The sequence below is a fragment of the Zea mays genome, chromosome 2 (assembly GCF_902167145.1).
Source record: "Zea mays cultivar B73 chromosome 2, Zm-B73-REFERENCE-NAM-5.0, whole genome shotgun sequence".
NCBI lineage: Eukaryota > Viridiplantae > Streptophyta > Magnoliopsida > Poales > Poaceae > Zea > Zea mays.
This window is the reverse complement of record NC_050097.1, coordinates 143,861,038-143,933,126: the sequence shown is the minus strand read 5'-3', so window position 1 is coordinate 143,933,126 and position 72,089 is coordinate 143,861,038. Positions and strand designations below refer to the sequence as shown.

Genomic DNA, 72,089 nt, shown 5'->3' with positions numbered 1-72,089 from the left:
TGAGGTTTCTTGTGACATTGTGTTTGATGAGACTTGTGACACCCCAGTGTCACCTAGGGTTTCTCTTACAAATGCCAAACCAAGAACCATTATTTTATGTGAACCAAAGTAAGCATGAGCATCACATTAACTTAGGAATAAAGAATTCACCAAGCATATACTTAAAAGTATCATGATCAAAGCAAATGGGTCTTTCAAAAAGGTAAGAATGTGTAACCCTAATAAAAACCCTAAGTAAGCCCCATGAGCAAAATTCAAAGAAAATAAGGAAAAGGGTATGAAAAATTTAAAATTATGACTTGAGCCAATTATAAAAATTTAAGTATATTTAATAAGCAACAAGAAAGGTTGAGAAAGCTTAGCCAAAATAACTCAAATAAATTCCCAAATCAGCCCTTGAACCATGAACCCTTGGAGAAATTCAGATTTCTGAATTTCTGAAATTCAGACCTCTTTCCAAAGATCAACTGCGTTCTCTGTTTTTCGAAACTCAAAACTAGGAGATCCAAATATCAAAGTTGTGCCAAATTCCCTTGAACACGTCCTGGAAAAGTTTGAACTCAAACCAAATTCATTTGACACGGTTTTGGGTGCAGTTTGACCTCAGGACCAGACATTCTGACACTGGCACCTTGGTGACGCTACAACTCCCTGTCCCTAGTCTAAAACCGCGCGACGTCCATACACAAAAGACAAAGCATGGTCAGGTGAACAAATCCTTCACAGCGATCTTGCCCAAATTTGCGAAGATTTGCACCCAACCAGCGCTTGAACATGGGCAGAGGCAACGGGCACACGTGTTCGACCGTGGCTGACACCTCTGGTTCACGCCCGTTCGCGCACCGCGCCTCCTAGTGCACGCCCGCGCGCGCTCGCCGGTCCACGACCGCCCGTGCACCGCACCGTGCCTATAAAGCATCCCAGGCGCGCCCCACTTCACCCCGCACTCACCTTCACCGGCCAGCCCCCTCTCCTTAGCTCCGGCGAGCCCAATTCCGCCCGCCATTGCCGCTAGAGCTTCGGCCACCGTGGCCAGCCCACTCCAGCCACCCCCAAGTCGAGCCAGTGCTTCGGATAGCTTCGCCAGTAGCCCATGAAGCTTGCCAAACCCTCGGACCAGGCCGGACTTCACCGGAAGCCCGAGATCGACCTCACCGGACTTCGGTCTTTCACCGCCGCGCGTGGACAGAGCTCACCGGTGAGTCTCCGTCCAATTCCTTGCACCCATATCTTCTCTGGCATCCCATGAACCTCTCTGACCCGTCCAATTGATCTATCTCGCCGTGAGCAGGCCGGACTCCTCGCCGCCGACGAGCATCCCCGCCTGCGCGCGTGGACCGACCGACTCCGGCCATCCCCGACGGCGACCCGCACACCGTTGTGATCCCCGAGACCTCCCCTACGTCCTCTACCACTTCACCGGAGCAATCTCGCCGCCGGTAAGCCCCTCCGCCCTTTCTTCCGCCGCAGTTACTGTTTAAGTTAGAAGAAGGACCTCGGGTTAGGATTTGTAGAACCCGAGGGGTTTTCTGTAACGTTAGTGACCCATGTGAATAGTAGCCTAAGGACTGATCCGCGAAGAAAACTTAAAAAGCCGCCAGGGACCCCAGTGCAAAGTGGTTTTCCATTTAATCAATTCTGTTAATCTTTTTAAAATGACCAGAGAACTTAGAAAACCCATAACTTGATGAATTTTTAATAAAAAGTTGTCAAACTAATTTTGCTAGCTCCTGAATATTATGAACTATCATTTAAAAATGATGAACTCTATGCTTTCTGTTCTGAATTTTTGAGATTAAAATTAAAAACAGAAACCCACCAAACCTTGTTTAATTAAGGAAAATTAGTTTTTCTTCTGTGCTGAACTTAAGAAAATTTGTAGATGTTCAAACCTCATTTAGACACTGTTTAAAAATAGTAGGAACCCCAGCATTGGAAAATATGATGTAGATATTCAATTAAAGCTATTTTTCCCAAAACTTAGGAAAAATCAGAAAGGCATTAGAAATTAATGAACAGTAATTAAAATTATTTTTCCTAGTTTTCTTATGTAACAGAGAACCTAGGAAAAATACAGAGACTATTAGTTCAGATTAGTTTTAAATTAAAATGTTTTATTTAGCCTTATTTGGACTGAGAATCAATTATTAGAGTTACAAAACTATAACCAAAATGAGTAATAAAAATCCAGTGGACTTACAACCACCAGAGCCCCACTACAAAAATAAAGGACACCTCAGCCCAACATTTTAAGTAAGGAAAATAAATATACAATGCTAATGAGGTATTTTCCGAATAAATCATGAACAACCTCTAATGATGTGAGAATGGGCAACCAAAAATTAGCTAAGTCCATAATAAGATAAGCCACCAGAGAAAAATGCAAACCCATGAAAAAGAAGCAAACTCATACCTATTGCTAGTGTCTTATGAGAAAGGCCACTAAATTCAAATAATACATACCACCCCTTCCCTTAAGCAAAAAGAGGCCAACCTTCAAAATAATTGCTCTTGCACAAAATAATAACCAAGAAAAATAAGAACTTTGTTGTTTGATATTTTCCAAATATAGTAGTAGTAGAAAGCACCTATTTGGCTAGAAACTTGTGAAAACCATAGAAAAATAATTAAAAGGTATTAATGACTAGAAATTTGAATCAAGTCATGTTATAACACCTAAAAGCCAGCAAAAATAAGTTTTAGAGAATTACTCACTGTTAAATAATAGTTGTAGTTCAAAGCACCCCTTCTGCCCTAAAATTTAATAATTTTGTCCAGAGAAAACTACTCACTTTCTGATCCCCAATTTTTGCGACAGAGACACATACACCAGTACCAAGCCACTGTAATTTTTGCAGAATTTTTAGAATTTTATAAAAGCAACTTGTAGTTCAAACCCACTCCAAAACCTTTAGGAGAATAAAAGAAAAGGAAAGAAGAAATAAATCCCACCCCAATAAGTCTAACTTGAGTACTTATCAACTCTCACTAAGACTTAAAAGAAATTCAGTGGAACCCCAAAAATAAACCTACCACTTACCTTAGCTAAAGTTTGACCCAATTTACCAAGTATACCACCCAAGGGTCTTACATAAGTGAAGTTAACCTTGTCTAACTCAAGTAGGTCATGCATCGTCAAAAGTCGTAAATTCTAAAGCACCTATCATATCATGCATATATCTTACGCATTGCATTCATTAGATTGTAATCTTGCCGACGGAGAGTACGTGCTCATCCCCGAGCAAGGACCTGTCCAAGAGGAGGACCAGGAGCAGGCTTCAGAGGCTGCTATTGAGGATCTCCCCGCAGCCCCTGCAATTGAAGGCAAGCCCCGGTTTTATGCATAATCGTGTTATTATATGCTACTTTACTACACTTAATGCTTGTAGGATTGTAATGTGCACTTAAGTGTAGGAGTTGCTTGAAACCTCTAGTTGCATGAACTTAGGATTCCTTTTTGAGATGAATACTAGTATGCTAGGTCGAGTAGCTGCTTGCTAATCAGGATCTCGGTAGAAGTCGAGTGATTTTTCTAGCACTCGCGCAAGGTCAGGAATTGGTTGTATTCATCTTGATAACGGGATCTATGTTGGTCAATGGACTTGGATCCAGGGAGGATGCCTTGCCCATGAGATAGGAAAAAGGAATTAAGGATTAATGTGTGGATACCTGAGTCAAGCTTTTGAACGTACTAAGCACATGCCGGGAAAAATGGTAACCGGTAAACCTAGTACCTGATTGAAGCCGGGCGCGGACTTTATCCCTCATGCGACCTGAGACTGGGTCTCCCGTGCTAGCTATGGTGGGTACAAGTGCGGTCACTGCACGGCGGTAGCCGGGGTCAGTGGAGCATTGTATGCCAAGGCAGTGAGGCCTGGACGCGAACGGGGAATCGATGGGGACGGTTGTCATGTGTGGGGTCGGAGTACCCTGACATGTCCGTGTGTTTAGGTTTACCTTGCAAGGTTAAAACTCGATTCGAATCGTCTGCTTCTCGCAGCTAATGAGACTGCTTGACCCCTTGTACTGCATCGAGTAAGAAGTGAAATGAGGTTACATGAGATAATTTGTTGATTGAACTAAATGCTTGTCACCATGTATGCTTAGAAGGAGCAAATCTAGCTAAGCTAATGATGATAGAATCTGAAAAGCTAAAAACTGATTTTAGAAACGGCTAGTGCTTTTGGCAAACCAAACCCCTCAACCAAACAGCTGCATAGTCTAGAGGTAGAGGAGTAGACTCCTCACACCGGTTAAGTCTAGCTGAGTATTAGTATACTCAGCCTTGCTTGTGGCATAATTTTTGCAGGTACCATTCAGGAAATGGTCGATGGTGTGACTTGGCCTACCACCCTGCCACCGGGTTGAACAATCGAGTGGGATGTTGCTCCGGCAGGAGAGGAGCACGAGGAGTAGTGGGCTAGGCCTTGCCCAATTCCTCGATACCGACGACATCGATTATCCGCTGCACTTTATTTTGTGAACTCTTATTTGCTACGCAAAAACTACGATTTATGTAATAACTCAGTACTTAATTTGAGGTTTCTTGTTTTATTGTATTTCTTCTGTGACTCACCTTCGAGTGAGATTGTGGAGTTTGATCCTGGTTAAGTGGCTCTATCAGACTAGATCTGAGGGACTGACGGGTTATTCTGATTTAAGTGTGTTACGGCCCCTGAGGCGTGACTTAGGCACTTAAGCTGGAATAATTCGGGTGGTTCTGCCACAGCTGGTATCAGAGCAAATTCCACCACAGAGAAGGACAATAAACCATGAATACCAATTTTCAAAAATCTAAAACTTGCCTAGAAGCTGCTACAGATCGTCAGGACTAGATCGCTAGACCTAGGACGAAAGGCCTTAGGCATAGAGGGAGAAATGGGTGGCTAATTAACTAGGCCCCGTGGGCCAGTACTTATATTCTTAAGGATGCCCTAAAAAGCACCCTATTTTCTTTTGAGAGGCAACGTTTCTTCCAGCATGCATGCATTATAAAACACAAAGAGGAATTAAAATTTGAGCTAACCCACTTTCTTTAAAACCATCCGGGCTCTCTTTTTCTTTTTCCTTCCACCATAATCTTTACCTTTGATTCCCTTCCGCAGATGAATTCACCCACCCCCGCCAGTGGAGGAGACTCTCGTTTCAGTTCTGACTTCCTTTCTCGCAATGGTTTTCCTTCCATCTTGTGGGAAGTGCTTAACTCCGCCGGTTACCCTACGCCCCCTTTGTACACGGTGCAGTTGTATGAGGAGCATCGGGTACCTCGTTGTCGGGTCTGGCTGACTTTGGAGGCTCATCCCCTTCAGCCGGGTTGGCGTTCTCTTGACTCTGAGACGATTGGACTCAGGACGGACGACACCGTTGAAGCCGCAGCCATGAAGACTCTGACGACTTTCTGTGGCTACCATCCCCTGGAGATGGTGATGCACCCCTTGGGACTCTTCCCTGCTGAGAAGAAGGATGATCCCATGTGGTGTAACCGCGTGAGCCATGTGAAGGATGTGTGGGCGATGTATCCTGACTTGGTTGGGAGGGTCACCGTTCAGCGCATGAGTGCGTTGTACCGCCTTCAGGCCCTTCAGAGCGATGCTATGGCACTCCTTGCTAACACCGCTCAAACTGCCAAGCTCACTCTCGACAGTCAAGAAGATTTTGTGGTCGATCTATCCACCGAGTTGGTAGAGAAGGATCTGCAGGTGGAGAGGCTGAGCCAGCGCATCAGCACCTTGGAGCAGCAGGTGAAGATCCGAGACAACACTATTGATGTCTTGGAGAACCAGCTTCACGATGTGCAGAGGGAACTCGAAGAAGCAAATGACCACTTGGACATGCACCACCTGGAGATGGAGGCCAATGAAGCAGGAAGCGAGGGAGAAGAGGCTCCCGAGGAGCTAGGACCAGCCCCTAGTGCCAATGGGACTACCTCTGTGATGCCTCCTTCACCCGTATCCAGTGTCGCTTCCACCGATGAGGGTTAAGCAGTCACTTCGACACTTTTAGGCGGATAGAAACCTATGCGAGCTTAGTAATATCAGATTTTGGACTAGGCTTATGGGTACTTTCCCCTGATTGATGTAACCCTATGAACTTTTGAAATCTGTGGGATATTTGTCACCATGTTATCTTCATTTCGAACCTAATATTATGATTATGGCATTTTTCCTTCCATATGAGATGATATCTTGTCGTTCGAACTGTGAGTTGGGATAACAATGGCGACAATCTCTGTTTTCAGATGGCAGCTAGGCAGCGTCGCGGGCATAACGAGCAGGTTCCCCACCACCTCCTCCAGCTCCCACAGTGCAGGAGCTGATGGCCCAGCAGAATGAGATTCTGCGACAGCTCTTGCAGCGCCAGCCCCACCCTCAGCAGCATGGTGGAGGCCAGCATCAGCGACCCCCAGCAATGGCAACTTACCAGGAATTTCTGAGCACGCAGCCACCCTTGTTCACCAAGGCAGAGGATCCATTGGACGCCGACGTATGGCTTCGCGTCGTCGAGTCCAAGTTTCCCCTCCTCACGGGAGACTGCCCTGATGAGGCCAAGGCTCGTTTCGCCGCACAACAGCTTCGCGGCCCTGCTCGGACTTGGTGGGACCACTTCCGTGCTATGCTCCCCGCTGATCGTGAAGTATCTTGGGAGGAATTCAAGACTGCCTTCAGAGGACACCACATCCCAGCTGGCATTCTTGATCGGAAGTTGAATGAATTTCTGGCCCTTAATCAAGGAACCCGCACGGTACTGCAGTATGCGCAAGCCTTCAACGACTTATGCCAGTATGCAGGGTATCATGCTGATTCTGATGAAAAGAAGAGAGATCGCTTCCGCAGGGGTCTCAATACCAAGCTACGGGAACGACTCAACACTGTCCGGGCTGATAGCTTCAATGAGTTGGTCAACATGGCCATCTCCCAGGAGGATTGTATTGTTGCTCACCGGGCAGAGAAGAAGAGAAAGGCACCAATGGCATCACCATCCGCTCAGGCTCAGAGGTTCCGGATTGTTTCTCACAATCAGAGCAGGGGTTTTCAGCAGCAAACAGGCAGATGGGTGATCAGGCCACCTCAGCAGCAGCAGCAGCCGGCACCCAACCACTTTCCAGCTCCCGCCCCAAGGAACAATCAGCCTCCGCAGCAGCAGCAGTTCCGCCAGGGTAATGGGAACAAGTGCTTCACTTGTGGCAATGTGGGCCACTATGCTAAGAATTGTCCCAGGAACCAGCAGAGGCAGATGCCAGCACCAAATCAAGACAAGGGAAGAAAGCAGAAGGTTCAAGTCAGGCAAGGGAAGCTCAACTTCACTACTCTGGAGGAAGTACCTGAAGGAGCTCCTATCATGACCGGTATCTTTTCAGTTTATAATCAACCTGCTTTAATTCTGTTTGATTCTGGTGCATCTCATAGTTTCATTAGCCAAAAGTTCAGTGCTAAATGTAAACTGCCATTCTCTCACTCAAAAGGGTCATTCATGATAGTCACACCTGGAGGTAAAATTGCAACTAATCAATTAAACCAAAGTGTGCCTATTCAACTGGGAAGCCACATTATCAAAACCACTCCTCTTGTGTTGGGATTGGAAAATGGGGACATTATTCTAGGAGCAAATTGGATGACCTTGCACCAAGTTGTGCTTGATGTAGTCAGCCGTACCATGGAAGTTAATTCTCCGTTCTGCGGGAACTTCACCTTAATTCTGCCTAGTCAAGGTTCTACTCAGTCATGTGCTTTCTCTATGACGGAGTTACCTCTGAAGAAGATCCCAGTGGTCTGCGATTATGCAGATGTTTTTCCTGATGAATTGCCAGGAATGCCGCCAGACCAGGATATTGAATTCGCCATCGAGTTGCAACCGGGAACGACCCCAATTTCCAAGAGGCCCTACCGAATGCCACCCGCTGAGTTGGCAGAATTGAAGAAGCAATTGCAAGAGTTGCTGGATAAGGGATTTATTCGCCCAAGCACTTCGCATTGGGGATGTCCAGCACTGTTTGTGAAGAAGAAGGATGAAAGCTTAAGGCTGTGTATAGACTACCGCCCTCTTAATGCTGTAACTATCAAGAACAAGTATCCTTTGCCTCGTATTGATGTTCTCTTTGACCAGTTGGTTGGGGCCAAGGTGTTTTCCAAGATAGACCTTCGCTTTGGCTACCATCAGATCAAGATACGAGCAAGTGATATTCCGAAGACAGCATTCTCAACCAGATATGAGCTATATGAATTCTTGGTGATGTCATTCGGGCTGACAAATGCACCAGCATATTTCATGTATGTGACTAATTCTGTTTTCATGCCGGAATTGGACAAGTTCGTGGTGGTCTTCATTGATGACATTTTGGTGTACTCAAAGAACGAAGAAGAACATGCTGGGCATTTGCATGTAGTGCTTCAACGTCTGCGAGAGCACCACTGTCACACCCGGTTTTAGAAGGCAAACCGAATGCGAACCATGTACGTGCCAGGATCAGTTATTCACGTACACAGCAGTTACATAATATGGACATCATCACACAGTGCTCAAAATAGTATTAAAAGGGGAAATAATAGTCGATTACATCATACGTCTGAGACGTCCATATAGTTCTTACAATAAATCAAAGTGCGGAAAAGAAACGTAGATAACGCGGCCTTCACAGGCAGCCGACTGGGGGTTGCCGCTAACCCACACCTAGAACTCGTCGTAATCTTGGAACTCCTGGAAGTCTCCTTCCACAGCTTCATCTTCGCCTGAGCAGTGGTTGCAATGCTGACAACCTGGGGGGGTTTGGTGTGTAGAGCAAGGGTGAGTACACATCAACATACTCAGCAAGCATCCCGTTTGGCTGTAGTGGACTAGCTTTATGTGGGGATAAGTCAAGCAGTTGCTTTTAGTTGGTCAGATTATTATTTACTAGTAGAAAGCCAAGTTTTAGCATTTACCCAAGTTATTAACCCGATGTACCCTTTCCAAACGGAAAGAATACCACTTACCAGCACCATAGTCATAACCAAAACCATCAATATCATTGCCACCTGTAAACCAAAAGGTCTCTTATCAAGTACCACTAATCACTGGAGCTCCCTTGGCCGCTCATAACCGCGAGCACGGCTGATATATCAGTTTCATAACACTCTGCAGAGGTTGTGCACTTTACCCACAAGCCGTGATTCCCTCTTGCCTCGGGCCGATCAAACCCTTAAACACTACCAAGGTGAATAGGCAGGGTTTCACTACGTAGCCTTTACAAAGATTCCCCGGGGCTGTAGCCACCCGTTAGGTTTCCTAAATGCACCGCACTCCTCCCCAAGGGGCGAACCCAAACTTGGCAGAGCGAGCCGCATACACCGAGCCCCATTGACGGCACGACGGCTAAGTGAACTACATCCCGGATCCTCTAATTATTCAGCTAAGGGCACCCCATTCCACCCTCATGGTTGCACTGTTTTCCCGGGCGGTCATCCATAGAACAGGTCCTTACGGAGAGGCACTCGAGAAACCGCTCGAGTCCCCTTGAAAACCACAAGTATAATCATAAAGAAGAACGGGAAAACAGCGTATCATAGATAATCACATCATGTTCATTGATTAGAGTTGAGCAATAGCATCAGACTAAGTAGTAATAATCCGACCCAAATAGGTAAACAAGGACATGGATAACAAAAGCTAGTCAATCCTTAGGTATAAATGTGTAATGCGGGAGGTGAATTAAAGAATGAATAGGACAGAGATAGGTCAAAGGACACTTGCCTCCACCAACCGACTGCTGCTCAGGGGCTTCTCCTGCAAATTCCTCGGGCTCTTCGACCGGATCGTTCTCTATGCGAGCGCAAACATACATACATCCATCCACATATTTAATACAAAAGAACAGTACACCATACAAGATAACAAATAAAGCGAATATGCATCAAGTATGACATTCGATAACGCATTTGTTATGGTTAGAAAGAAACGGGAAAGGTCTCGCAGGGGGTTAAATCTTATGCACTAATGACACAATTGGTTTTTTAACAAAATAATTCTGTTATATATATTTATATATACTAATGGAAACCTAATCACTTTTAGTTGATCAACATTGCACAGGGTAAACAATTAACTACGTGAATCAATAACATAACGGAATTTTAAATTAAACTTCCTATTTTCCCATAGCATGAACAGTGATTAGCCTACTTAAAATACAGTAATTATGATCACAGAAAGTAAATAAAATAAAAATAAAATAAAAAAAAATAAAAAAAACAGAGGGGGGGCGGTTGAACCGGCCCTAGGGGCGGTTGAACCGGCCCTAGGCGGGGCGCGCAGGGGCGGCCGAGCCGGGGCGGCTGAGCCGGCGGCGGGCGGCCGGGCTGGCGAGGGCGGGCGGCGCAGGGGGCGGCCGAGCCGGCCGAGCAGGGGGGCGGGGCGGCCGAGCCGCTGGGCGCGCAGGGGCGCGGGGCAGGGCGCGGGGCGGCCGAGCGGCCGAGCCGGGCATGGGGGCGCGCGCGGGGGGGGCCGGGGGCGCGGCCAAGGGGCCGAGCGGGCGGGGTGGGGCGGGCGGCCGAACCGGCCATGGGGCCGAGCGGCGAGGGGAAGGGGAGGGAGGAGAGGGGGAGGGAGGAGAGGGGGAGGGGCCTCACCGGGGACGGGGACGGGGCGGCCGAGCGGGGCGGCCGATCGGCGACGGGGAGGGGCGGCGGCCTAGGCAGGGGCGGCGGCTAGGGCAGGGGTAGGGGCGGCGGCTTAGGGAGAGAGAGGGAAAATGAGAGGGAGAGGGAGAGGGTTTTGGGAAAAAGGGAGATGGGGGGCGGCATGGGCCAATTGGGCCCAACAGGGGGGCGCCAGGGGGGCGGCTGGGCCGGCCGGGGTCGGCCCAGGGCGCGGGAGAGAGAGAAAGGGGAGAGAGAAAGAGAGAGAAAGAAAGATAAAAGATTTTCCGCTTGTTCTCGAAATCCGATCTTTTAGATGAATGCGATTGCACTTTCAAACAACCAAAAATGCAAGGACGGCATGGTGCATCAAACAACATAAGGTATTTAGGGTTTTTCCTACACGGGAGATCCAAACCGAATCCCGCTAAACTTTGAAAAAGGTCAAGGTTTAGCGAGGGGAAAAAGAAAAGGGAAAGGTAACGCCCGAATTTTGGCGAGTAAAGAAAAGAAAAAAATTCAACTGCAAAATTCGGGGCGTTACAAACCTATCCCCCTTAAAAGAATCTCGCCCTCGAGATTCAGGGCTGGCTAGCAAAGAGCTCCGGGTACTTGGCCATCAGATCATCTTCACGCTCCCAGGTTGCTTCTTCCTCAGAGTGGTGACTCCATCTGACTTTGCACATTCTGACGGTCTTCCTTCGGGTGACTCTATCTGCAACCTCAAGGATCTGAGCTGGCTTCTCAATATAGGTCAAGTCCTCCTGGACTTCAAGACCTTCCACTGGCAACTGCTCTTCTGGCACACGCAAACACTTCTTCAATTGAGACACATGAAAGACATCATGCACAGCAGACAAATTCTCTGGCAGGCTGAGCTGATAAGCCACTTCTCCACGCTTTGAGAGAATTTGATACGGACCAATGTAGCGGGGTGCCAGCTTGCCTTTGACTCCGAATCTTCTGACTCCTCTGATCGGTGACACTTTCAGATAGGCAAAGTCTCCGACTTCGAAACTCAGCTCTCTTCTTCTTGTGTCTGCATAGCTTCGCTGCCTCGATTGCGCTATCTTCAGATTCTCTCGGACCATCTTGATGTTCTCTTCGGCTTCGAGCAAAATATCTGGCCCAAACACCTGCTTCTCTCCAGGCTGATCCCATTGCAACGGAGTTCTGCAACTCCTTCCATACAGCGCTTGAAACGGTGACATCTTCAAACTGGCCTGGTAACTGTTGTTATAGGAAAACTCCGCATAAGGCAATCGCTTGTCCCATCCGGACTGATCTTGCAACGCACAGGCTCTCAACATATCTTCAAGAATTTGATTGGTTCTTTCAGTCTGACCATCTGTCTGCGGGTGATAAGCTGAACTGAAATTCAGATGCGTGCCCAAGGCTTCATGCAACTGCTGCCAGAAATGAGAGGTGAACTGCGTTCCTCTGTCTGACACTATCTTCTTTGGCACACCATGAAGACAAACGATCCGAGACATATACAATTCTGCCAATACTGCACTGTTGTAGTTGGTCTTGACAGGTATGAAGTGGGCTGACTTGGTCAAGCGGTCCACTACTACCCAAATGGAATCGTAGCCGGCTCGAGTGCGAGGCAATCCGACTATGAAATCCATACCAATTTCATCCCATTTCCACTGAGGGATCTGCAACGGTTGCAACAATCCAGCTGGTCTCTGGTGTTCTGCCTTAATTCTTCGGCAACTATCGCACATAGCCACATGCTCTGCGATTTCTCTTTTCATTCCGTACCACCAGAATTTCTTCTTCAGATCCTGATACATCTTCTCACTGCCAGGGTGAATCGAATAAGCTGTCTCATGAGCTTCCTTAAGAATCAACTCCCGAATAGACTGGACATTGGGAACACACAAGCGGTCTTTGAACCATACCACACCTTCTGCATCTTCTCGAAAGTCTTTGCCTCTGCCATCTAGAATCAATCGCCGAATCTCACTGATCTTCTCATCATTTTTCTGCGCTTCTTTGATTTCGCGCTCCAAGGTAGGTTCCAATTCAACTGTGACTCCTCGCGAATTGTTCAGAAACCCGAGACTCAACCTGTCAAACTCTTTGGCCAACTCATAAGGCATCGGACGAGCGACCATCAGATTGACTTGACTCTTCCTGCTCAAAGCATCTGCCACTACGTTCGCTTTTCCTGGATGGTAATGAATCTCCAACTCATAGTCTTTGATCAATTCTAACCATCTTCGTTGCCTCATGTTCAATTCTGACTGAGTGAATATGTACTTCAGACTCTTGTGGTCTGTGTAAACATCGCATTTCTGTCCATACAGATAGTGCCTCCATGTCTTCAGTGCGTGAACCACTGCTGCCAACTCTAGATCATGGATTGGGTAGTTCTTCTCATGAACCTTCAGCTGTCGGGACGAGTAAGCCACAACTCTTCCCTCTTGCATCAACACACATCCCAAACCTGTGTAACAAGCATCGCAATACACCGAGAAGGGCTTGTGCACATCAGGCAAGACTAGGACAGGCGCTGTTGTCAACTTCTCTTTCAGCGCTTCAAAGGCCTCTTGGCATTTCTGGGTCCACTTGAACTCAACCTTGTTGCCTAGCAACGCTGTCATTGGCTTCGCAATCTTCGAAAACCCTTCAATGAATCGCCGATAATATCCGGCCATTCCAATGAAGCTCTTGATTCCTCGAGCATCCGTTGGCGCTTTCCAGTTTAGAATGTCTGCCACTTTCTTCGGATCCACAGCCAATCCTTCTTTGTTGATTATGTGACCCAAGAACAGGACTTCACTGATCCAGAACTCACACTTGCTCAACTTTGCATACAACTGGTGCTCTCGCAATCTCTGCAACACCATCTTCAAATGATCTGCATGCTCTTCTTCGCTTTGAGAATAAATCAGAATGTCATCAATGAATACCACCACAAACTTGTCAAGATAATCCATGAATACACTGTTCATCAAGTTCATGAAGAATGCTGGCGCATTGGTCAAACCAAAAGACATCACTGTGAACTCATATAAACCATACTTGGTAATGAATGCCGTCTTCGGAATGTCCGAAGGTCGGATTCTGAGCTGATGATAACCTGACCTCAGATCAATCTTGGAGAACACACTGGCTCCTCTCAACTGGTCGAACAGATCTTCAATTCTGGGCAAGGGGTACTTGTTCTTGATCGTGACCTCATTCAAAGCTCGATAATCGATACACATCCTCTTGGTGCCATCTTTCTTCTCCACAAACAAGACAGGGGCGGCCCAAGGCGAGGTGCTTGGCCGGATGTAACCTTTCTCTGACAGCTCATCAATCTGCTTCTTAAGCTCAACCAACTCTGGTCCAGATATTCTGTAAGCTCTCTTAGAGATGGGGGCGGTTCCAGGAAGAAGCTCTATAGCAAATTCAACTTTCCGCTCTGGTGGCATACCCGGTAAATCCTTTGGAAACACATCTGGGAATTCAGACACAACCTTGATACTCTCGATCGGGTCTGCTTCACTGCTATCAACAGCCATCTGATAACAACTTCCTTTCTTTGGCTCAGGTGGGACTAACTCGGTCACCACTTCCTCTCCTAGTGGGGACACCAACTTGATTGTCCTTTTATCACAACTGATAACTGCCTGATACTTATCTAGCCAATTCATCCCTAGGATGACATCTATTCCCTGAGTACCCATTACTATAAGGTTGGCGGGAAACGCTATCCCCCTTATTTTCACACTTATATTCAAACAAATGCTATCGGCTCGAATTCTACCACCGGCTGAGTCAATTTGAATGGGGGTTAACATGGTAGTAGTTGGAAGATTATGTGCTTCTACCCATGATGCAGTAATGAAAGAATGCGTTGCTCCAGTATCAAATAACACTTCTGCAATATGGGAGTCGACTGGGAACATACCTACTATCATGCCGGGGGTCTCCTGAACTGCTTCAGCTTCCAAATGGTTCAGCCTTCCATGATTATAGCGCGGCTGAGGGCGATTGCCTGATCCAGGCTGAGGCACATTCTGCTTCGCTGGGGCATTGGGGCCTGACTGCTGCTGGGCTGCCTTCTTCGGACATTGCATCACCCAGTGGCCTTGCTCTCCACAGTGGAAACATGCCCTGTTTCCAACCTGAGCTGGTGCTGCCTGACTGTTCTGCTGATTTGCTGGGGCAGGAAGGCGAGGTGTCTGCTGATTCTGCCTTTGAAACTGACCTCCTCCTGACTGATTGCTCTGACGATTCTGGTACTGATGCTGAGGATACTGCCTTTGGAACTGCTGATACTGCTGACGCTGCTGATGCTGCTGAGGTGGACGCTGGTTCTGCCTGAACTGCTGAGGTTGATTGCGTGAGAAACGAGGACGACTGCTGCTTCCAGGCTGGGGTCCACTGATCTTGCGCTTACGATCTTCCATCTCCTTGCGCTTTCTCTCTGTCATGATCGCTCTATCAATCAGGTGCTGGAATGTCGGGAAGGTGTGATTCATCAGCTGATACTGCAGAGGGTCAACCAAGCCTCTCAGAAAACGGTATTGTCGCTTGGCGTCGGTGTTGACATCTTCAGGAGCATAGCGAGACAATTGCAGAAACCTGTCTCGATACTCACTGACAGACGATGACCCTTGCTTAAGGGCCAGGAACTCCTCCTTCTTCACTGTCATCAGACCTGCAGGCACATGGTACTGACGAAAGCTACCTCTGAACTCTTCCCAGGTGATGGTGTCGGGGTTGGCATGGGTGGCGAGGTAAGACTCCCACCATGACTGGGCTGCTCCTCTCAACAGACGGGGACCATACAGAACTTTCTCCCTGTCATCGCACTGAGCGGTATGCAACTCCCGCTCCACAGTGCGCAGCCAATCTTCAGCATCCATGGGGTCAGAAGAATGAGCGAACGTTGGTGGATGGCCTCTCATGAATTCAGCACGCTTGTCTCTGGGCAGCTGAGGCCTCTGAGGCTGGGGTGGAGCCTGCTGCTGCTGCTGCTGCTGAATGGCGGCCAGAGTCTGACCGATGGCTTGAACTGCCTGAGTCTGCATCAGAAACATCTGCTCAATCGACATCGGGGGCGGGGGCGGCAGCTGCTGCTGCTGGGGCGCCTCATCTTGCTGACCGGCTTGCTCCTGCTGAGCACGCCTTCCTCCTCTGCGCCTGTTCTCTGACATCTGCAGAACGCAACCACACATCAGAACTGATCTGGCAAAGCTTGCAGCATAAGAAAAGAGAATAGAATTCTTCAACAGCACTGAACAGATGAGCATCTTCACTGATCTCCAACACAGACCACACAGCTTCTCAGAAAAAGAGGAAAGGAGAATAATGGGTTTCCCAACTATATAACTAACTTTATTAACATAATAGGTAAACCAAAATGCAGGGGATACCCACACTCTGGTACAGTCATTACAAAGATCCAAACCAAACATAGTTCATCATGACAAACATAAATGCACAGGATATAGCAAACTACCCTGTCTAACTAAGACTAACTAAGATCGAGATTAACACTAAGACTGAAGCTTCTATGTATATATTTCGTATTAATTACAAGATCCAACTCTATCGATCTATTGTTCTAGAGTTATCTTGGTCTTGCAGGCGGGATTGCCATAAGACTGGTGTCCACGCTGAGGTGAGCGGTACGGGTGCTGAGTCCCGACGGGAGCGGGGGAACCACCGTCCAGGTGACGACGTTCCGCGCGCTCAGCCCGCAGCAGGGCGATCTCAGCACGAGCCCTACTCAGCTCGTCTAATGCATGGTCCAGCTCCGTGTTTAGCACGGCGGCTAGGTTGACTGTGCTGCTCAACCTAGGATTGCCCTCACCGACAGGTGAGACAATCACGCCTCCTGTGCTGCCAGATGAACGGCGGGGGTAATACTTCAGGTCAAGACCTTCAGCTGCCCCACCGAAAACCGAGCAGTAGTGCGAAAGCGCACGCCGTGCAGCATCTTGCATGGCTGCCTCAGCTGAGTCCCGCTCAGAGATAGAATAGTGCTCTGAGCAAGCCTCCGCTCCCTGGAGACTGTTCTCCGGGCAGCGCACCAAGCAAGTTGCCTCCCAGCGATCCGGGTAGACCCCGCGACTGTGCTGGTAGACCACACAGCGATACTCGACGGACCAAGTATGCCGGTCAAATGCCCGACGTAGCAGGGTGTCGAGCGCATCGTGGAAGTGACACCCGCGAGCGGCGTCGCGAGTGATGGGTCGAGCAACCCATCCTTCCGGCTCAGGATTAGCAGAGAAGTCGGTGTCGTGGCTCGAGCTGTCGTCGCCATCTCCGTCGTCTGGGTCTCCTCCAGCAGCTACTCCAGAAGCTGGGGCGCCCAGTGGTGGTGCAGGGGGCGGCTCCAGAGGAAGCACAGGGGAGCAGCTCCTCACAGACTCTATCTCCTGGTGGAGCGAGAAGGAAGAGCTCTGCTGCTCCTGTCGTCGACGCTCCTGCTCCTCACGCAGGCGGTGGTGTAGTCTCTCCAAGTGGCTGGACTGTCCGGCCACGGGACGGCGAAGCGGACGCTCAGCAAGGCGGGAGGGTAAGAAGGGGATGACTGACTTTCGTGCAGTGTGTCTAAGTCGAGCCATCTACAAAAGACATCGCAAGCAAAAGGGTGAGAACAGAATTAATATGACCAGCAAGTAATAAGTAAATGAAGGATCAGAATGAAACACAATTTTTTAGCAAGGTATAATATATAGTAGAACATAGGTTTGGTCGGTATGACCAACTTTTGAAGGGATATCAAAGTCAAGGCAGAGACAGAGGTCTATAGTCCTTAGAACGACCATTCTACTCTAGGTTAGCGGTCCTACAGTCAGCACGGCTTTGATACCACTTATGTCACACCCGGTTTTAGAAGGCAAACCGAATGCGAACCATGTACGTGCCAGGATCAGTTATTCACGTACACAGCAGTTACATAATATGGACATCATCACACAGTGCTCAAAATAGTATTAAAAGGGGAAATAATAGTCGATTACATCATACGTCTGAGACGTCCATATAGTTCTTACAATAAATCAAAGTGCGGAAAAGAAACGTAGATAACGCGGCCTTCACAGGCAGCCGACTGGGGGTTGCCGCTAACCCACACCTAGAACTCGTCGTAATCTTGGAACTCCTGGAAGTCTCCTTCCACAGCTTCATCTTCGCCTGAGCAGTGGTTGCAATGCTGACAACCTGGGGGGGGTTTGGTGTGTAGAGCAAGGGTGAGTACACATCAACATACTCAGCAAGCATCCCGTTTGGCTGTAGTGGACTAGCTTTATGTGGGGATAAGTCAAGCAGTTGCTTTTAGTTGGTCAGATTATTATTTACTAGTAGAAAGCCAAGTTTTAGCATTTACCCAAGTTATTAACCCGATGTACCCTTTCCAAACGGAAAGAATACCACTTACCAACACCATAGTCATAACCAAAACCATCAATCTCATTGCCACCTGTAAACCAAAAGGTCTCTTATCAAGTACCACTAATCACTGGAGCTCCCTTGGCCGCTCATAACCGCGAGCACGGCTGATATATCAGTTTCATAACACTCTGCAGAGGTTGTGCACTTTACCCACAAGCCGTGATTCCCTCTTGCCTCGGGCCGATCAAACCCTTAAACACTACCAAGGTGAATAGGCAGGGTTTCACTACGTAGCCTTTACAAAGATTCCCCGGGGCTGTAGCCACCCGTTAGGTTTCCTAAATGCACCGCACTCCTCCCCAAGGGGCGAACCCAAACTTGGCAGAGCGAGCCGCATACACCGAGCCCCATTGACGGCACGACGGCTAAGTGAACTACATCCCGGATCCTCTAATTATTCAGCTAAGGGCACCCCATTCCACCCTCATGGTTGCACTGTTTTCCCGGGCGGTCATCCATAGAACAGGTCCTTACGGAGAGGCACTCGAGAAACCGCTCGAGTCCCCTTGAAAACCACAAGTATAATCATAAAGAAGAACGGGAAAACAGCGTATCATAGATAATCACATCATGTTCATTGATTAGAGTTGAGCAATAGCATCAGACTAAGTAGTAATAATCCGACCCAAATAGGTAAACAAGGACATGGATAACAAAAGCTAGTCAATCCTTAGGTATAAATGTGTAATGCGGGAGGTGAATTAAAGAATGAATAGGACAGAGATAGGTCAAAGGACACTTGCCTCCACCAACCGACTGCTGCTCAGGGGCTTCTCCTGCAAATTCCTCGGGCTCTTCGACCGGATCGTTCTCTATGCGAGCGCAAACATACATACATCCATCCACATATTTAATACAAAAGAACAGTACACCATACAAGATAACAAATAAAGCGAATATGCATCAAGTATGACATTCGATAACGCATTTGTTATGGTTAGAAAGAAACGGGAAAGGTCTCGCAGGGGGTTAAATCTTATGCACTAATGACACAATTGGTTTTTTAACAAAATAATTCTGTTATATATATTTATATATACTAATGGAAACCTAATCACTTTTAGTTGATCAACATTGCACAGGGTAAACAATTAACTACGTGAATCAATAACATAACGGAATTTTAAATTAAACTTCCTATTTTCCCATAGCATGAACAGTGATTAGCCTACTTAAAATACAGTAATTATGATCACAGAAAGTAAATAAAATAAAAATAAAATAAAAAAAATAAAAAAACAGAGGGGGGGGGCGGTTGAACCGGCCCTAGGGGCGGTTGAACCGGCCCTAGGCGGGGCGCGCAGGGGCGGCCGAGCCGGGGCGGCTGAGCCGGCGGCGGGCGGCCGGGCTGGCGAGGGCGGGCGGCGCAGGGGGCGGCCGAGCCGGCCGAGCAGGGGGGCGGGGCGGCCGAGCCGCTGGGCGCGCAGGGGCGCGGGGCAGGGCGCGGGGCGGCCGAGCGGCCGAGCCGGGCATGGGGGCGCGCGCGGGGGGGGGCCGGGGGCGCGGCCAAGGGGCCGAGCGGGCGGGGTGGGGCGGGCGGCCGAACCGGCCATGGGGCCGAGCGGCGAGGGGAAGGGGAGGGAGGAGAGGGGGAGGGGCCTCACCGGGGACGGGGACGGGGCGGCCGAGCGGGGCGGCCGATCGGCGACGGGGAGGGGCGGCGGCCTAGGCAGGGGCGGCGGCTAGGGCAGGGGTAGGGGCGGCGGCTTAGGGAGAGAGAGGGAAAATGAGAGGGAGAGGGAGAGGGTTTTGGGAAAAAGGGAGATGGGGGCGGCATGGGCCAATTGGGCCCAACAGGGGGGCGCCAGGGGGGCGGCTGGGCCGGCCGGGGTCGGCCCAGGGCGCGGGAGAGAGAGAAAGGGGAGAGAGAAAGAGAGAGAAAGAAAGATAAAAGATTTTCCGCTTGTTCTCGAAATCCGATCTTTTAGATGAATGCGATTGCACTTTCAAACAACCAAAAATGCAAGGGCGGCATGGTGCATCAAACAACATAAGGTATTTAGGGTTTTTCCTACACGGGAGATCCAAACCGAATCCCGCTAAACTTTGAAAAAGGTCAAGGTTTAGCGAGGGGAAAAAGAAAAGGGAAAGGTAACGCCCGAATTTTGGCGAGTAAAGAAAAGAAAAAAATTCAACTGCAAAATTCGGGGCGTTACAACCACCTTTATGCCAAGTTATCCAAGTGTGATTTTTGGCTAAAGGAAATCAAATTCTTGGGTCACACTATCTCTCAGGCTGGAATAGCTGTTGATCCTGATAAAGTGCAAGAGGTGATGAACTGGAAGCCACCAACAATTGTTCGCCAGATTCGGAGTTTTCTGGGATTAGCTGGTTATTACCGAAGATTTATTCCGGACTTCTCTCGAATTGCGAAGCCTATAACTGAGTTGCTGAAGAAAGAAGTCAAATTTGTTTGGAGTCAGAAGTGCGAAGATGCCTTCCATGCATTAAGGCAGCATCTGACCACAGCACCAGTATTGGCGCAACCCGACAGCAGCAAGCCTTTTGATGTGTATTGCGATGCCTCTGGCACCGGGCTAGGTTGTGTCTTGATGCAAGACAACCGAGTCATTGCTTATGCCTCAAGAGCACTCAGGCCTCATGAGCAAAACTATCCCACTCATGACCTCGAGTTAGCAGTAGTGGTTCATGCATTGAAGATGTGGAGGCATTACTTAATGGGAACCCACTGCAACATCTTCACTGATCATAAGAGCCTTAAGTACATCTTTACTCAGGCTGATCTCAACATGAGGCAGAGAAGATGGCTAGAGCTGATCAAGGATTATGACCTGGAGGTACATTATCACCCAGGAAAAGCTAATGTGGTAGCAGATGCTTTGAGTCGTAAGTTGCAATGCAATTGTATTCTGATGGATTCTCGCATTAACACCTTGTGTGATGAGTTGAGCAAGATGCAAATTGAAGTGATTCCTTCTAGTTCTTTGTCTCACATTTCTGTTGAGCTAGCTTTGCAAGACCATATTATCATGGCCCAGCTCAGTGACAAGGGAGTGCAAATTATCAAGAAGAATCTCCATCAGAAGGTTGAGAAGTATAATTGTTTCCGCTAGGATGAAAAAGGTGTGTTATGGTTCAAAAGCAGATTGGTAATTCCTAAAGATCAGGACCTCAAGAGGAAAATTTTGGATGAGGCTCATCTCTCCAAATTCTCTATGCATCTGGGAAGCACCAAGATGTACCATGATCTGAAGCCTTTGTACTGGTGGACCAAAATGAAGAGGGAGATAGCCTAGTATGTATCAGAATGTGACACCTATCAGAGGATAAAGGCAAGCCACTTGAAGTCAGCTGGAGCTTTGCAACCCCTGTCCATACCTTCGTGGAAGTGGGATGACATCAGCATGGATTTCATTGTGGGTCTGCCCAACACCTCTCGTCATCATGATTCGATTTGGGTTATTGTGGACCGATTGACGAAAGTGGCACATTTTCTTCCTGTGCACACCACTGATAAGGCTCAGAAGTATGCAGAATTGTATATTGACCAGATCGTGTGTTTGCACGGATTACCTCGGACCATTGTTTCTGACCGAGGGGCCCAATTTGTTGCCAGATTTTGGGAACAATTGCAAGAGTCTTTGGGAACCAAGCTAATTAGGAGTTCAGCTTACCACCCACAGACTGATGGTCAGACGGAAAGGGTAAACCAAATCCTGGAGGATATGCTGAGAGCTTGTGCAATCGATTGTGGCAAGAACTGGGATAAGCACCTCTCTTTGGTAGAGTTTGCTTATAACAATAGTTATCAATGCAGCCTAAGAATGGCACCTTTTGAAGCTCTCTATGGAAGAAGGTGTAGGACACCACTCAATTGGTCTCAACCTGGAGAAAGAGAAGTTTTTGGACCTGACTTAGTGACTGAAGCCGAAAGGAAGGTCAAACTAATCACGAAGAATCTAGAAGCTGCTCAGGCCAGGCAGAAGAGTTACCATGATAGAAGAAGGAAACCTCTCCAGTTTGAGGTGGGAAGTTTTGTATACCTCAAGGTATCACCCACCAAGGGAGTGCAGAGGTTTGGGATCAAAGGCAAGCTAGCCCCTTGTTACATTGGACCTTATGAGATCATAGAAGCATGTGGACCCGTGGCATACAAGCTGAAGTTACCTTCAAAGATGTCTGCCATTCACAGTGTTTTCCATGTAGCTCAGCTGAAGAAGTGTGTTCGATTGCCGACCGAGATCATAGTAGAGCCAGAATTGGAGATAGAGCCAGATCTAGCGTACCAAGAGTACCCCCAAGATTCTGGATTGCAAAGAAAGATCAACTCGGGCTAAATCGATCAAGATGTACAAGGTCCAGTGGAGTAATCACTCAGAGGAAGAAGCTACTTGGGAAACCGAGGAATTCTTGAGATCCAACTTCCCCGATTGCCTACCTAAGGAAGCTGGTACGTAATCACACCCAACCCCTCCTCCTGCCCCTCGAATCTAATTTTCAAAAATATGATCTTAATTCAGAATGAAGTAACTATGAAGTAAAACTTAAAAAGGACTTCCTTCTGAAGTTGCAAAGAGAATGACATTCGAAGAGCAGTTTTACCTTAATAATAACAATAATCACCCATTTCCTATAAGTCTCACCCTTCGCTTCACCCTGGGAGGACTCTGGCCCGAACCTCAGGACGAGATTCCTTTAAGGGGGGAAGGCTGTGACACCCCAGTGTCACCTAGGGTTTCTCTTACAAATGCCAAACCAAGAACCATTATTTTATGTGAACCAAAGTAAGCATGAGCATCACATTAACTTAGGAATAAAGAATTCACCAAGCATATACTTAAAAGTATCATGATCAAAGCAAATGGGTCTTTCAAAAAGGTAAGAATGTGTAACCCTAATAAAAACCCTAAGTAAGCCTCATGAGCAAAATTCAAAGAAAATAAGGAAAAGGGTATGAAAAATTTAAAATTATGACTTGAGCCAATTATAAAAATTTAAGTATATTTAATAAGCAACAAGAAAGGTTGAGAAAGCTTAGCCAAAATAACTCAAATAAATTCCCAAATCAGCCCTTGAACCATGAACCCTTGGAGAAATTCAGATTTCTGAATTTCTGAAATTCAGACCTCTTTCCAAAGATCAACTGCGTTCTCTGTTTTTCGAAACTCAAAACTAGGAGATCCAAATATCAAAGTTGTGCCAAATTCCCTTGAACACGTCCTGGAAAAGTTTGAACTCAAACCAAATTCATTTGACACGGTTTTGGGCGCAGTTTGACCTCGGGACCAGACATTCTGACACTCGCACCTTGGTGACGCTACAACTCCCTATCCCTAGCCTAAAACCGTGCGACGTCCATACACAAAAGACAAAGCATGGCCAGGTGAACAAATCCTTCACAGCGATCTTGCCCAAATTCGCGAAGATTTGCACCCAACCAACGCTTGAACATGGGCAGAGGCAACGGGCACACGTGTTCGACCGTGGCTGACACCTCCGGTTCACGCCCGTTCGCGCACCGCGCCTCCCAGTGCACGCCCGCGCGCGCTTGCCGGTCCACGACCGCCCGTGCACCGCGCCATGCCTATAAAGCCTCCCCAGGCGCGCCCCACTTCACCCCGCGCTCACCTTCACCGGCCAGCCCCCTCTCCTTAGCTCCGGCGAGCTCAATTCCGCCCGCCATTGCCGCCAGAGCTTCGGCCACCGTGGCCAGCCCACTCCAGCCACCCCCAAGTCGAGATAGTGCTTCGGCTAGCTCCGCCAGTAGCCCGTGAAGGTTGCCAAGCCCTCGGACCAGGCCGGACTTCACCGGAAGCCCGAGATCGACCTCACCGGACTTCGGTCTTTCGTCGCCGCGCGTGGACAGAGCTCACCGGTGAGTCTCCGTCCAATTCCTTGCACCCATATCTTCTCTGGCATCCCATGAACCTCTCTGACCCGTCCAATTGATCTATCTCGCCGTGAGCAGGCCGGACTCCTCGCCGCCGACGAGCATCCCCGCCTGCGCGCGTGGACCGACCGACTCCGGCCATCCCCGACGGCGACCCGCACACCGTTTTGATCCCCGAGACCTCCCCTACGTCCTCGACCACTTCACCGGAGCAATCTCGCCGCCGGTAAGCCCCTCCGCCCTTTCTTCCGTCGCAGTTACTGTTTAAGTTAGAAGAAGGACCTCGGGTTAGGATTTGTAGAACCCGAGGGGTTTTCTGTAACGTCAGTGACCCATGTGAATAGTAGCCTAAGGACTGATCCGCGAAGAAAACTTAAAAAGCCGCCAGGGACCCTAGTGCAAAGTGGTTTTCCATTTAATCAATTCTGTTAATCTTTTTAAAATGACTAGAGAACTTAGAAAACCCATAACTTGATGAATTTTTAATAAAAAGTTGTCAAACTAATTTTGCTAGCTCCTGAATATTATGAACTATCATTTAAAAATGATGAACCCTATGCTTTCGGTTCTGAATTTTTGAGATTAAAATTAAAAACAGAAACCCACCAAACTTTGTTTAATTAAGGAAAATTAGTTTTTCTTCTGTGCTGAACTTAAGAAAATTTGTAGATGTTCAAACCTCATTTAGACACTGTTTAAAAATAGTAGGAACCCCAGCATTGGAAAATATGATGTAGATATTCAATTAAAGCTATTTTGCCCAAAACTTAGGAAAAATCAGAAAGGCATTAGAAATTAATGAACAGTAATTAAAATTATTTTTCCTAGTTTGCTTATGTAACAGAGAACCTAGGAAAAATACAGAGACCATTAGTTTAGATTAGTTTTAAATTAAAATGTTTTATTTAGCCTTATTTGGACTGAGAATCAATTATTAGAGTTACAAAACTATAACCAAAATGAGTAATAAAAATCTAGTGGACTTACAACCACTAAAGCCCCACTACAAAAATAAAGGACACCTCAGCCCAACATTTTAAGTAAGGAAAATAAATATACAATGCTAATGAGGTATTTTCCAAATAAATCATGAACAACCCCTAATGATGTGAGAATGGGCAACCAAAAATTAGCTAAGTCCACAATGAGATAAGCCACCAGAGAAAAATGCAAACCCATGAAAAAGAAGCAAACTCATACCTATTGCTAGTGTCTTATGAGAAAGGCCACTAAATTCAAATAATGCATACCACCCCTTCCCTTAAGCAAAAAGAGGCCAACCTTCAAAATAATTGCTCTTGCATAAAATAATAACCAAGAAAAATAAGAACTCTGTTGTTTGATATTTTCCAAATATAGTAGTAGTAGAAAGCACCTATTTGGCTAGAAACTTGTGAAAACCATAGAAAAATAATTAAAAGGTATTAATGGCTAGAAATTTGTATCAATTCATGTTATAACACCTAAAAGCCAGAAAAAATAAGTTTTAGAGAATTACCCACTGTTAAATAATAGTTGTAGTTCAAAGCACCCCTTCTGCCCTAAACTTTAATAATTTTGTCCAGAGAAAACTACTCACTTTCTGATCCCCAATTTTTGCGACAAAGACACATACACCAGTACCAAGCCACTGTAATTTTTGCAGAATTTTTAGAATTTTATAAAAGCAACTTGTAGTTCAAACCCACTCCAAAACCTTTAGGAGAATAAAAGAAAAGGAAAGAAGAAATAAACCCCACCCCAATAAGTCTAACTTGAGTACTTATCAACTCTCACTAAGACTTAAAAGAAATTCAGTGGAACCCCAAAAATAAACCTACCACTTACCTTAGCTAAAGTTTGACCCAATTTACCAAGTATACCACCCAAGGGTCTTACATAAGTGAAGTTAACCTTGTCTAACTCAAGTAGGTCATGCATCGTCAAAAGTCGTAAATTCTAAAGCACCTATCATATCATGCATATATCTTACGCATTGCATTCATTAGATTGTAATCTTGCCGACGGAGAGTACGTGCTCATCCCCGAGCAAGGACATGTCCAAGAGGAGGACCAGGAGCAGGCTTCAGAGGCTGCTATTGAGGATCTCCCCGCAGCCCCAGCAATTGAAGGCAAGCCCCAGTTTTATGCATAACTGTGTTATTATATTCTACTTTACTACACTTAATGCTTGTAGGATTGTAATGTGCACTTAAGTGTAGGAGTTGTTTGAAACCTCTAGTTGCATGAACTTAGTATTCCTTTTTGAGATGAATACTAGTATGCTAGGTCGAGTAGCTGCTTGCTAATCAAGATCTCAGTAGAAGTCGAGTGATTTTTCTAGCACTCGCGCGAGGTCAGGAATTTGTTGTATTCATCTTGATAATGAGATCTATGTTGGTCTATGGACTTGGATCCAGGGAGGATGCCTTGCCCATGAGACAGGAAAAAGGAATTAAGGATTAATGTGTGGATACCTGAGTCAAGCTTTTGAACGTACTAAGCACATGCCGGGAAAAATGGTAACCGGTAAACCTAGTACCTGATTGAAGCTGGGCACGGACTTTATCCGTCATGCGACCTGAGACTAGGTCTCCCATGCTAGCTATGGTGGGTACAAGTGCGGTCACTGCACGGCGGCAGCCGGGGTCAGTGGAGCATTGTATGCCAAGGCGGTGAGGCCTGGACGCGAATGGGGAATCGATGGGGACGGTTGTCAAGTGTGGGGTCGGAGTACCGTGACATGCCGTGTGTTTAGGTTTACCTTGCAAGGTTAAAACTCGATTCGAATCGTCTGCTTCTCGCAGCTAATGAGACTGCTTGTCCCCCTGTACTGCATCGAGTAAGAAGTGAAATGAGGTTACATGAGATAATTTGTTGATTGAACTAATTGCTTGTCACCATGTATGCTTAGAAGGAGCAAATCTAGCTAAGCTAATGATGATAGAATCTGAAAAGCTAAAAATTGATTTTAGAAACGGCTAGTGCTTTTGGCAAACCAAACCCCTCAGCCAAACAGCTGCATAGTCTAGAGGTAGAGGAGTAGACTCCTCACACCGGTTAAGTCTAGCTGAGTATTAGTATACTCAGCCTTGCTTGTGGCATAATTTTTGCAGGTACCATTCAGGAAATGGTCGATGGTGTGACTTGGCCTACCACCCTGCCACCGGGTTGGACGGTCGAGTGGGATGTTGCTCCTGCAGGAGAGGAGCACGAGGAGTAGTGGGCTAGGCCTTGCCCAATTCCTCGATACCAACGACATCGATTATCCGCTGCACTTTCATTTGTGAACTCTTATTTGCTACGCAAAAACTCCGATTTATGTAATAACTCAGTACTTAATTTGAGGTTTCCTGTTTTATTGTATTTCTTCTGTGACTCACCTTCGAGTGAGATTGTGGAGTTTGATCCTGGTTAAGTGGCTCTATCAGACTAGATCTGAGGGACTGACGGGTTATTCCGATTTACGTGTGTTACGACCCCTGATGCGTGACTTAGGCACTTAAGCTGGAATAATTCGGGTGGTTCCGCCACAAGACTAATGGCTCCCAAGTGGAGCAAGTTGATCTTGATGAGCTAGATGATGAAGAGGCTCCATGTGTCGCGCTAAGGAACATGTCCATTAGGGACGTGTGTCCTAAGGAATCCGAAGATCCCACACAAGCACAAGATCAACCATCATCTTCCAACCAAGCATTTCCACCAACTCAAGATGAGGAATAGGCTCAAGATGATGAAAATGAAGATCAAGAGGATGAGCCACCTCAAGAGGAGGACAATGATCAAGGGGGAGATGATAATGATAAAGACAAGGAAGAAGATCAAGAACTTCAGGGTCAAAGACCGCCACACCCAAGAGTCCACCAAGAAATTCAATGAGATCACCCCGTCAACTCCATCCTTGGTGACATCCATAAGGGGGTAACCACTAGATCTCGAGTTGCTCATTTCTGTGAACATTACTCTTTTGTGTCCTCTATTGAGCCATATAGGGTGGAGGATGCACTAAGAGATCCAGATTGGGTGCTGGCAATGCAAGAGGTACTCAACAACTTCACGAGGAATGAGGTATGGCATTTAGTTCCACGTCCTAATCAAAATGTTGTAGGTACCAAATGGGTATTCCGCAACAAGCAAGATGAGCATGGTGTGGTGACAAGAAACAAAGCTCGACTTGTGGCCAAAGGTTATTCACAAGTCGAAGGTTTGGGCTTTGATGAAACTTATGCACCATAGCTAGGCTTGAGTCAATTCGTATATTACTTGCCTATGCTACTTACTATGGCTTTAAGCTCTATCAAATGGACATGAAAAGTGCCTTCCTCAATGGACCAATCAAGGAAGAGGTCTATGTTGATCAACCTCCCGACTTTGAAGATACTGAGTACCCTAACCATGTGTATAAACTCTCAAAGGCGCTTTATGGGCTCAAGCAAGCCCCAAGAGCATGGTATGAATGCCTAAGAGATTTTCTTATCACTAATGGTTTCAAAGTCGGTAAAGCAGATCCTACTCTCTTTACTAAAACTGTTGCAAAATATTTGTTCGTATGCCAAATTTATGTTGATGATATTATATTTGGGTCTACTAACAAATCAACTTGTGAAAAGTTTAGTAGGATCATGATATAAAAATTCGCGATGTCTATTATGGGGGAGTTGAAGTATTTCCTAGGATTTCAAATCAAGAAACTCCAAGACTGCACCTTCATCAGTCAAACAAAGTACATTCAAGACATACTTAAGAAGTTTGGAATGAAGGATGGCAAACCCATCAAGACACCCATAGGAACTAATGGGCATCTCGACCTCGACACGGGAGGTAAATCCGTAGATCAAAAGGTATACTGGTCGATGATAGGATCTTTACTCTACTTATGTGCATCTCGATCGGATATTATGCTTTCCGTATGCATGTGTGCAAGATTTCAGGCCTATCCTAAGGAAGTTCACCTTAGGGCCGTGAAGAGAATCATGAGGTATTTAGTTTACACTCCTAAGTTTGGGCTTTGGTACCCCAAGGGATCAACCTTTGATTTAATAGGATATTTCGATGCTGATTGGGCAGGGTGTAAAATTGATAGAAAGAGCACATCAGGGACTTGTCGGTTTCTAGAGAGATTTGTGGTGTCATGGGCTTCAAAGAAACAAAACTCAGTAGCTCTTTCCACAGCCGAAGCCGAGTACATTGCCGCAGGCCATTGTTGCGCGCAATTACTTTGGATGAGGCAAACCCTCAGGGACTATGGCTACAAATTGAGCAAAGTCCCTCTCCTATGTGATAATGAGAGTGCAATCCGCATGGCGGATAATCTCGTTGAACACAACCGCACTAAGCACATAGACATTCGGTATCACTTTCTGAAGGGTCACCAACAAAGGGGGATATCGAAATAGCTTATGTAAACACCAAGAATCAATTAGCCGATATCTTTACCAAGCCACTAGATGAGAAAACCTTTAGCAAACTTAGGAATGAGCTAAATATACTTGATTCTTAGACTTTTGATTGAAACATTGCACACATAGCTCATTTATATACCTTTGATCATATCTCTTTCATTTGGTACAAATTCATATTTCTTATTATTTATGTACCAAGGCTACGACTAATGTGTTTCCAAGTATATTTCTATACTAAGTCGTAGGTTGAAAGGGAAATGGAGTTTTCGGCAAAGACAAGGCTTCCACTCCAACTCTGACGGTATCAACTACCCTTTGCCCTTATTCCTCCACACTCTCAATTGGTATAATCATTCACTCTTATTTACTTGTACCAATGGGGAGAAAGTATTGAAGGGCTCTCAACGTCTCCGTTTTTTGCGATTAATGCCAAAGGGGGAGAAAATATTAATGAAAGGGAAATAGGGTTTAACCTTTTCCTATAAATAATTTTGGTGGTTGAATGCCCAACACAAATATTAGACTAACTAGTTTGCTCTAGAGTGTATGACATACAAGTGCATAAAGGTTCAACATAAACCAATAAAAGATTGAAGAAAGGGTTCAAATTCAAAAGGAGCAAGAAACTGAGTGTGCCCTGGTCTGGCGCACCGGACTGTCTGGTGTGCCACCGGATAGTGTCCGGTGCACCAGGACTGTACAACTCCAAACTCGCCACCCTCGGGTTTCTTAGGCCGCGCTCCGCTATAATGCACCAGGATCGTACAACTCCAAACTCACTAGCGGAGCAACGGCTACTTCGCGCAACGGTTGCCTGCAAAAGCTGAATTCTAGAGGAACAGTGCGCGGCAGAGCAGAGCCACCCGTCAGAGGCGCACCGGACAGTGAACAGCACCTGTTCGGTGCGACACTGGACTGTCCGGTGCCACTAGAAGACAAAGGCTCCAACGGTCGACAGCGCCCGAACCCTAACAGTTGGGTGACATGGCTGGCGCACCGGACAGTGTCCGATGGCGCACCGGACTGTCCGGTGCGCCCATCGACAGCAGCCACCCCCAACGGCTATGTGGTGGTTGAGGGCTATTGAAAGTTGCCTAGAGGGGGTGGATAGGCGGAATCTGAAATTTACAACTTTAAACACACACTACAAGCCGGGATTAGCGTTAGAGCGAATATCAAGTCCGGGAGAGAGTGGAAAACAAATCAACCAAGAAAATAAAGAGGATGACACGGTGATTTGTTTTACCGATGTTTGGTTCTAAAGAACCTAGTCCCCGTTGAGGTGGTCACAAATATCGGGTCTCTTTCAACCCTTTCCCTCTCTCAAACGGTCACCTAGACCGAGTTAACTTTCTTCCTTGATTTCCCGGGTCACTTAGACCCCGCAAGGACCACAAAACAATTGGTGTCTCTTGCTTCGCTTACAAGGCTTTGAGAGTAAGAATGAGAGAAAGAAGAAAGCCAACCAAGCAACAAGAGCAACAAAGAAACACAAGAACGATCTTCTCACAAGTCCTAAAATACTAGAGTTGAATTATGGACTTTGATTGGATTGGTGGCTTTGATTTGTGTCTTGGAGTATTGCACTTTGCTCTTGTATTGAATGGAGAGTGTTGAATGCTTGGATGGTTGGAGTGTAGGTGGTTGGGGGGTATTTATAGCCCTCAACCACCAAAACAACCATTGGGGGTGGCTGCTGTCGATGGGAGCACCGGACAGTCTGTTGCACCACCGGACACTGTCCGGTGTGCCAGCCACGTCACACAACCGTTAGGGTTCTGTCGGTTTCGACCGTTAGAGCTTTGTCTTCTTGTGGCACCGGACAGTCCGGTGCCCCTCTGACAGGGGGCTCTCACGCTGTGCGCACTGTTCTTCACTGTTCATCTGACTTCACCGCTTTTGCAGTCGACCGTTGCGCGAAGTAGTCGTTGCTCCGCTGGTGCACCAGACAGTCCGGTGAATTATAGCGGAGTGGCGCTGGAGAATTGTATGGTCATGGTGCACCGGACACTGTCCGGTGCGCCAGACCAGGGCACTCTTCGGTTTCTTTTGCTCCTTTCTTTTTGAACCCTAACTTGATCTTTTTATTGGTTTTGTTGAACCTTTATGCACCTGTGGAATATAATCTAGAGCAAACTAGTTAGTCTAATTATTTGTGTTGGGCATTCAACCACCAAAATTATTTATAGGAAAAGGCTAAACCCGATTTCCCTTTCACCTATAAATACCCCCCAACCACCACCACTCCAAGTATCCAAGATTTCTGAGTATCACATTCATTACAAGAGCTTTAGCATTCACTCCTAGACACATTTCAAAAGATCAAAGCCTCTCCAAGTCCCCAATTCATCTCAAACACTTATAATGTGTTTGGTTCGGTGTCAACGAGGGATGGGACGACATCAACCCCGGGTTGACCTCGTCCCTTATTTTTTTGAGGGATGACCTCATCCACTATTTTTAAAGAATATTCTTTGGCTCTGACTCTGAACCTCCAAACCAAACATGAGTCAAGTTAAAATGATCCCACCCCATCCCTCTTCATCCTTCCTCATCCATCCATCCAAACACTACCTTAGTGACTTGTGTGAGAGAGATTTTGTGTTCTTTTGAGCCCTTGCCTCTTGGATTGCCTTCTTTCTTTCTCATTTCTTTTCTCAAGTGATTTGTAATCGAAGCAAGAGACACCTAAGTGTGTGGTGGTCCTTGCGGGGTCTAAGTGACCCGAGAGATTAAGGAAAAGGCTCACTCGGTCTAAGTGATCGTTTGAGAGAGGGAAAGGGTTGAAAGAGACCCGATCTTTATGACCACCTCAACAGGGACTAGGTTCTTTGGAATCGAACCTCGGTAAAACAAATCACCATGTTCATCCACTTTATTTCTTGGTTGATTTGTTTTCCCTCTCTATTCGGACTCGGATTTAATTCTAACGCTAACCCCGACTTGTAGTGTGTGCTTAAGTTTATAATTTTTAGATTCCGCCTATCCACCCCCCTCTAGGCAACTTTCAATTGGTATCAGAACCCGATACTTTCTTTAGAGTCTAACCACTCGAAGTGATGTCAGGAGGATCTGCCAAGAGGGAGATGGAAACCGGCGAGAAGGCCACAAGCCACGGGAAGGCTCCATCAAGGGAGTTCGTCGCCAAAGGCAAGGAGGAATCCCCTCCCGCGTCAAGTCGCATTGGAGTGGCGACAAGAAGAAGAAGATGAAGAAAGTGGTCTACTACGAGACCGACTCTTCGTCGCCCTCCACCTCCGGCTCCGATGCGGCGTCCGTCACTTCTAAGCGCCATGAGCACAAGAAGTTTAGTAAGATCCCTCTACGCTATCTCCGCATTTCTAAACGCGCTCCTTTACTTTCCGTTTCATTAGGCAAACCACCATATTTTGATGGTGAGGATTATTGTATGTGGAGTGATAAAATGAGGCATCACCTAACCTCACTCCACGCAAGCAAATGGGACATTGTTGAGTTTGGAGCGCAGGTATCTACCGTAGGGGATGAGGGCTACGGCTCGAACGAGGTCGCTCAAATCCGGCACTTTAACTCCCAAGCAACTACTATACTCCTCGCCTCTTTATGTCGAGAGGAGTATAATAAGGTGCAAGGGCTAAAAAGTGCCAAGGATATTTGGGATGTCCTAAAGACCGCGCACGAAGGAGATGAGGTGACCAAGATCACCAAGCGGGAAACGATCGAGGGGGAGCTCGGTCGATTCGTCCTCAACCAAGGAGAGGAGCCACAAGCAATGTACAACCGGCTCAAAACCTTGGTCAATCAAGTGTACAACCTCGTGAGAACAAAATGGGATGACCATGAAATGGTCAAGGTTATTCTTAGATCCCTCGTATTTCGTAATCCTACTCAAGTTCAATTAATACGTGGTGATCCTAGATATAAGCTAATGTCTCCCGAGGAGGTAATTGGGAAGTTTGTGAGCTTTGAGTTGATGATCAAAGGCTCCAACCACATCGTCGACTTGGAGCAAGGCGGCACCTCCACACCCGAGGTGCAACCCGTCGCATTCAAAGCGATAGAAGAGAAGAAAGAAGAGTCTACATCAAGTAGGCTCCCCATCGACGCCTCCAAGCTCGATAATGAGGAGATGGCGCTCATCATCAAGAGCTTCCGTCAAATCCTCAAGCAAAGAAGGGGGAAGGACTACAAACCCCGCTCCAAGAGGGTGTGCTACAAATGTGGTAAGCCCGGTCATTTTATCGCTAAATGCCCTATGTCTAGTGATAGTGACAGGGACAACGACAAGAAGGGGAGGAAGAAGGAAAAGAAGAAGTACTACAAGAGGAAGGGCAGAGGTGCCCACGTGTGTCGGGAATGGGACTCCAACGAGAGCTCCACCAACTCCTCCTCCAACGAGGATGCCGCAAACATTGCCGTCAACAAAGGTCTTCTCTTCCCCAACGTCAGCCACAAATGCTTCATGGCAAAGGACGGCAAGAAGAAGAAGGTACAAACTACAACCACCCCCAAGTATACTACATCTAGTGATGAGGGTAGTTCTAGTGATGATGAAGATGACCTGCTTACCCTTTTTGCCAACCTTAACATGCAACAAAAGGAAAAATTAAATGAATTAATAGGAGCCATTCGTGAGAAGGATGAAGTCTTGGACATCCAAGAGGAATTCCTTATTAAGGAAAATAAAAAAACATGTTAAGGTGAAGAATGCTTATGCTCAGGAAGTAGAGAAAAATGAAAACTTGACTAAGGAGCTTAGCATTTGCCATGATTCAATTGCAAATCTTAGAAATGAAAATGCTAATTTAATTGCTAAGATTGATAAATTGAATGAATCAATTTCTAGCCTTAAAAATGAAAATGATAGTTTAATTTTCAAGGCTAAAGATTTGAATGTTTGCAATGAGTCTATTTCCTGTCTTAGAGATGAAAATGCTATGCTAAAATCTAAGATAGATGAATTAAATGTTTGCAAACCCTCTACATCTACTGTTGATCATGTTTCTATTTGTACTAGATGTAGAGATATTAATGTAGATGTTATAAATGATCACCTTGCTTTAATTAAACAACAAAATGATCATATAGCTCAATTAACTGTTAAAATTAATGAGCATGAAATTGAAAATGAAAAATTTAAATTTGCTAGAAGTATGCTCTATAATAGGAGACGCACTGGCATCAAGGATGACATTGGTTTCCAACAGGGAAGCAATGTCAAACTTAATGTCCCTAAAAGATTGTCTAATTTTGTTAAGGGCAAGGCTCCCATGGTTCAGGATAATGAGGGCTATATTTTATATCTTGCTAATTATCCTGAGCACAAAATTAGGAAAATTCATGCTAAGAAATCTCATTCTATTTCTCACCATGCATTTATGTATAAGAATGAGGCTTCTAGCTCTAGGCAATCAACCCATGTTAAATTGCCTAAAAAGAAAACTCCTACTGCATCAAATGAACCTAATATTTCATTTAAGACTTTTGATGCTTCTTATGTGCTCACTAACAAATCAGGCAAAATAGTTGCCAAATCTGTTGGGGGTAAACACAAGGGATCAAAGACTTGTGTTTGGGTACCCAAGGTGCTTGTTTCTAACATCACAAGACCCAAGACTGTTTGGGTACCTAAGAACAAGGCCTAAAACTGTTTAGCAGGTTTATGCATCCAGGGGCTCAAGTAGGATTATTGATAGCGGATGCACAAACCACATTTTTTTTATAATGGAAACATAGTCCGACCTTGACCTCTAGAGAGGCTACGGCCAACGTTTACAACTGAAGGCAACTTACTGCCTTGACAAAACACATGACTGCACCCAAGACCACCTATGACAAGACCAAAGGTACTACAACGTTAATCGCCAAGCAGCTCCCCATCCGAAATTGCGAAAAAACTTTAGTAGCACCATCTCCATCTTGCGACATGAAGATTTTATTAACTCTTGGTCCTCCATCTTAAGCTGTAGCTGTGCCCAGAAGCGACACCAATATGTTGCCCTGAAGGTTACCTGCAGACAAGATTTAGGAGAAGATTTATTGAAAGTCACATCATTCCTGCTTAACCAAATAGCCCAGCAAATTGCAGATGCTGCAGTTAGTAGTAAACGACGTGATTTGACTGATAGCACCCTTGCCCAGTCCCCAAACAAATCGTTTGCATCCCGAGGTGGTCTCAACCCTGTGCTTATCTGAACCAAACGCCAGATGAAAGACGCATAAGTACACCTGAAAAACAGGTGATTTATTGTCTCCAGTCTGCTACAAAAGCAACAGGTCTGATTACCAGGCCAATTCCTCCTGGCCAAGTTATCCTTTGTTAAAGTTACACCTCTTTTGAGGTACCACATAAAAACTTTTATTTTTAGAGGTATCTTAAGCTTCCAAAGGTCCTTGTTATCCCTAACCGCCCCATTGTTAAGAATTGCCTGATACAGGGACTGAACAGAGAACAACCCATTGGCAGTGAGGTCCCATCTGAATGAATCCCTGTTAGTAGTCAAATTGGTATACGCCACCAACGTCACTAGTTGAAACCATTGAGCCCTCAACTGGTGCACCAATCCCCTACGGAATGATATGTTTAAGGGTACTGTGGAGAAGACAAAGGCAACAGTTGAATTCTTCCTCCTTGCAAGATTATACAAAAGAGGAAATCGAAATTTTAGCGCTCCCAACCCAAGCCAATTGTCCTCCCAGAAACGCGTTTGGGACCCATCTTTTACCTGAAAGGTACCTTTACTCATGAATAGATCCTTAATCTTCATAAGGCCACTCCAAAAGTGAGAATCCGAAGCCCGACGATGTGCTTGGGATAGAGTTCGATTGGCCAAATATTTCCGTCTCAGCAACGATTGCCACATTCCTTCTTCATTGAGAAGTTTATACAACCATTTACTTAAGAGGCATTTATTTTGAATCTCTAAATTCAAAATGCCTAACCCGCCTAACTCTTTAGGTTGGCAAAGTACATCCCATCTTGCCAACCTATATTTTTTCTTATGGCCATCACCTTGCCAAAAAAAACGTGATCTGAAATAATCTATTTTCTCTAGCACCCCTTTTGGTACTTCAAAGAAAGACATCATAAAAATCGCAAGACTGGTTAGAACAGAATTAATTAACACTAACCGCCCTCCCACGGACATAAGCTTTCCTTTCCAACTACTTAGCTTTCTCTCAAATTTGGTTTCCACTGTTTTCCAATCACCATTAGCCAACCTGCGATGGTGCATAGGGATTCCAAGATATCTGAAAGGCATGCCTCCACTTTTACAGCTAAACAATCTTGTGTACCTCCCTTCCTCCTCTTTGGCCTTCCCATAGCAGAAGACCTCACTCTTGTGGAAATTTATTTTCAGACCAGACAGCTGCTCAAAGGCACATAATATGAGTTTCATATTCGTTGCCTTGTCCAAGTTGTGCTCCATAAACAAGATTGTATCATCTGCGTATTGTAGAATGGAAAGGCCTCCATCTACCAAGTGTGGTACCAAACCCACTACTTGCCCGTTCACCTTTGCTCTCTTAATCAAAGTGGCAAGCATATCTGCTACCAAATTAAAGATTATAGGTGACAACGGGTCACCCTGTCTAACCCCTCTTTGAGTCTGAAAAAACGGACCCATCTGATCATTAACTTTAACCGCCACATGACCCCCTTCCATAAAAGTCTTAATCCAACTACACCACGTATCTGAGAATCCTTTCATACGAAGGACTTGCTGGACAAAGCTCCACTTCACCTTATCGTACGCTTTCTCAAAGTCAATTTTGAAAATGACCCCATCTCTTTCCTTGGTGTGAAGCTCATGTAAGGTTTCATGCAGGACCACCACACCCTCCATGATATTTCTTCCAGGAAGAAAAGCCGTCTGCAATGGACTGATTACATTTTGCGCAACCACCGAGATCCTCTTAGTCGCCACTTTTGTGAAAATTTTGAAGCTAACATTTAGGAGACATATCGGTCGATATTGTTGAACAGTAATCACCCCATTACTCTTAGGAAGCAAGACTATAGTCCCAAAGTTAAGACTGTACAAGGGAAGGTTCCCAACATGGAACAGATGGAACAAAGCCATAAGATCATTTTTATAACATCCCAACAGACTTGATAAAATTCCACTGGGAATCCATCAGGCCCAGGTGCCTTGTTATGTTCCATACTAAACACCGCCGCCTTGACTTCTTCCTCTGAAAAAGTCTTAATGAGCTCTTCATTCTCGGCCTGGGTGACTTGTATTATATCATCTCTAAGATCCTCATCCAGAGTAAAAGACGACCTTTCTGGTGGGCCAAATAGATCTTTATAATACCTAGTTATATGACTTTTTAACTCCCTATCCTCATATAACATGCGATCACCATTATGCATTTGGAAGATACGATTCTTTCTATGCTTCCCATTGGCGACCATGTGAAAATATTTGGTGTTACTGTCACCCTCAAGGAGCTCCTTGACCTTCGCCCTTTGGTACCACTTTATTTCCTCTTCACGGAGAAGCTGAGCTAGCCTACTCTGAAGGAAATTGCGAAGATCTAACTCTGATGTACTCAATGGAACCGATTCAGCTCGCTTATCAATTTCATCAAGCTTGGAAATAATCTCCTTCTTTTCCTTTTTTAAAATACCAGAGGTATGCTGCGCCCATCCCCTTAAGTACTGACGCACTTTCCTAATCTTGGCTTGCCATTTCTCCAATGGATTCGATCCCCCTGCCTCGTTAATCCATATATCTTTAACCATATCCACAAATCCATCCCGAAAGAACCATCCTAATTCAAACTTGAAAGGAGGTATTGTTTGAACAGATCTTATTCCCGTACTAAGAAGCAAAGGGGTATGGTCAGAGATATTTCTAGAAAGGGCAAGCACTGCGGCTCTAGGATATTTTTCCTCCCACTCTGTGGCTACAAGGATCCGATCCAATTTCTCATAAGTCGGGTTATCCCTAGAGTTAGCCCAAGTGAACCTTCGCCTAGACATGTCCATCTCTCTCAGATCAAGAACATCAATTACGACGTTGAATAAAAATGGCCATCGATGGTCAAATCTATCATTATTTTTCTCAGATGGAGATCTTAGAATATTAAAGTCTCCCCCAATGAGAATAGGTGATGTCTCCGTATTACTCAAACGAACTACCTCTGATAGGAAGCTTTGTTTGAGGCAATCCTGAGCAGGTCCATATACAAAAACCAGAGCCCACTTGAAACCATCCTCCTTATTAAGTAATTTAAACTTTATAAAGAAATCACCTTCCTCAATGGCACCTATATCAAACACATCAAGATCAACTCCTAGAAGCATCCCCCCAGATCTACCATGAGGTTCTTTGCAGTGCCAAAGGAAATTCTTCCCAGCACACAAATTCCTTAGTAGATGATCTGAAAAGGTTTTGCGTCCTGTTTCAGAAATCGCAATGAAACAAAGATTATGCTCCTTGGTAAGATCCGTAACAAATCTGTGTTTCTTAACATCTTTAAACCCATTACTATTCCAAAAGATTCCTTTCATTGGGAAACAATTAATAAATGTTCGAACCCGACCTCCTCTTTGAAAGCTGTGGGCCGTGACTAGGTGGTTTTGTACGTGCTGAAATAATCAGCTCATCATTACCATCCATCACAGCTTGCATACTATCCCCGCACAAGTTATTTAAAATGAAGCTATCTAACTCTTCCTCCTCTTCTACTTCCTTTTCCAACAGATCAGCTAAAGCGTTTTTGTAATTACTTTTTCGTTGATCTTTACCTCTATTAGTCTCTAATTGTTTTAGCATACTAATAGACATTGAAACTGAACCGGGATTGCTACCCGCCAGAATACCAATGGATTTAAGGGACTCAGAAATAATATTATCTCGGAAATCAACAAAAGTATCATTGTTACCTTTAGAAGGCAGATCGTCCAGATTGTTTCCCGCCTTAAGTTTTTCCGCCCGATCAAGCGAGTGTTCGCTCACCGAGTCGGCGCGACGCTTACTGCGACGGAGATCATGCACAATTCCTGTCACTTCCTGAATACCACCTAGAGACTAATAGAGTTAACCTTTTCCCACAATTAATTTTGGTGATTGAATGACCAACGCAAACACATGGACTAACTAGTTTGCCAAGTACTCATGTATTACAGGTGCATAAAGGTTCAACACAAACCAATAAATATTCAAGTTAGGGATCCAATTCAAAGGAGCAAAAGGAACCAAGTGTGTTGTGGTCTGGCACACCGAACTGTCCGGTGCGCCACCGGATTGTGTCCGGTGCACCAGGACCGTACAGAATCCAAGCAGCCACTATCGGGTTTTCGGAGGCGTGCTCCGCTATAATTCATCGGACTGTCCGGTGTGCCACCGGACTGTCCGATGAGCCAGCGGGCAACGGTTATCTGCGCGCAACAGTCGACTGCAAAATACTGACGAAGTGAACAGTGCAGCGGTAGAAGTCAGAGTCGTGAAGTCAGAGGTGTGGCACCGGACTGTCCGGTGCCGCAAGGAGACAAAGCTCCAACAATCGACTTCGCTCCGAACCCTAATGGTTGGGTGACGTGGCGGCGCACCAGACAGCCTACAGCGCATGTCCGGTGGCGCACCGGACTGTCCGGTGCGCCCATCGCCAGCAGCCTCCCCAATGGCTACTTTGGTGGTTGAGGGCTATAAATACCCCCTACCACCACAACTCCAAGCATCCAAGATTTCTGAACATCACATTCAATACAAGAGCTCTAGCATTCACTCCTAGATACAATTCAAAAGATCAAAGCCTCTCCAAGTCCCAAATTCATCGCAAATACTTAGTGGCTTGTGAGAGAGTGATTTTGTGTTCTTTTGAGCTCTTGCCTCTTGAATTGCCTTTCTTATTTCTCACTCTTGTTCTCAAGTGACTTGTAATCAAAGCAAGAGACACCTAAGAGTGTGGTGGTCCTTGCGGGGTCTTAGCTACCCGATTGATTAAGGGAAAGGCTCACTCGGTCTAAGTGATCGTTTGAGAGAGGGAAAGGGTTGGAATAGACCCGGTCTTTGTGACCTCCTCAACGGGGACTATGTTCTTTGGAACCGAACCTCAGTAAAAAAATCATCGTGTTCATTCGCTTGATTTCCATTTGATTTGTTTTCCCCTCTCTCCCGGACTTGATTTTAGTTCTAACACTAACCCCGGCTTGTAGTGTGTGTTTAAAGTTATAAATTTCAGATTACGCCTATTCAGCCCCCTCTAGGCGACTTTCACTCGTGCTTTGCCTTCCTGTAGTTCTTCTTCCTTTCCTTCTTCCCTTTCTTTTCTTGTGCCTGGTCATTGTCATTATCGGGACATTGTGCTATAAAATGACCAGACTTACTGCACTTGAAACGTGAGCGCGTTCCCTTGGACTTGCTCTTGTTGGGATATTCCTTGTGTCCCTTTAAAGCAGTCTTGGAGCGCTTGATTATAAGCGCCATTTCATCCTCGTTGAGCCCGACAACCTCTACTTGTGCTACCTTGCTAGTTAGCGCCTTCTTGCTACTTGTTGCTTTTATAGCAACAGACTGTGGCTCGTAGAGAGGAAGCAGTTCGTTTGCAGTATCGTCTACACACCTTGCTTCCTTCACCATCATGCGCCTGCTCATGAATTTTCCGAGAATTTCCTCGGGCGTCATCTTGGTGTACCTGGGGTTCTCACGAATAAGATTTACAAGATGAGGATCAATAATGGTAAATGACCTTAGCATGAGTCGAACGACATCATGATCCGTCCATCTTGTACTCCCATAGCTTTGAATCTTGTTGACCAGGGTCTTGAGCCTGTTGTAAGTTTGAGTTGGCTCCTCTCCCCTTATCATGGCGAACCTCCCTAGCTCGCCTTCCACTAGTTCCATCTTGGTAATCATGGTGGCGTCATTACCCTCGTGAGAGATCTTGAGGGTATCCCATATTTGTTTGGCATTGTCCAAGCTGCTCACTTTGTTGTATTCATCACTGCATAGAGATGCTAGCAAAACAGTAGTAGCTTATGCATTTTTATGTATTTGCTCATTAATAAATACATGATTGTCAGTGCTATCAAAATGCATTCCATTTTCAACAATTTTCCAAATACTAGGATGGAGGGAAAATAAGTGACTGCGCATTTTATGACTCCAAAATGAACAGTCCTCTCCATCAATGTGTGGGGGTTTTCCAAGTGGAATAGATAATAAATGGGCATTTGAATTATAAGGGATGCGAGAATAATCAAAGGAATAGTTTTGATTAACCGTTTTCTTTTTCGATGAAGAGTCTTCGTCGTCGTCGTCCCTTAGTGAAGAGGAGGAGGCGTCGCTGTCGTAGTAGATGATCTTCTTTATGCGCCTCTTCTTCTTCTTCTTCCCATCCCTCTTCTTGTGACTTGAGCCTGAGTCAGTGGGCTTGTCGCCTTTTGGCTCATCGACATAGAGGGTCTCCTTCTCCTTGTCGTTGATCACCATCCCCTTACCTTTAGGATCCATCTCTTCGGGTGGTTAGTCCCTTAATGAAGAGTACGGCTCTGATATCAATTGAGAGCACCTAGAGGGGGGGTGAATAGGTGATCCTGTAAAAATCAACACTAAATGGCACAAAACTTGGTTTATGAAATGTTAGTGGAATCAAAACCAAGGTGTTATGTCTAGAGAGAAAGAGATGACTTCTTCACTTAATTGCTCTTCACAAGGTGAGTATTTAAACTTAGAGCAATTATCAAGTGAGTAGAAGCATAGAGAATTGCACACGAATAACAACAGGTGACACGACGATTTTTATCCCATGGTTCGACCAAGTAGAACACTTGCCTACTTCCACATTGTGGCGTCCCAATGGACGAGGGTTGCACTCAACCCCTTTCAAGCGATCTAATGATCCACTTGAATACCACGATTTTCTTCCTTATAGCAGATGTTCCCTTTGTGAGGAATCTCCACAAGTTGGAGCCTCTCACCCTTACAATATTGATCACAATGGAAACCACAAGAGTAAGGGAGGGAATAGAAACACACGCAAGAGCTAGAGTTACAACAGTGACACACACACAAGTCAAGAAACGAGCACACAAACACAGCGCAGCAAGTTCACAACTCAACAAGTGCTCAAATCTCAAACACAATGATCCGGATGCGTGCTTGCGGAGTCTAGGCGTCTTAGGATGTTCAATGGAGGCTTAGTATCCTGCTCCATGCGCTTAGGGGTCCCTTTTATAGCCCTAAGAGGCCTAGGAGCCGCTGGAGCTTCATTTGGAAGCTCCCAGCCTTCCTTGTCTGCAGGTGCACCGGACTGTCCGGTGGCGCACCGGACAGTGCACAGTAACATATCTGATTGACAGTTTCCTTCTCTGGAAGAGCTAGCCGTTGGTGCACCGGACAGGTTACTATTCACTGGCCTGTGCACCGGACATGACTATTCACTATCCTATGTACCGGCCATGTTACTATTCACTGACCTGTGCACCGAACATGTTACTATTCACTGTCTTGTGCGCCGGACATGTTACTATCCACTGTCCTATGCACCGTACAGTTACTATTCATTGTCTTGTGCACTATCCAATAGCACACTAAGTGATTTCCCCTCCATTCTTTCTCCATTTAACTTCATTGAGTTCCTATCACTTAGACAAGCATGTTTAGCACATAAACCAATTGCCTAAGTGTATAGAACTTACCTTTATTCTTGATCCATCTAGATATACCTTTGCTTAACATTTGTTAGTTCTCACCTAGTGTGTTGTGCATATAATCACCAAAACAATATATAAATAGCCCAAGGGCACATTTCTCTTTCAGCTTGGACAGGGGAGGGAGCTCCGGCTCGACTGGCCTTTTATAGAGAAAGAGGGGGAGGCGAGAGGGCGCCAGGAGAGGGAGAGGGCCGACCGGCCTTAATGGTGGCAGTTACCTCCATTGATGGAGAGAGGGGAAGAGGAGAGGAAGGGGCCGGTGGTTTTGGGTCTAGGGGAAGGCGAGGAGGAGTGGTCGACTCGGTCAGGTGGGTGCGCGGCGCGGGCGCGCGACAAGGATGGTCAGCCAGGCGCGGACGTGGCGACTGGAGGAGGGAGAAGGGCCTATAGGTGGGGCCCACGTGTAAGGGAGAGAGAGAGAGGGAGTGGAGACGGTTGGGCCGGTTCAACGGTTCGGCTAGGGTTTCGTTTTTCTTTCTTTTTCTTTTTTTATATATCCAATAAGAATATAGATAAATATATTTTAAAATATTTCCAAAAAATCATAATAATTATACTAAAATTATTTATAAATAAAATATTTATTTTTGGACCAAAGTTCCTATATTAATTAATTGGGTTTTTCTTATAAAAGAAATTTTATGAAAATAATCATCAATCAATTATGAGCAAACAAAAATCATTCTAAAGATAAATAAGATCAAACACTTAATTTAAAAATTTATTTACTATACTCTCTACTATAATCTAAATGCATTATTTATAATTGATGGTTTTGAGGTGTTACAGTTAAGTGGTAAGCATTTTAGTTGGTCAATATTTTATTAACAACGTCTATCTTACTAATTGTAAGTGTATCCCAAAAATCCCAATTAATCATAAGCACATGATTATATCTCAAAAGCATTTAAGTGAAACCACTTAAGCAAACCATTTAAAAATCATCGGATCACAATTTATTCTCCATCTTTAAGTTCATTTATCATGTGAGGGTCCAGGTTGCTCTTAACCATGAGCATGACTGGCATATTAGTTTTACACTCTGTAGAGGTGGTACAATTTTACCCACAAGCCATGTATCCCCTCTAGCCTGGGTTGTATGGACCCTTAAACACTGCCGAGGTGAATGGCTAGAGATCCATTATGAGGCTTTCACAAAATATCCTTAGTACAAAGCCACTCGCTAAGGTTTCCACATCAGTATTGATGCCCCTCTGGGCAATGTAACTTAGCCAAGACTACCACCCCATGTTAACATGAGCTGCCACCAAACCACTACTGTCCCCTCTTTCCCATCTTTTAGGTAGGGTTGCTAAGCACTAAGTCTATAAAGCTATTTACCGAAGCAAGAGCCATGATAGCACTCGTGGTTGCACTGTTTTCCTGGGTGGTCACTCTATGTTCCAATTAATACAACATGATCTTGCTTAACCATCGAGTTAACATCATACTACAAATTTCATTTCTGGAACAATAGTACCATTAAAGAGTAATGTCATAATTATCAAGTTGAGCAGTAGCAACAAATTGCTAAGCATAATATTTATCCCAGGGTAATCAAGTAATAGGGTTGGCACTTCTAGGAAATTCTATTTAGGCAAATCCCATCAAATTATGCAAATATCCAAAAGTAAACATTATTATATGCATGATTTGGGTACAATCAGAAATGCAGAGGGAGAATCCACTTGCCTTGGTCAAAGGTGTCCTGTGGATCGTCTTCAAACGTATTTTGGTCTTCTACCATGAAATCGGCTTCTAATATAGATTCGCATATCGTACATACAAAAGAAAACATACACCAAATAAATAAACATACACCATTACATAAATAACATACACCATTACATGAATAAACATACACCATTACATGAATAGACATATACTGAATCAAACCATACTTATAAAAAGAAAATGTCTAGAATAAAACCTAATTCGTAATCATATTATTAGTCTACTCATATTGACATCCATCTCATTTTGCTACGACATAAAATATAAATTCTATTTTTGGATTGTCACTAGTGAAAGCTATACTATGAAAGTACTTTACATAACATAGCTTAGAGGTAGTGATTTAACCAACTCTACATAAATAAATTAATTATTTCTACCATAAACATGTGTCTACTTTTAGTTTTATCTTTTCTTTCTAAAAGAAAATGTCATCATAATAACCAAAGGTCAAATAATTTTAATAATAAATTAAACCACTGATTGGAGTACACTATGTGAATTATCATGAACATGGGTACTACTTATATTATCATAGTGATAATAAAGCTTCTAGTATTTATTTAGTAGATCTAAATTAAGTATATGAACCTATGAGTATAAACTTCTTGACTAATTCTAGAATTCATTATAAACAAAGTTAACTGTGAAATTACTCATCTATTGTTTTCATCACTAACACATGGTATACCAAATCCTGTCTTTCTTCTTTCTAAACATAAATTACAAAATAATTGTAAACAATTAACATACACCATATGACAGATAATAATCTACTAATTCATCACATATACTTAAAATCAATCGTTTACATACACATGATCTCCAAATCACAAATTAAAATAAATAATTATAGAAATCATGAAATAATTCAAACATGACTTTGAAAATTTAATAAAATTTTGTGTTCTCTTCAACCTTGATCTCGGTCTGTGCGTAGGTACGAATCGAAGACAGAGGGGGTCGTCCACGGTGAACAAGGGCACGGTCAGCAACACGGACGCGAGCGCGGCCTAGAGCAGGGCGTGGGTGCGGCCGTGGAGGGCGCTGGGCGCAGCGCGGAGGAACAAGGCGCGACCTAACTACGGTGACGACGGCAGGCGGCTCCGGTGACGGGCGCAAGAGAGATGAGGGCGCGAGTGAGGAGCTAGCTCGGTTGCATGGGCTGATTTTTATAGAGAGAGGAGAGGGAGAGGGAGAGTCGGTGGGGAGAGGGAGAGAGAGGTCGACGACCATTGATGGCAGTGGTTTCTCCATCAATGGAGAGTGAGTAGGGGGAAGAGGAAGAGGGAGGGATGCGGCGACAGTTTTGGGTTTGGGTGTAACGCCTTGAATTTGGGGATATAATTTTTCTTCTCCGATACTCACCCAATTCAGGCGTTACTCCTTTTTCTCTTCCCGTTTCGCTCCTTCTTCCAATTTTCAAAGTAGTATAGAGACTGATGTCCGTATCGCGTGTAAACAAAAAACTAAGTTGACATGGGTGTTGCATCATGCCGAAGCATATTTATTTTGTCTGATGTTGTGTCTAATCGCGTGTTCGTCTCGTTTCGGTTTTCGATTCACAATTTAATTTCGATTAGAGGTTAGTGCGAGCGGTGGGTTCCCGGCCTGTCCCACGGTCCGGTCGGCCCGTGGCGCGCCCCCTGGCGCCCTCCCCCCTATGCGCGCCCCCTCCCTCTCTCATTTTCTTTTCCCGCACAACAACTTCCCTCTCCCTCTCTTCCATCTCCCTTGCCCTAGGTGGGATTCCGGTGAACGGTTGCCACCGATCGTCGAGCCCTGAGGTGAGCTCCTCTCTCTTCCTCTCTCCTCTCCCTCCTTCCTCCCTCCCCCGCTCGGCTCCCCCGCGCGGCCCCAGCCCGCCCCCCTGCTCACCCCCACGCGGCGCCACGCCTTTACCCGCGCCTCCTGCGCCGCCCCGGCGCAGCCCTCAGTGCGGCCCCCGACGTGCCCGACGCGGCCTCGTACGCGCAGTCTCGTTCCCGTGCGTGTAGTCCTAGCGCATAGCGTTTAAATTCAATTTTAAATTGTTTAATTTATGTGTTGCGTCGCGCGCTTCGTCGCACGACGATCCATTTTAAATTCAGATTTATTAGTGTGATGTGTCTCGCGCTTCATCGTACGACGATTCATTTTAATTTCAGGTTATTTAATGTGTTGCGTCGCGTGTTTCGTCGCATGACGTTTTATTTTAAATTTAGTTTAAGTAGCGTATGCCGTCATGCGCTTCGTCGCGCGACGCTTCACATTATTTTTCAGACATAATTCAAGTGTTTCGTGGCGCGCTCCGTCGCGCGACGATTCGTTTAATTTTAGCTTAGTCTAAGTGTTGCGTCACGCGCTTCGCCACGCGATGACTCATTTTAATTTCAGCTTAGTTCATGCGTGCTGTCGCGCACCTCGTCGCACGACAACTCGGCCCAATTTTCAGTTTAGATCGCGTGCGCTATTGTGCGCTGCCGTGCGCTTTGTCGCGCGACAATCCTTTTAAATTTACCTTGAGTTGTTTATAACAATTAAGCGCGTAGTGTAACTTTATTTTATGTATAGCGTGATTGTTAAATTAATATGGTTATGTTTAGACAAGTATTTTAATCCACAGCTGTTTAACGTAATCGCCTTTCGACCGTAGCCTCGACCATTATTTTCTCTTTGTCGCATAGTCGTAGGTGCGAGCCCTGCGCCAAACGTCTGCTTATTTGTTGCATTCCATCGCGTGGTGTATTGTTTCTTTTATATTAAGTTTGTGGAATGTATGTTTGAATTCGTATATATAACGATCCGATGGCGGAGTCCAAAGGAGTTGCAGGTGAAGACCCTGAGCAGCAGCTGGTTGGTGAAGGCAAGTGCCCCTTGACCCATCTATGTCCTACACATTTTATAATTCACGCCCCACATTTACACAATTTATACCTAAGCATTGACTAGCTTTTCTTATCTTGTCCTTGTTCACCTATTTGGGTGGGATCATTTTGGTTTAGCTCTATGCTAGTGCTTTACCGTAATCAATGAACATGATGGGATTATTTACGATACGATTTTTTTCTCCTTTTGAATATGATGATGATATTGTAACATTTAAGGAGATTCGAGCGGTTTCTCAAGTGCCTCTCCGTAAGGACTGGTTCGTTGGATGACCATCCGGGAAAACAGTACAACCATGAGGGTGGTATGAGACGCCCTTAACTGAATAATTTGAGGAACTGAGGTGTAGTTTGCTTCGCCGATGTGCCATCAATGGGGCTCGGTGTTGCGGCTCGCTCTGCCGGGGGTGGTTTGTCCCTTGGGGAGGAGTGCGGTACATTTAGGAAACCTAACGGGCGGCTACAACCTCAGGGAATCTTTGTAAAGGCTATGTAGTGAAACCTTGCCTATTCACCTTGGTAGTGTTTAAGGGTTTGATCGGCCTGAGGCAAAAAGGAATCACAGCTCATGGGTAAAGTGTGCAACCTCTGCAGAGTGTTATGAAACTGATATATCAGCCGTGCTCGCGGTTATGAGCGGACTTGGGAGCTCCACTGATTAGATGCACATTGATCAGAGATACTTTGTTTATAGGTGATAATGAGGATGATGATGGTTTTGGTTATGATTTTGGTTATGGTTCCTGGTGTTCTTTCCGTTTGTAAATGGTACTTTTGGGTTAACAACTTGGGTAAATATTAAAACTTTGCTCTCTACTATTAATAATTACCTGACCAACTAAAAGCAAGTGCTTGACCTTAACCCTACATAAAGCTAGTCCACTACAGCCAAACAGGACAATTGTTGAGTATGTTGATGTGTACTCACCCTTTACACACCAAACCCCCAGGTTGTCCACATTTCAACCACTGCTCAGGAGAAGATGAAGTCGTGGTGGAGGATTTACAGGAGTTCCAAGAGTACGATGAGTTCTAGTCGGCAAACCCCTAGTCGGCTGCCTGTGAAGGCCGTGTTTAGCTACATTTCATTTTTTGCACTTTGATAATTGTTAATGACTATGTGGATGTCTCGGATATCATGATGTAATCAGACTATTACCCTCTTTTATGTTATTATTTGAGCACTGCGTGATGAGGTCCGGTTATGTAACTGTTGTGTACGTGAATTGCTGATCCTGACACGTACATGGTTCGCATTCGGTTTGCCTTCTAAAACCGGGTGTGACATCGGGGCATGGCGGCTCGACCGGGGTCGGCGTGGGCGCGGCTGGAGGAAGGGGAAGAGGCCGGGTGGGCCCCGCCCGTAAGAGAGAGAGGGGAGGGGGGGTTGGGCTGCCTTGTGGGCTGGTTCGGTCGGTTAGATTATGATTTCGTTTTTTTATATGTCCAATAAGAATATAGATAAATATATTTTTAAATATGTCCAAAAATCATAATAATTACACAAAAAATATTTATAATTAAAATATTTATTTTTGACCAAAGTTTCTATATTAATTAATTGAGTTTTCATAAAAGAAATTTTATGAATCAAATCATCAATCAATCATCATGAGCAAACAAAAATCATTCTCTAAAGATAAATTAAATCAAATACTTGATTTAAATTTTTACTTTACTTTCTATTAAGTTTTAAATGACTATTAATGTATTATTTTAATCGATGAATTTGATGTGTGTTATACGGTTGTTGGGTGCGGTCCAGAGGTGACTGGAGGTAACTATTAGAAGGCTTGAGCTCCCAATATCCCCTATATATACACACACGACTTGTACGATCCAAATGTTTTTTCACAATGAGTTAAGAACTTTAAAAATAAATAAAAATAGAGTAATATTCTAATATAATTTGATTTTTAATTTTTAAGTAAAATATAGAGCTCATTACCCCGTAATCACCGCTCTATATCAGCTACGCTATGCAACTCCACGTTGTAAGTTCCTGCGTCTAATATAAAGTACTTTTTCCGAAAAAAAAAAACTAAAAAACAAAAAGAGTCGGGCCAGGGCGCCACACGCCCACAGGTTTTGCCTACCGCCGTTTCTGACACGTAGGACCATGTTTTTCGCCCCGCATGTCAGAGAGAGCGGTCGGGCGGTACCCCGGATACACGCGGCGCGGCGCGTCGCTTTCAGTTCGTGCTCCAGCCTTTTCGTATAGTTTAATGGTTTTCTAGTCGTCCGTCCTCCTCGGTTCTGGCTGCCAACCCCAAGAACTGCCTTGCCTAGTGCCTACTGCCTAGGGAAGGACCGAAGGAGAGGTGCGCGGCTGGTGGCGTGCGAGTGGCAGCGGCGCCGCGGGACTCTTCTCCTCGCCGCTCGCCTGCTGGGTGCGCCATCCCTCGACGGTGAGCTTGTCTAGCCGCTTCCTTTTTGGGACATGGTGTGTTATACTATTGTGTCTAGCTGCCGTTGCGGTTAGGCCAATGTGCTGTTCCTGGTGTGGGGGGAGACCATGGATGGAATAGGCCTTGGTGGAATAGTGGGCGATTCTTGCTCCGTTGGTAGGCTGTTTGATTCTAGGACTCCTGCCATCGGCGCAGATTCGTTCTTGTTCATCATAGGGGTCGCGGTAATCGATAGATGGTGGAGTTCGTTCTTCACCTTTGATTGAAGCTCCGCCGAGTCTCAATTATATAGGGCTTAGTATGGCATCAGTATGGGATCTATTGGGCGCTAGGCGAAGAAATGATTTCCTGGTCGTATTGGCTCTGCAATTTTGCCTTGTTCATTAGAATGGACATATCCTATTATCCCAATGTGAATATGATGCTTGCTGCATCGGTGTTATCCTAAAATCATTATTAGATACAGATAGCTCTTTCAGAAGGAATCCTTGTCTTGGATGAGGTGAAGAAGAGCTCCCTATTCCTTTGTATGTTCACTATCTGGTTACCCATTTAGGCGGCCAGTTTGTTGTCAACAAACCCATTGCTGAAGCACGAAAATACTGCCACTAGCTATAGCTATCACCGCACTAATTTTATGGAATTTTTTAGATACTGAAGTCACTCACCTACTCCCTTGGTCCCACAAAGAATACGATTGTAGGACCTGACATGGATACCAATTATGGATGTGAAATTGCAATAATACATTTGGAAAATCTCAATCCCATTCCAGACTCTTCGTCCTCAGAAGGTTCCCGACTGCGTCCCATAGCTACCTCATCATCCTTGCCCTGAGTACCACCGCTCGCTCGCTTGGATCCGATTCCAAGCTTCCTCGTCTTCAGGTGGTTTCTGGCTGCTTTGTGGCCCTTCCCATGCCGTGGTATCCCCACACGCGCCACCACCTTCTAGCATCCACACGCCTCTCCATCACGGCATCGAACTCCCTGCTCCTCCACGTTAGTGCAAGGAGAGGTGAATGATGGCTGCTGGAACAAGCACTCCACGTGACCACACACCACCACTCCTCTCCGAATGCTTGGATGGCATCCGCAGTAGGGGCTTGAGGGAGGTCGACGATGCTGCCAAGGGCCGTGGCCATGACTGGGGCAGGGAGCTTGGCATGGGCGGGCTCACAGCGCGTGAGGATAGAGTTTCTTCCCTGCGTCTTGGAGCAGGAAGTTCTCACCGGAATCTCAGGAAGATGTGGGAGAGCAGGTGCATCGTGTACACTGCACAGTTGGAGAATGGGGTGGTGAACGAGTGGACGAGATGCTTATGGTTCTGGGCGTCCGTTGAGGAGGTGTGCGGCTGATTTTTTAGCGGATCCACAAGCTGGTGATGACAGAATGCCTACGGTTGCACTTAATTTGGGACAAAATTTGAACCATACAATTGCTGGTTTTTTTTTGGGTCGGAGGGACTACTCTAGGGCTCAGTGTTATATCAAAATGGCATCTTTGAAGGCTAGGTGAACAAATGGTTCTCTTATATAAGTCAATAGTCAATACAGCTGATTTGGTGTGGATTCATGTTTGCCCTGTGTATATTAGTACATAAGTGTCCTGTTACCCCAATCAAGGCCTCTGTTTCAAAGGCGTAGTGTAGGTGTCCGGGCAGATCCAGCTCTCCTTGAGGGGGTCTTGTTACGCCTTGCGCTTAGGCGATAAGTGTACCCAGCTTGCCCTGGGGGGGGGTCGCCTTGTCGCCTATGAAGATCCTGGCTGAATTTGTTCTTTCTAAAATCTGATGCTTGATGCCTCGGGTGAGGAGCAGAACAGTACTCATACATATTTTTGTTTAGACAATTTCCCACTTTAGCATTGGGTTCCAGTTTGCTGCCAGTAAACCTGCTGCTGAAGTATGACAAGACTTCGCTAGCTGATCAGTACACTGCCAAGTCCAGCTACCATCGGTTCTTCACCCATACTATTTCCTTTCAGCCTTGCAGGCGTATTTGGAAGATCTGGGCGCCGTTGGAGACTTGGAGTGCAAGTTCTTTCTCTGGATGGCGGCACACGAGCGGTGCTGGACGTCAGGCCGCGTGGCTCACCATGGACTGCCTGTCTGCCCCCACCCTCCACGCTGCCCTTTATGTGACCAGGAGACGGGCGGGCCCCATTCAATTCAAGGGTATTAAAATGAATACCCATTATTTGTATAAAAAATAAATATATACATATATATAGTATATATATACATGGAAAATAGGAAATAAATCAAATAAATGAAGGAATATTTTTAACTTGGACCAAATATCTCCTTCCCGTCTCCCATACCTAACCAGCCCAATAGAATGTCGTGGCCCATGAGACTCAACAGAGCGACAAAGTCCACCTCAGTACCTCACGGGAAAAAAAATCCCCAAACCCTATTGTAGTCGCACCATGATAGAGCCACCATAGCGCTAACTGCCAAGTCGTGGTCGCGTCTTGCTGCCCTCGCGTGCCCGCATGGAGACACGAGCACCTCTGTCGCCCCACCGCGGCTTTGTGGTGCCACTAGGTGCCCATACCTGACTGGCTAACTGTCGCTGCGTCGCACTTGGCCTTGTTGTTGAGTCGCCCGTCATCCGAGGCTTCGATCCACCGCAGTCAGGGTGCCACCGCGTGCCAAGACAGACCCCTAGGGGGCAGGGTCCGTGCCAATGTCCAAGCCAACCCAGCCGGCAGCCACCTGACCCCGACCTCTCCTGCTTGGCTGCTTGCAGTACTGTGCTGCAGGTGGGGCATTAGCGATTGAAAGAGTCAAAGAGGCAAACAACCAGCTAGCAACTGAGCAACAACCAACATGTGCATTTTGATTTAAAACTTTTGAAAAAGTTGTATCGAATTTGAGTTTAGTAGACTAGCTATTGAATCAGTTATGACCATATCGTGTGTGCTTAATTATAGATTATATATATGCTGATAGACAAGTTTTAGGTCTTCCAAAAAAAGTTTCATCCTAAACTTTCCAATACCCACCCTCTAAATCCTGGGCCCGCCACTGCCAGGAGAATGAGACTATCAACCATGTCTTGATATCTTGCGTATTCTCACGCCAAGTTTGGTTTGTTGTGCTTCATCGTCTGGGACTTGATGTCCTTGTGCCATCACAAAATGACGACAAGTTCCAAGCATGGTGGCGACGAAGCACGTGGAGGGCACCCAAGGCAGCGAGGAAGGGTCTAAACACATTAGCCATCCTCGTTGCTTGGATGATCTTGACACATTGGAATTAATGCGAGTTTGATGACATCTCACCGTTGGAGGTGAATGGTGTTACATGAGGTGAACAACCCAGGTCACCTTTGGGCGATGGAAGGAGCCAAGGCTCTAGTCTCTCTTCTAGGACATTAGCTAGGCTATGCTGTTTGTATCTAATTTAGAGTGCGGATGTACAAGAAAACTAACCCAAGCTGTGGAATCGACATATATTTGGACTGTTTTGTCTACCTATTAATGAAACGAGACGCAACCTGTATTTTCGAGAAAAAAAGCTGCTGCACCACTAATTTGGGAAAAAATTCAATGACCTAGGTAAAATGGCTCCCTGCAACTTCAATTACAGCTCTGATTACTTAACTCGATGCAGTCCCTGCAACGTTTCCTTTTCATGCCATCAGGAAGTTTTGCTTGTCTGAATGGTCTCATTTGTATACCACTGCAAATTATCTCTAGAGAAATATGGTACTTAGTTAATTGTGTCATTGAAGTCCACATTTTCCTTCGATCTTAGTTGATCCTGCTAAAAATTTGAACTCTGGCTGTGATGCGTGGTTTCACACATATAAAAAAGGGAAATATGCATGAATTGGATTTTAAAGTTTAATCCTAAATTACTTTTCCAGGTGACACCGTGATATTGCTGTGAAGTTTTGTGGCACTTCCTGCATCCCTTATATGGTATTAACAAAAATTTTAATTGTCTGGGTGATCCATTTGAGCAAATGGAAGGCAACGATGTACCCCTTGGAAACATGTTGCAAGGGGTTCCCTATGAAAGTTTAGACTTACGTGGCAGCTCTATGCAAAATTATGCTCCAAACTCAGGAAAACATATCTTCAGCAGCTCCCAGATGCCAGGTACTTTCACAATGTCTATGACCAGGGCTACAGAGCCTGATGACTTTCCTGGGTTTCAGTTCAAAGAACAGGGAAAGAGTGATGACCACCACCACCAACACCATAGTCATCACTCAAAGAACTGCAAGAGTGATGGTGAGGAACATGTTGTGGCTGAAGATGCTACTGATACCCCAAGTGGCAAAGGCAAGAAGGGCTCTGCATGGCATCGGATGAAGTGGACAGATTCAATGGTAAAACTTTTGATAACAGCAGTGTCTTACACTGGAGATGATCATGGTGCTGATTCCGGCGGTGGCAGGAGGAACTTCACAATAATGCAGAAGAAGGGCAAATGGAAGGCGATATCGAAAGTTATGGGAGAGAGAGGCTGCCATGTGTCACCGCAACAGTGCGAGGACAAGTTCAATGACCTTAACAAGAGATACAAAAGGCTGACAGACATCCTTGGTAGGGGCACTGCATGCAATGTTGTGGCTAATCCAGCACTTCTTGATAGCATGACTCATCTTTCAGATAAGATGAAAGACGATGCAAAAAAGATACTTAGCTCAAAGCACCTATTTTATGAGGAGATGTGTTCCTACCACAACAACAACCGTGTAAATTTGCCTGAAGATCATGCACTTCAGCATTCACTACTGCTTGCCCTTAGATGTAAAGAGGAGCATGATCCTCAGAGGGATCCAAGTGGAGATGCTGATGAATACGATCAAAGTGCTGATTCTGATTATGAGGAGAATGACGACGATCAACATCCTGTGCATATAAACATGAGGGAGCCCTCAATGCACAAAAGGAAGCGCCACAGTGATGTGGCTTTGGTCACATCAAGTTCTCATGAAGGCAGTGAGAGGTCTGATCCCCATGCTGTCACAGTGGACATCAACAAGGCTTTCACAGATGCAACCAACATGGTTTTGTTGCAACAAGACTTGGCTTCACAAGCCATAGAGATTCAGAAACGTCGCTTGCAGATTGAAGCAAAGGAACTGGAACTCACAAAGCAACGTCTTAAGTGGGAGCGGTTCAGGAAGAAGAAGGACAGAGAGATAGAAAGGATTGCATTGGAGAATGAACATATGATGATTGAGAACAAACGCTTGGAGCTTGAGCTGAGACATAAGGAGTTAGAGCTAGAGCTGAAGCTGAAAGACAAGGGGAACCATCCGTAACTTTTGCTTGACCAACACTACAGTATGTAAGATGGTAAACAAGTAAGTGGGCTTTTGAACTCTCTTTACTATGGAAAGGCTTTATATTCATCATCTTGAGCAGCTATTTTTATTTGAACCTTTTCCATTTTGATTTACTTTTTCTGAACACAATTTTAATTTGCTAGATATGGAACTCTCTTGTTTGTGTTTTCTGTTAATATAGACATTTTTTATCCGTATATTTAAAAGTGTATCAATGTTTGTCGTTACAGGGAACCAAATACATTTGTGTCATGATTTTTAAGCCAGGCAATTCATAATACTTTTTCTCATATTTGCATATAAGAAAACCATTGCTTTAATCATCAACATGTGATTGGCTGCATTTACCGTATATATGCTAATTGCAGTCATATAAATGCTCTAGGAATAACAGACTATTTACAGTTACACGTAAAAGAATTGTGATATTCATCCGGATGCTATCGGGACTTCACAATGCTTGTGCATGATGTACTTGCTGGTTATTGGGGGAAGATCAGACATCTTTGCCGCTTTTGGCAACATCCATTATGATTTACACTTGAATTGGAAACTTTATGGTTCTTAAATTGGAAACTCTATGGTCCCCTGCGATGCTGGAACACTTGTAGGTGTGAGATATAATGTTATCTTTTATGTGAATCGTTTGGGAATCATGTAGCTAGGCTTTGCTACCCTTTTTCTTTCTGTTGGTTCCTTTACCAACTGTACATATTCCCTTTTTTTTCTTGAAAGCGTAGGAGAGCTACATGTCATATATATGAAGAAGAAAAATGTCTAAAATAGACCAATACAAAAAAAACAAAAAACAGAAAAACTGGAAAAACAGTGGCCAAAACCAGCTCATGGCGACCGAAAGCAACAAAACAAAAAAACATCCAACATTATAGCTAGGAGAGACTCAATCCCTGGTATAGGAGCCATAAGAAGGGCCAAACTCTTGGTCCGGGCTAGCTCCCAAAGCTCCTTTTCTTCTCCAGCCCTTCTGATAGCTGCATCTAGGTTTGGGGAAAGGCCGTCAAACACACAACTGTTTCTGTGGTTCCAAATAATCCAAAGCCCCAGAATAATTAAGGAGTTAAACCCTTTCTTGACAATTTCATGCAGCTGATCGCTGCAGCTTTTCCACCACTGCGTGGTGTTTCCCTCTCCCATTTGAGGAGTGAGGCCCTCAAGATTAACCTGTCCAAGCAGCCTGTACCAAAAACTCCTAGCGAAAACACAACCTACAAGCAGGTGGTCTATGGTTTCTGGTTCTTGGTCACACAACGGACAACAGTCAGGATGGTTGAGCCCCCTCTCTTGTAACCTATCTGTTGTCCAACATCTCCTCAAAGCTGTTAACCATAGAAAAAATTTACATTTAGGGGGTGCCCAGGAAAGCTAAATTCTGTCCCAATGTTTAAAATGGGTGGAACCAATAAAGAGGCCTTTGTAAGCAGCTTTGGCCGAATACTTTCCATCGGGTGCAATACTAAAGATGTGTTTGTCATCACGCTCCAGAAGAAGATTGACTGTAATCAAACTTTCTGAAAGGTCAAGGAAATCAGCTAGAACCCCAACTGTTAACGCACCTTTGATATCACTTATCCATTTGTTGTTTGTTCATGCCTCTTGAACAGTTCTGCTTTTCTTAATATGATTAGGGACAACTGCTAACAAATTGGGACCAAGGTCTTGAATTCTTTTTCCTTGAAGCCAACGGTCTTGCCAGAATAAGGTTGATGAACCATTCCTAATTTCAGTCTGTACCACACAAGAGAAGAAAGACTTCACCTTCTCCGGTACCTGCATAGGCAGGAAGGCCCAAGGCTTATCAAGGTCTGTTTTGGCCAGCCATAGCCACCTCATCCGTAGGGCCCAAGTGAGCTCTTTAAGGCTGAAAACCCCCAGTCCTCCCAATTCAATAGGTCTACACACTCTTCCCCAGGCCACTAAGCAGTGTCCTCCATTGATATTTCTCCTTCCTTGCTAGAGGAACCCTTTTCTAATCTTGTCAATGGCCTTATATGCTCCCAAAGGCAAATCCACAGCCATGGCTAGATAGATGAGCCTTCCTGTCATCACAAATCGGACATGAACTTTTCTCCCGACCCTTGTCATAAGCTCAGCTTTCTACCCAGGCAATTGATCAGCAACCTTGTCAATGATTGGCTGCACTTGACCTCTGGATAGCCTCTTTAAGGATAGAGGTAAACCAAGATAAGTACAGGGAAAGGATGAGATTTCACAGGGTAGGTGCTGTTGAAGGGCTACCGCTTCACTACATCTGATAGGATATATTCTGCTTTTCTAGACGTTAGTAACCAGCCTAGATGCTTCTCCAAACTGTTTCAAAATGCTCATTACAATCTGAATGTCAAAGTCTTTTGGTTGTAAAAACAAAACCACATCATCTGCATAAAGGGATATTCTATGGTGTAACCAAGGTTATTATGGCGTCACCTAGGCGTCCAGGCGAGGCTGGGTTTAGGGCGTTGCTCTCGCCACGCCTGAGATGAGTATGGCGTCGCCAAATGCGCCTAGGCGTTGCCATGGCGTCCAGTTTCCTCCACGGACGCCACAGAAACGTTTTAGGGTTGGCGCCTTGGCGGCTTTGCGCGCGTAGAGGGTTTTAGGGTTTGCACTTTGCAGCGCGCGAATATAGCCGTGCGGCCTTTCCTGCAGTGCCGCGCCGCCTCTCCTCCACTCGTCGCGCCGCCTCTCCTCCACTCGTCGCGCCGCCTCTCCTCCAGCTGGTGCGCCGCGCCGCCTCCTCCTCCAGCCGGTGCACCGCGCCGCCGCCTCCTCCAGCCAAGCGCCTCCTCCATCCGCCTGCTCCATCTGGTGCTTTCCTCTGCTCCATCCGGTCCGGTGCTTTCCTCTGCTCTTCCTCTTCCTCAGTTCCTCTGCTCTGCTGCTGCCTGCTGCTCTTCCCCAGTTCCTTGTGCCGTGCTTCAGTGCTTCACTGTTTATGCACTTAATCCACTAGTCTTTTAAGCTTTTGATTGATCTATGTCGCTAAGTCATTATGGGGCTGGACTGGTACTAATTATGCCACTAAGACTAGCATATGTTGCTGCTGCTATTTTATTCCCACCAATGTATTGTGGGTTTAATTTGATATACATGTCTGCTGCTGCTATTTTTTGCATATCCTCGCCTAGGCGATGCTCATATGGCGTCGCCTCGCCGCACGCCTAACTCGCCTAGGCGTTTGGAAGGGGGTCGGTCGCCACGTCTCGCCTTAACGCCTTAATAACCTTGGGTGTAACGGTCTAGAGGACAGTGGCTGCAGCAGCCCCTTCCTCCTCAGCCTTGGCCACTAAAAATCCCAGCACATCCATCACTAAAATAAAAAGCATGGGTGGCAGTGGATCACCTTGTCTCAAACCCCTTCTTATATGGATAACTCCCCCCTAGCCTTCCTTTTAAGAGAATTTGAGTGGAAGATGTTGCCAAGAGGCCACTTAAAATATCTCTCCAGATCTGCCCAAACCCTAGCTTCTGGAGAACTTTTAGAAGGAAAGGCCAAGAAATAGAGTTAAAGGCCTTAGTGATGTTGAGTTTCAACATTATCCTTGCCCCTCGCTGGTGATGGAGCAATCTAGCAGTTTGTTGCACAAGCATAAAGTTATCTTGAATGAATCGACCTTGAATGAATGCACTTTGTTGAGGTGAGACCATATCCTGCAACTTTGGGGCCAATTTGTTTGCAAGAACTTTTGTGACTAGCTTGGCCATACTGTGAACTAAATTGATGGGCCTAAAATCCTTGACCTCATCAGCCCCTCCTTAGAAATAAGGGTTATCAAGGTTGTATTCAATTTATTAAAGTGAGCACTCTAAAATGGTATCAAAAGCCACAGACGCGTGGTAGTGCTTCCACGAAGCTGAGCACGATGTTCGTCCAAACGCCCTAGGGTACGAGCAGAGGAAGGAGAAGACCCGCCGGGTGGAGGTGTTCCGTTTTGTACCTCTGGCACGTCACACAAGAGCGCACCAGGTCATGCACCAGCTGTCGCATGTTAGGAAAATGAAAGTCGCGGTGATGACGATGTAGTGTGTGCTGGACCCCTTCATGTCCGTCCTCGTGCATGATGACCATAATCTCCTGGATGAGGGGGGTTGCCGGGGGAAGGTACATGCGCCTGCCGAACTGGACCATGTCATCGACGAGTATCTAGGGCGTGCCACGCGAGCGTGTGCGGAGTTCGTCTCGTATAGCGATGAGGGCAGGTTCGGTGTCCTGCGCTTGATGAGGCACGTGATGAAGTCAAAGTGTGGAGCGGAGATGGCAAAGATGGCCCCCGCATCCGTGTCGTGTCGGGACAAGGCATCCGCCACCATGTTTGTCGTGCTAGGCTTGTATTCTTCTAAGAAGTCGAAGCCCAATAGTTTCCCCACCCACTGGTGCTGGGGAATCGTGCCGAGGCGCTGTACCAACAGGTACTTGAGGTTGTAATGATCTGTCTTGGCGAGGAAGCAACAACCCCATAGGTACGACCTCTAGTGCCGTATGGTGTGGATGAGGCCGATGAGCTCCTGCTCATAAGCAGCGAGGGAGCGACGGCGTGGCGCGACAAGACGGCTGGAGAATGCAATCAGATGCACATCCTGAATGAGCACCACATCGAACCCGTGTGAAGAAGCGTCGCACTCCACGGTGAAGTCCATGGTGAAATCCAACATTGCTAAGACCAATGCCGAGGTAATCGCTGCCTTGAGCGCATCGAAAGCTGCTGCTGCCGCGTCGATCCAGGACAACCCTTCCTTCTTGAGTAGTGCGGTCAGCAGTGTGGCGACGGAGCCAAAGTTGTGGGCAAATTTGAGGTAGTACCCGGCTAGGCCTAGGAAACCGTGCATCGCCTTCGCCGACCGAGGCACCGACCAGTTATGGATGGCCTGCACCTTGGTCGGGTCCATTACGACGCCCTCCTTGGAGATGACGTGGCTGAGGTATGAGACCGAGGCGACATCGAAGGCGCACTTTGCCTGCTTGACGAAGAGTTGGTGTTGTCACAGCATGGAGAAGACGACACAGAGGTGGCAAAGGTGGTCGGGCTATGACTTGCTGTATATCAGAATGTCGTCAAAGAAGACAAGGACAAACCGGTGGAGGAAGGGTTGCAAGACAACGTTCATGAGTGCTTGGAATGTCGTTGGGGCGTTGCACAGCCCGAACAACATCACCAAGAATTCGTAGAGGCTTTCATGCGTGCGAAATGCCGTATTATGGACATCACCCGACTGTGTCCTTGGTAGTGAGGGTGTTCAGGGCGCGGTAGTCGACACAAAAATGCCAGGATCCATCCGCCTTTTTGACGAGAAGGACCAGTGAAGAGAATGTCGACATACTGCTGTAGACGATGCCCTACTCCATCATGGTGGCGCATTGCTGCTCCAACTCGTCCTTGTGGGACGTTGGATACCGGTACATTCGGACTGCCAATGGCTGCGTGCCCGGCTTGAGGACGATGCTATGGTTGTGGGTGCGCGAAGGCGTAGGCCCTTGGGCTCGACGAATACGTCCCCGAAGCAGTCCAGTAGCTCGTCCAAGGGAGACTCACTGCTGTTGTAGTCTGTACGCTGGGCGTTGCTGCGACCGACCATCACATGGCGTGCCCCAGGCGCTGGAAAGACATTTTTCGTGAGCAAAAGTCCTAGAGCATCGGGCCCAAGGTTGCTAGCCACTGCATCCCTAGTAACAGGTCGTATTCGGCGAGTAGCATCATGAAGAGGTTGACGTACAATGTGTCATTGTCGATGGTGAGCGGGGCTGTCTGATGACGCCTGGGCAGGTGACGCGTTCGCCATTTGTCACCGTTGTCGTGAGGCGTGGACGACGTTGCAGGGGCAACACGGTGCAGAGAGTCGTGTCCTCAGCAATGAAGTTGTGCGTGGACCCTGAGTCCAGGAGCGCTGTGAAAACGGCGGTGCCCACGGCCACCCGGACCTGCATAGTGTCACTGAAGGAAACCCTCTTGATCGCGTTGAGGGAGAAATGTGGGGTCTCTTCCTCGATGACTAACTCGTCGGCAGCCGTGCTCGCGGTGACGTTGTCCTCGATGACGCCGTCGAGGAGGAACAATCGCTTGCAGGCACGATTGTGACCGCGACCAAACTTTTCATCGCAGTTGTAGCAGAGGACGAGGCAGCGACGCTCGTCCTGCTTCGCCTGAGTCAAACAACGAATCGGTTGGCCCCTTAGTGACAGGGAATGCGGAACGACGGCGCGTACCGCGTTCCGGGAACTTCGTCCCGAAACGAGGAACGAGAACGTCGCGGAACATTTCAAGAAACGGTCGCGGAATGTAGCTTATCAAGGTTAGGAACGCGTACCTTGAGGAAGCCGCGCCGCCGCGCTGCTGTCGTCCGACTCCGGCCGCCGCGCTGGGTGATGTGTCGTCCGGTCGCCGCGCTGGGACGATGCGTCGTCCGGCGGCCGCGCTGCCGTCGTCCGACCGCCGCGCTGGGACCGACCGCCACAGCCAAACTCGTTCGCGGTTCGCCTGACCGTTCGCGCGTCGTCCGTGGAAGAGGAAGGGGAAGAGGAAGGGAAGAGGAAGGGGGAGAGGAATCGAACCGCGTGGAAGAGGAGCCTCTGAAGTCTGAACCGCGTGGCCGCCCGTAGTCCGTGGAAGAGAAGTGGACTGGCCGCCCGTGGAAGAGGAAGAGGACCACTCTGTTCGCGCGTCGTCGGTGGAAGAGGAAGCGTAGGGTTAGGAGGCCGCTCGCCGCGTTGCAGTGGGGAAGAGGAAGAGGAATGGACTGGGACTGCCGACCGCTCGCTGCGTTGCAGTGGGGGAGAGGAAGAGGAATGGACTGGGACTGCCGGCCGCCGCCGCGTAGGAAGCTGAAGCGTTGGACATGGACGCGTACTGGCTGTTTCGCTGTTATTTAAATAGACCTCCTCAATTCATTGATGCACAGTGCCACAACAGCCCAACTCAAAGTCTGAATACCGCAGTCGTAGACATGGTTTTCGGTTCTTCAAGCAAAAGAAAGCGTGCGGATGAAAAAGAAGATGATGATGTGCAAGTCGTCCAAGAGGTGCCTGTAGATATCCAAGATGGTGACGCAGACAGCGGTGACGAAGATGGGGCTACGGCTGCAGCTACTGGTATGAGACATCCACTACTAGATGAAATTAATATTATTGGTGTTCCGAGTGGAAAAAATGTTGGTGGAACAAAGGAGTGGCAGTGTAAACATTGCAAGAAATCGTACAAAGGTAGTTTAACTAGAGTTCGTGTTCATTTGCTTGGTCCATTACCTGGTAAAAAGACACAAATTGCACGTTGTATGTCATTGCAAAACGATCCCAACAAGAGCAAAGCTTTGCGGGAAAAGGTGAAAGAAGCTGATAGTAAAGGATATCATATGAGATCAACATCAGGGACGTCCACTCCGAATCCGTTGGCAAAATCGTTTGGAGTAGCCCAAAGGGAATCTGTCGATATGGAAATTACCAAATTTTTATGTGCCAACGGTATTCCATTCAATGTGTTGAGGAGCCCTCAATTTTCACAAATGATAATGGCAATAAAAAATGATCCAAAAGATTATAAAGGTCCGTCGAGTGAAAAGGCAAGGACAACTCTCCTAGATGCATGCAAGAGAAGTGTGGAGACCGACTTAGCACCACTTAAAAGTACATGGTAAGTTCTTAATTTTATTGCCTTTTCATTGTATGATTTTGTCCCAAAAACTCACTTTTAATCATGCATTAGGTTGACACAAGGTGTTTCGATTGTGTCCGATGGATGGACGGATATTAAAAACAAGCCCCTAATCAACGTGATTGCGTCAAACAGTTGAGGTTCATGTTTCTTATATGCAGAAGATTTCTCTGGAGTTGAAAAAACAGGTGAAGCTATTGCACAATATCTCTTGAAGGCTATTGATGAAATTGGACCAGGAAATGTCCTTCAAGTGGTAACGGACAATGCTGCTAATTGCAAAGTAGCTGGAAAGGAAATTGAAAAAGTAAGTCGCAATAAATGATGATAGCTTTTGGATGGAGGCTGAAAATATAATTGCTATCATAGAGCCAATATACTCCGTATTAAGGTTTAGTGATGGAGAAGGTCCAAAGATGGGAGAAATCTACGAGAGAATGGATTGCATGGTTGGTGAAATAAAAGATATAATGACAAAAGATGATAACCCGCATAAACATGATTTTGTTGAGGTTGAAAGTATTGTTATGCGCCGTTGGGAGAAGATGAATCTTCCCCTTCATTGCTTAGCATATGCCTTATGCCCAAAATTTTATCATCAACAATACCTCAACACCCCAGCTCCTGGTGGCACCATAAGGCAAGCTCCTAATGATAAGGAGGTTATGACTAATGTGCTTGAAGCTTTTAGTAAAATTGCAGATTCTCCAAGGGAACAAGTTTTAAGGGAGCAATTTAATGCTTTTATTATGAAGAAGGGAATGTTTGCGCTGCCACCTGTTCAATTGGATGCATTTACCATGGAGCCGATTGAATGGTGGGTAAGTTATGGTTCTGAGACTCTAGATTTAGCTGAGGTTGCAAAAAAAGTTTTATCTCAACCCATCAGCAGTTCATCGACCAAGAGAATTTGGAGCACATTCAGCCATATCCATAACACCAAGCGCAATAGGATGAACACTACCACTGCAGATAAATTAGTCTTCATCCACTCCAATTTGCGACTTTTGTCAAGATCAACAGATGGCTACAAACATGGCGCACATGCTAAATGGGACATTGATCCAGAAGACTCTTCTATCTAGGCTTTGCAAGAAAGTGATTATCGTTACCGTTATATATATATAAAAGCTAAGACACTATGACTTATCATTATCGGGATCCCATCATTATCAGTTATATATACATATATTATATATTATGTGTGTCATTGCTTGTTTCAATTATGCATCGTTCCCTGTTCCATTACAATCGTTCCCTAACTGCGTTCCTAAATCGTTGGGAACACGTTCCACGCATCGAATGAACGTCGATCAGCTGTATACCCCTCAACGTTCCATGTTGCTTTAACAGACATACTGCGTTCCTCGCTCCCGTTCCTCGTTCCCAACGTTCCGGGAACCTTGTCACTAAGGTTGGCCCTCCATTGTGAGTGTGGCTAGAGCGACCTTGTCCGCCTTGTCTGCCGAGGGTGTCGGTAGGGCGAGCCACGGTGCAAGCGTTTCTAGGAGCGGCCGGTCGCGCGGGGGAGCGTGTGACGCAGGCACGACGTAGTTGTTCCGGAGCTCGATATTGCGGGTGAGGCTCATGGCCGTCGTCAATGACTGTGGGTTGTGGATCTCCACGTCATGGCTGAGCGAAGGGAGGAGGTCGGTAGTGAACAACTGGACGCACCGTGTTTCATCGAGACGGCCCGCACGCGGTAGCAAGGCCTAGAACCTATCCTGGTACTCTTCCACGGTGCTGGATCGGTGGCAAGGCGCCAGCTCGCCGAGTGGATTTGATCGGAGAGGAGGCCCATAGCGTAGGTGGAGGGGCTCCTTGAAATGGCGCCACGAAGGAGTATCCGCATCCTGCTGGACTTGGTAGTACCACAACTGGGTGTCGTCCTTGAGGTTGTACGACGCCAACCAGACCTTCTCCTCCTCCATGATTCGCTGTCGATGAAACTAAGATTCACAATGATTGATAAAGATAAGGGGATCCAACTTGCCATTGTAGCACGGAAAGTTGAGTTTCTGAAAAACGCAACGACTGATCGTGATGATGCTCCCCTGTCCCGAGGTGGGAGGAGGTCGACAAGGACCCCGATAGCGTGCACGTGGATTCCAGACGTTGGATAGCATGGGCGTTGGCCTCCATAGACGTCTGGAGGGACTTGATGGACACGACCTGGGTGTCCAAGGTCGCTTGCAGGGCGTTGTTGTTGTCCCTCATGGTGTCGATGCGGGGCGGGGATGAAGGCGCGACGGATGATGTAGCAGCTGGCGGGGGCGACGAGGAACAAGACGAACTGGATCACCTGGATCGTGATACCAGGTTGTCAAGGGCGTCAGACGGTAGAGTAGGTGGCCCTCGGCTACGTAGATCGTAGCCTCGGTCCGTGTTGGGGCGAGGTTTTACCCCTTAGCGCCCGGTTGTTAGAGAAGAGACAGAATAGGATAATTTTTTTTTCTTTCCTTCAAATGACGACTTACAAAGACTCTTATAGGCCATGGCTCCAACAAATGACTCCTAAATTGTAGGATCCCTTGATTTGCTTTCCTTTAATCTAGCCACTTTCTAAACCGATCCCTGCAGCCCCAGCACTTGCGTCGCCTTGGCGATCTGCTGCGTGCCGCACGTCTCGGGCCGTTGCCCTTCTATATGTGCGGCCTTACATGACAGGTTAAGCATTCTTCATAACTAGCAGCAGGATCATTGTTCATTAGCTTTGCGGGTTCCATAGCTGAGAGCTCCCCTAGGTTGTTTATGCTTGTTGTAGTACGAAAAGTCCAAACAATGTAATTTACACGGTTAAGGATTTAATTTAGTCCAAGGCTTGGTGATTTGTTGCTGACTGCTTAACTTAACCAGACGCTGGTTGTCTGTGCTTTGATGGTGAGTACTAATACTCATGTTCTTTGTCTGTTGTTTCAGGTTGCGGTTGAGCTTCTGGAAGAGAGCTGGTAGATTAGAGTAGACTCTGACAACCATTCCTGTGCGTATGACTTTGTTCTGTCTTGTCAGATGTACTTGCTGGGCCTCCTGCTTGTAGCACCGCCTCTGCAGCAGATCTATAAGACTGTGATTTCCAACTTGCCATTTTTTTTTATTCAGCATGTATGTCATGGTGATGTGGCTATGGCCAACTCTGAAGCTCTCATGGAGGTAGTGAGAAGTCTGCTGATCCACGTAGCATCGCAGTGGACATCAACAATGCTCTCCCGGATGGAACCAACTTGGCTTTATTTTTTATTTTTTTTGCAACAGGATTTGGTTTCACAAGCACTAGAGATTCAGGAACCTTAACATGCAGTGAAGCGACCTAACTGGAACTCCGGAAAGCGACGTCTCAAGTGGAAGCCAGAATGGACATATCAATATTTATTGAGTGAGGAATGAGAACAAACGATTTGACTTGAGCTGAGAGCCTGAGACGTGCAAGCAGCTAGAGTGGCAAAAAGGCCAAGCGAACCACTGCATAAGGGTAGGTATGGTAATGGATTACAATTCAAATGTTTCTTCATAACTAATTAGGAGTCTTCAATAATTTTAGTTTAAAAATAAATAGAAATAGAGCTATATTCGATTCTTAAAATTTATAGTATATTACCATCCCTATCCGAGGTTGATCAACCCTTCCATTTGTAAGGCAATCTATAGCAGACTTTTTTTTTTATCATACCTCCTATCCTACTTTCTATTTTAAATTTCATTATATAAATAGCATAAACAGTGTTTTGCATAATTATATGTACGATCTGTTGACCAGAGCCTAAAGGTGTTAAATTAGTTAGTGATGCGCAAGCTAAACCTGAGAAAAGTTCATGTTGAGTGGTAGACATTGCATAACCTCTCATGCCCCCATACGTGTTGGCTGCTGACCATGACAGTGCACGATTTCTGTATTTGACTAACAGACTAAAGTATAACTAGGAGTGGAGATTCAGTTTGTTATGGCATATAGTCTTGGTTAGATTAAATAGTTTTAATTCTGCATTTGTATCAGTTAGCCGACATAATTAATTCTATAAATGGCTATTCACCCTCTTTAGTTTGCCATCTCTTCCTACAAGTGGTATTAGTGCATGATCTTTTTTATTTGTGGTTTTAGTTGACTCGAGAGGATGACGACTAAGACCTCGTTCGGTTGGCCCGGAACAGCCCGTTCCATCCCGATATATTCAGCCCAGGTTAAAACATGAAGTATCCATAAATGGTTGTTCGGATATGGGCAATTCAGAATAAAACCAAGTCATTTCAGTCCTTTTCACCCTCTCAATTGTTTGAATTGGATCCACACCTACAAGCCTCTGGAATCAAACCAAATCAGATCTTTTTACGTTCTAGTGAACCACCTGGATCCACTTCATCCGGCGCAGGAATGAAAACATGCCTGTTTTCGAGTTGGAAGAAACGAACGAGCCCTAAAGGATCCGAACCATAGGTTTTTAATGGCACACGGTTTATGCGATGAAGACTTAAGATATTTTCACAATATTGATAAAAAATACAGTGGATTGTAAACATAGGCTCTTCTAATCTCTTGGATGAGAAGACGAAAGATCTCATCCAAGAGGAAGAAGAATGCCTACACTTCGAACAACGAGATACTAACATTTTATATTGATCTTTGAGTAAAGGTGTATTTGAGGGTATCATGCACAAAGAAACTATCTAGAGATGGCAATGAGCATGAAATATCCGCGTACCTGTGGATAATAAACCATGTGCGGATGCAGGTATAATTTTGTATCCGCGGGCAAGTATAAGGATACAACAATAAACCTAAAGGATATTTTTTAGCGGGCAAAAAAAAAAGTACCCGCACCCACATATCCGCTAAACTCGCTCCAGAAACCTGACATGCGGCCCGTATTAGGGAATAAATATAACAAAAATTATGTTTTCATCTCCATGCTCCCAAGTCCCTGCCGCAGCCTCCTGCCTCCCACGGCGTGAGCCACCGCCCACCAGGTTGTGCGCCCGCGCCGCCGTAAATCTGCTCTCTAGGACGTTGCTGTGGCTCCCGTGTGGCCGACTGGCCGTATCCCTCTCGACGACGTGAGCCCCTGCCGTCCCACCTCCCCTGTTGGAACGACGAAACCTACCAGAAGGCAGAAGCAGAGGTCCTTGGCTTCCTTCTTCTCCCCTACCCGATCTCTCGAGTCTGTGACGACCTTGGCCCTAGGCTCTCTTCCTCCTGTCAATGTCATGCGCTAGTGGCTTGGCAAAAGTAGAGGTCCCTGGCTCCCTGCTCCTCCCCTACCGTCAGCCGGCAAGCCGGCACCTAACACAGCTTAGGATTTCCTCCCCATCCAACAATAAGGTGAAGAACTAAATATACTGTGTGGATTTGATGTCTTATCTTTGTTGTTCATGCAAAATCAATATACTATGTGTATTGTCTTTGATTTAGTATCATGTTATTTTTGTGGAAAATAAACATGCATGCCCGCTGGTATCCTCTACCCGCAGATAGAGGATATGGGTAGGGATGTAATCGGATCGGATACGGACGGATATTACTAATATTATATTTGTTTTCATTTTTTTGTTCGGATTCGAATTCGGATATCTTCGGATACGAATACGAATACGGATTGTCTCGGTTACGGATACAAATTGTCACATATCGAATACGGAACGAATCGGATGCGAATATCTTCGGTTACGAATATTTTTTCGGATATAAAGACACATCATTCATTCATATATAGCATCCACATTCAAATGTCACAACCGATCAGTCTAATAGACAGATAAAGCTAAGTAAATAGGCAAGCAGTCATGAGCGTGAGCCATCAGCATTGCTAAATGATAAGTACTGTACTGCGTACATGTCACAATAGAACTAGCTACCAGCTAGCAGCCAAAATGTCGTAGCAGCTACCAGCTAGCGCCAAAATGTCACAATAGTACATGCCTCTCCAAAATAGAACTACATTGTCATTACTACATTAAGGATTAAGTGTAGCAGCTACCAGCTAGCGCCAAAATGTCGAAAACCAAGATTTAAGCATCATCTTAGGCTTCGGAGCACTGAAACTTGTGAAACAGACTCCCATGAACAGCTGCAGAAAAATCATAACTCCATATCGCTGCCCTCATCCTCACTATCCTCACCATTTCCTTCATTGTCAGCTTGGTTCTGTCCCTACAGATAGTGCATATTAAATTGAAACATAGTATGTCAATTGTCAACAACAGCAAGTAATTGAAATAAATACTAACCTCTTCAATTGTCGAGCTATATTCATTTTCATCTGCCATGAACTCCTCAACAATTGATGGTACCTTGTCATTGCGATCTAAAAGTGATAAGATAAAATACTTAGCAGCAAGCAAAACAGGAACAAGTATGTACTGTCAGTTTTACCTTTGTTAGATGCAAGATTCCAGTCTCTGGTACAAACTAATGCCTCCACAGTCTCATGCTCTAAACGGCTGCGATATTTACTCACAACACGCCCACTCGAACTGAAAGCACATTCTGAGGCCACAGTAGAGACTTGAACAACCAATACATCACGAGCAAGACGCGAGAGAACAGGATATGTAACTTGGTTGGCCTTCCACCATGATAATATGTCAAATTGTAGACCTTTACCAGTAGGATCAACCCATCGAATTGGTTTATCTTTCATGTACACATCCAATTCATTTGTTTCACCTTAGGCTGCATCATTATCTTCATATATAAACTCGTCAATGTCAGTATTTATACAAATTGAGTTAGATGTACTTGCAGCAAGATCAGTTTGAGTAATAGAAACATCACGTGTACTGCTCAAATATGATTGGAATAATTGGTTCACAACATCCATAAAGCGAGTGAGTTCCGCGACAGCACTGTCCTTATAAATCTTCAACATGAAATATTCTACCAATTTTTTCTTGTATCTAGGATCAAGAAAGCAAGCCACTGCAAGAGCTATGTTGGACTTTTTCCAATACTTATCATATTTTTTCTGCATTGCTTCGGCCATAGAAGCTATAGTGATATTGGCACTTTCACACCATTCTCTAAGTGCTAACTTTATCTCATAGAACTTCCACCAATAGTTGCAGAAAATCGACAGGAACATCCTCAAGCTAGCTTCAGGATCATACTTGAAATTTTGAACAATAGCATTGTTACCTTCACCTTTCTGAACTTGTAGTTCTTGCTGCCCTCTATGTATGTAGTGCCTTGATGTCAAATGGTTCCAGAAGATAGTTGTGCCCCTCGATGATTCACCACGAGTTTTGAACTTGCACTTCTTGCATTTTGCCCAAATTTGTTCCTCGGTCTCGCCCTTATCTCCCTTCTCTGTACAATGGACATGATAAAGTAGTCCCAAACCCCAGAGGTTTGTCTTTTTGGTTTCCTTTTCTTTGTATCAGACTCTTTCACTCCAATATCAGTTGTTCTTTCTCCATCTTCTCCTTCTCCAGCTCCATTAACTGGAGTTGTTTCTTGCACAGCCACAGCCAGGGTGTTCGCAGCAACAAGGGATGCTCCAGTGCTTGCGCACCCACTGCCACTTCCAGATGCCATGCTACATCAGTAAGATTCAATTTAAAAGCAAGTGTTATAGTCAGTTTAACAACAATTAATCACCAGTGAATGCTGCACTTGACTAGTGAGAGTCATTTGAATGCTACAACAATTTAAAAACTGCTTTGACACGATACAATCCCTCAAAGCCAGCGTAGATAAACGTCGACGATTATGGGACCTTACAGCACCGCCGTCGCCGTAAGCGGACCAAGAATGGAAGATTCACTCACCAGTCAGGCAGTCACCCGTCGTCAAGTCCGGCGCGAGGGATCAGAGCGGCCTCCCGCCTGCAGGCTGCGCTGTCGTGAGATGAAGAGCCGAGGAGGTGAGGCCGTGAGGAGCGGACGTCCGCGGTCGTCGTGGGCTCGTGGCTGGCTGCCTGGCTGGAGCTGTCGACCTGCCATCGCCGCCAACGTCTAGGGTTTGGAATTGGGAGTTTGCGTGCCGCTGACCGCGTGGCTGACGGGCTGTGCAGTGCGAGTGCGTCGCTTGTGCGTGCGTGTGGCGTGCCGCTGTGGCCTTACCCTTACGGCCTTACATGCTGAAGACCTGAAGTTGCCTGCTTTCAGTGCTTTGCTTGTGCGTGCGTGAGCGTGGCCAGGTGGGCTGTGGCCATGTGCGTTGTGGGCTGTAGCAATGAGTGTGGCTATGTGGGCTGTTGCCTTGCCGCCTTGGCCATGTGGGCTGTGGCCGTGGGCTGGGTTTGGCTGAGGCGTGGCTGTGATCTGTCGGATATTTGTTCGGATAAATGTCGGATACATCGATCAAAGTCGCGGATATTCGATATCCGACGGATATCAGTCATATTATATTCGGATCCGACATCCGATCAGACTATCCGTATCCGTATCCGTTATCCGAAAAATCCGAAAATCCGAAAATTATATCCGAATCAGTATTCACCATCTTCGAATCTGGATCCGGACGAATATTTTCTGAACCATATTACATCCCTAGATATGGGCATGATATTGTGTCCGTGGAGGGTGGAGGGTGCGGATGCGGGCATGAGTTTTAGCTCGCGGGAGCAGGTAATAAATAAAACCTCCTATCCGCGGGCATTTTACTCGTTGCCATCTGTAACCATCCATGATTTATAGGGCTATCTTGATAACAGGTTGTAAGGATTTTCTATGACTAGAGAAGGGTGAATAGGCATGTTAAAAACAACACTTCTAAAAATAGTTGGCAATAGATGCAACACCGCTGCTTAGAGCTCGACACTACCGTGCACTGACCTACTTAAGATCACAATTTAAAACCTGTCTAAATAAAACTAGCTCAAGTAAATTACTAAGCTTCCTGGGGTAGAGCAGAGCCTAATTCACCACATCAATGTTTCCACATAATCATAAAATAATAGATCATGATCAAACCCTAATATCATCTCATAAACAAGTAAAACACATATAAAGTAAAAACACATAAACACGAGGATTTTTCTTGTGGTTTAGCTTGTCACAAAGGTGACCTACCTCCTTGTTATTAAGGAAGCCACAAAGGCTTGGGTTTCTCAAACCCTGTCTTCAAAGACCATCTTGCCTTGTCCAGTTGTCCTTGGTTCAACCAGATGTCTTCAAGTCATGTACATTGGGTCCCACTTGACAATGTCCATCCTTCACTTTGACTTGTGATATGCATAGACCATATCCAACTCAGCTTATATGGAATATCATTATTGTCTCCATATGTTGA

The 72,089-nt window shown here is 45.9% G+C and overlaps 2 protein-coding genes across 8 annotated transcripts; one reads left to right on the top strand and one right to left on the bottom strand.

Annotated features, from left to right (window-relative positions):
- The first annotated feature begins 49,613 nt into the window (after positions 1-49,613).
- On the top strand, positions 49,614-66,808 carry LOC100276786 (uncharacterized). Of its 7 annotated transcripts, none has more exons than XR_561705.3 (5): positions 49,646-49,900; positions 53,775-55,226; positions 65,789-65,849; positions 65,969-66,019; positions 66,122-66,643. XR_561705.3 is itself a non-coding variant. In XM_020547598.3 (4 exons), exon 3 carries the CDS (start codon positions 53,874-53,876, stop codon positions 55,182-55,184), a length of 1,311 nt encoding a protein of 436 aa, XP_020403187.1. In that variant the 5' UTR covers positions 49,692-49,900; positions 51,886-52,075; positions 53,775-53,873; the 3' UTR covers positions 55,185-55,226; positions 65,789-66,554. The 7 variants fall into 7 exon arrangements, 2 of the variants coding, with proteins under 2 accessions (XP_020403187.1, NP_001143969.2); XR_004855901.1 differs by adding an exon at positions 51,886-52,075 and having other exon boundaries at positions 49,692-49,900; positions 65,969-66,808; XR_004855900.1 differs by adding an exon at positions 51,886-52,075 and having other exon boundaries at positions 49,692-49,900; positions 65,789-66,019; positions 66,122-66,533.
- On the bottom strand, positions 49,778-52,095 carry LOC111590831 (uncharacterized). Its single transcript, XM_023301651.2, has 2 exons — positions 51,873-52,095; positions 49,778-49,905 (listed from the first exon to the last, which is right to left on the bottom strand). The coding sequence occupies exons 1-2, from the start codon at positions 52,093-52,095 to the stop codon at positions 49,778-49,780; spliced, it is 351 nt and encodes a 116-aa protein (XP_023157419.1).
- Positions 66,809-72,089: the final 5,281 nt, after the last annotated feature.

Bases quoted from the DNA above. Each gene is read 5' to 3' on its own strand.
- LOC100276786 (XM_020547598.3), top strand. From the start codon at position 53,874: ATGGAAGGCAACGATGTACCCCTTGGAAACATGTTGCAAGGGGTTCCC.
- LOC111590831 (XM_023301651.2), bottom strand. From the start codon at position 52,095: ATGGGTATTCATTTTAATACCCTTGAATTGAATGGGGCCCGCCCGTCT. The intron at 49,906-51,872 runs GTATGGGTGAAG...CGGCTAGACAAG, and splicing joins TGCAAGGCTGAAAGGAAATA to CTCACCGTCGAGGGATGGCG.